Genomic DNA, 71,739 nt, shown 5'->3' with positions numbered 1-71,739 from the left:
AATGCCATGAATCTTTGGCCAAGGCGAAGGGACGAAGATGAGGTAGGTCTTCGGGTGGAATTGCATCTTGAATGATAAAGAGAGCATTCTCATTGAATTGATTATCCGCGGCTTCTCGAGGAGTGAAGTTGCTTGGATCATGCGGATAAAAACCTTCTTCAATGATTCTCCAAAGGTTAGTGTTCACATGATTTAAATGACGTCTAAAGCGGTAAACCCAAGAATCAAAGTCCTCATTTTTCACAATCTTAGGGGGAGGACCGGCATGATTCAAATGAGTAGAAGGAACCGGTCCACCATAAACAAGTGGTGGTTCCACATGAGCAAAGATGCCGGTGCCATTTTTACCACTAGAAGATGGAGCATTTTCACTACTAGCTTCCCCCTTGTCGGGGATAGCATCCGTCACCTTGTTGGTGGGATCACCCACTTTCAACGGTGCGGTGGAAAGTTTAAGCCCCTCAAGAAATTTAGTAAACGTGCTTTCAACCTCGGTCGTCATGGAGGTCTTCAATGTCTCTAAGGCCACATTGAATTCCTCATGAGAGACCGAGGTTCCCCCATCGCCCGTGGACGAGATCGGATTCACACCGGAGTGTTCCTCCATGCCGTCTACGGTATCAACCATACTCTTTGGACAGTAAAGTCCTTAATAAAGAGACGAGGCTCTGATACCAATTGAAAGGATCGATATCGTTGACTAGAGGGGGTGAATAGGCAACTACCAATTTTTAACTTTTCTTTATCAAATTAAACTTTGCATCAAAGTAGGTTGTCTAGATGTGCAACTAGGTGAGCAACCTATATGATGCAAAACCAACAAGCAAGCTAGCAAGCAAGAGAAGTAACACTAAAGAGCTTGCACAAGTAAAGGTAAGAGATAACCAAGAGTGGATCCGGTGAAGACGAGGATGTGTTACCGAAGTTCCTTCCCTTTGAGGGGAAGTACGTCTCCATTGGAGCGGTGTGGAGGCACGATGCTCCCCAAGAAGCCACTAGGGCCACCGTATTCTCCTCACGCCCTCACACAATGCGAGATGCCGTGATTCCACTATTGGTGCCCTTGAAGGTGGCGACCGAACCTTTACAAACAAGGTTGGGGCAATCTCCACAACTTAATCAGAGGCTCCCAACAAAACCACGAAGCTTCACCACAATGGACTATGGCTCCATGGTGACCTCAACCGTCTAGGGTGCTCAAACACCCAAGAGTAACAAGATCCGCTAGGGATGAGTGGGGGAATCGAAAATCCCTTGGTGGAAGTGTAGATCAGGGCCTTCTCAACCACTCCTGAGCAAATCAACAAGTTTGATTGGCTAGAGAGATAGATCGGGCAAAAATGGAGCTTGGAGCATTTAATGGAGCTTGAGCAATAAATGGAGCTTGGGGAGGAAGAGATAGGTCAAAGAGAAGAAGGGGACCCCCTTTTATAGTGGGGACAACAATCCAACCGTTGCCCCTCACCAACCAGCCCCGCACAGGGCGGTACTACTGCTAAGAGGGGCGGTACTACCGCCAGGCCAGCGGTACTGCCGCGCCAGCCAGCGGCACTGCCGCACAGAGGAGACTAGTAGGGAATAGGACCCAACACGGTACTACCGTGGTGGTAGGGGCGGTACTACCGCTCTTGGAACGGTACTACCGCCTCTACAACTGCAACTAGTGCTGCAAAACCCGACACGAGAAAAAGACCCCTCGAGTCGAGGCGGTAGGAGCCACACAGCCCAGCGGTACTACGGCAGCGGGGTCACAGGTGGTACTACCACCGTGGAGCGGTACTGCCGCTTGTGACCCTTCGGCCGTACTACCGCTGGTAGTGCGGTACTACCGCTGGGGCACAGAAGAGAGAGAGAGAATCTCTCCAAAGAGGCTAAGGACGAGGCAGAGGTGCCAGGCACCCCAGCGGTACTACTGCTGTGGAGCCACGGGCGGTACTACCGTTGTGGAGCGGTACTGCCGCTTGTGGCTCCTCAGCGGTACTACCGCTGGGTTGCGCGATACTACCGCTTGGACCCAGACAGGATAAGGAAGAGAGGAGAGATCTCTACAATGGAATGGAAAAGCTCGAAGGGTGAGAAGCTGATGTGTATGTGTTGATTCCACCCATGCAATACCCCAGCGGACCCCCTCTTGATAGTACGGTGCCCTCTACGCAACTAGTCCGCCGAGAAAGAAACGAAAGAGCTACACCGTCTTGAAATATACTCTAAGGGGAAGAAAACATCTCGTGCCAGGGGAGAATCTGTGAATTATTCAAAGCACAAGATTAGTCCGCAAACATGTTGTCATCAATCACCAAAACTACCTTGAGAGAGATATGCCATAACAATAGGGAACACAACAGCATATAAACGCCGCAGCAAAACAAGTCCACAACTGAAACCACTTCAGAAGAGCTCAAGAAACAATATCCTGGGTACCCATAATGCTGGCAAGATGCTTAGCAAGCTTATTAACTTTCTCTTGTTTGGCGCTTAAGTCCTCCAGCGCTTGCTGTTGCACCAGAAAGTATGCATCTGAATTCTGCAGGGACTTCCTCAGTCCTTCGGCTTCCTGTCGCATAACATCTGATTGATGTCTTTCAACTTGAAGTTGAGACTCAAGAAGCCGAACTGATTCAGGCAACGAGTTCGAAGAGCTGGTGCCAGCAGTGGTAGCCAGTAACTCGAACACTACATCAAGACAGGACTTTGGGGTTGTCTCAGTGTCTTCAATATAGTTTTTATCAGCTTTCTTGGAGACCAACAGGGATGTCTCACTATCTTGAACCTTATCTGCATTACTTCCTTTACCATTGCATAACAGGGTACTCTTCTCCAATATTTTATCCGCGTTCTAAAAGAGAAACAAACAAACACATCTCAGGTTTACCAGTTCAGTAGTAAGGTGGACAGGATAACAGCATGAAACAAACATATAACTATGTAGTATGGTCACTGTATGGTCTATATCATTCTAGTTTATGTTGCCAAATTAAGATAGATACAGTTCGAATCATATCTATTTAAGACAAAGCAGCATAGACAGAATATAAGTGTGGGAAACTACACAGCAATAACAACACTTGTAATGTGCATGGCATGAGAACATAAATGTTTATTCAATTGAAACTGAAATCAACATAGAGCAAGTTACAATAGCAAACAACCAAACACGTTGAAGAAACAGGTTTAAAACATACTTGTTGCGCCATTGGAGTTTCAATTGCATCCTTCAAATTTGAAATTAGTTGGTATCAGTAAATACATGCAAGAGCAAAGTAGTATGAACCATAGCTACGGAACCTGACCTGAGAACAATTCTTCTTCTGCTTTAAGCGTTGACTTCGGGTTCGGAGTGGTGGTCCTCGTGATTTGGGCACTGCAGTTGCCTTACTAACTGCTCGTGTTTGGGTGCTCTGTGGTGGAGACGGTGCTGTGTCAACGGGAACTGGGTGTCTATCTGCTGGGGTTGGGGTTAGAAGGGGTGTAGCTGGTTCTTTGTCCAACTGGGTAGGGGTACAATCTGCATGAGTGTGGGTTATGTGTGGTGGGGCTGGTTCTTGGGCAAGTACAGCCGTGGTTCTACCTGCATCGACAGGTAGCACGATCTTTTCTGAAGACCGTGTTTTTACTCCCACAGATACTGCCATCACTCCCTCCAATTGAAATGGTTGATAAACAAGAAAAGTAATTGAATGTACAGACATTGTAAGATAGACAGGTGCAATGGATAGTAGGTAAGAAAACAGGGCATGAAATAATTCACATTTATGTTGTCTAAGCAAACAGAATAGCAGGACATAATTTCACATATATGATGGCTAATTAAACAGGATAGCATGACACAATTTCACATGTATGATGGCTAACTAAACATGATAGAATGACATACTTCATAATATGATGACTATGTAAACATGATGACATGATATAACTATACGATGTGTCTATTAAAGTGGTTGGCATGCCATAAATCACAAACATGCCGTCGATGGAAACATGATGGCATGATATAATTCACGGATAGAATGACATAATTTAAATATGATGACTATGTAAACAGGATGAGATGATATAACTATATTATGTCTTTAGAAAATGGGTTGGCATGCCATAATTCAGATACATGCTGTCTATGTAAACATCGTAGCATGACATAATTCAAATATATGATTTATATACTAAGTAAGTGAGCAGAGGGCAATCGCATATATGATGTGTCAACTAAGCATAATTCAAATATATGATTTATATACTAAGTAAGTGAGCAGAGGGCAATCGCATATATGATGTGTCATTCAATATTGTGTATATGATGTAAAAACTAAGCATTGTAATACAACATATGCATTATATGAGTAATATAACTCTGCCAAGTTTGAGCATACACCTCAGGGGGATAATAGGACTGGTCATCTGCCTCTGAATCCTCCTCTAAAGAGCTATCTGTAACCAACAAGATATCTGCTTTAGCAGGTAGCATTGTCTGCTCTAAAGACCTTGTTTTCACTCCAGATTTCTCCATCACCAATTCAAATGGCTGATGCACAGGAAGAGCAGTTGAATATACAAACATTGTCGACAAAAGCAATGAGAAATACAAAAAAAAGGACGGCATGATATAATTCACATATATGACGCTTGCCTAAACAGCATGGCATTGCATAATTCACATACATAATGCCTTGCAACAAGATAACATTGCATAATGCACATATATAATGTCTTGCAACAAGATGGCATTGCATAATTCACATATATGGTAATTAGACACTAACAGGTGCATTCACACGAAGCACTAAGCAAATGACATAGCAATGCAAGATACATATGCACGATATGAGCAACATAACCCTGCCAAGTTAGGGCATGCACCTCGGGGGGGAATATGACTGGTCATCTGTCTCTGAATCCTCCTCTGAGGAGCTATCGGTAACCAGCAAGACATGCGCTTCGTCAGATAGCATTGTCTGCTCTGAAGACCTTGTTTCCACTCCAGATTTTTCCATGACCGTGCCGAATGGCTGATGCACAGGAAGAGTAATTGAATGTACTAAAATTGTTGACAAATTTAACACGTAATAAAAAAATGATGGCATGATATAATTCACATATAAGATGACTGGCTAACCAGGGTGGCATTGCAAAATTCACATATATGATGCCTGGCTAGACAAGATGGCATTGCATGATTCACATATACGATAAAGAAACTAAACAGATGGCATTGACACAAAGCATGTCTAAACTAAGCAGATGACATCTTTAATGTATACAGTAAGCAATGCAAGGCACCATATGCATGATATTACCAACATCAGCATGCCAAGTTAGAGCGAAGACCTCATGGGGTAAATAGGAGTGGTCTTCTCCTTCTGAATCCCCCTCAGAACAGTTATCTTCCTCTTGATTACGATCCGAAATGGGTGGAGGGGGGCTGCCTTTGCGCCCACCATGGAACGACGTCTGCATGAAATTTTATTGCCACGCAAGGCTCGTCTCTTTTGCTCTACATGATCAGTTCCATTGTGTACAATAACTGGCATGCATAGGAATAAAACATAGTGAGATTATGTAAGGAGTGCATGCACAAATCCAGAGTGATGGTAGCAAACTGTGGATAGACCCAAAACCAATGATAGCAGGCAGATAATAGCTTTAGTTAAAAAATACAGATAATGGCTCCTTTAATGTTTGTTTGCACCCAACATGAAACTCATAGTAGACACCGGAGATTAACCAGATAGTAGACAGATAGTACTGATTGCTGCCCCAATATGTACCCCACAACCATTTAAAAACTCAAGTTTCAGCATTAGTTTGGACCTGACTCGGAGTCTAATAGGTGAACACGACGATAATGTAGCATGTCATCATATTAAGCGACGCATAACGTAAGCAGACACGGAAGAGTGCGACCTCTCTTGCGGACCCGTGTAGTCCTCAAGGTCATCTGCTCAGTTGATGATGGTAATGCAGTTGCCGTGGCTGCCGGCGGCGGGGAAGAAGATCTGAGGCGGCGAAAGACAGTCTGGAGAGCGGATCCCTGCTGTGGTGAACCCTTCCGTCGTTGGAGCAGCTGAGCTGGGGTGGAACACAGCGCCGCAGGAGCAGGACAAACCACACAAGGTTTTCTTTGACACATATCTGTAACAGAAGTAATTGAGTAAGGGCTTGTTTGAATTTGAGGATTCTAACAATGCAGGATAGGAAATAGACAGGAATAGGATAGGAATGCACGTGCAAAACAGAGAATTTAAAAACACAGGATTTCTGCCAATCTGGGTGTTTGATTCACAACAATTGGAAGATCACAGGATGCAAAAAAGCATGGTGAGATTAAGTCAAACCACAAGAAAATGTACGGTTATAATGCTATTATGCTACTATCTCTTAGTCTTGTGCTTGATGAATAGGAATATGAAAAGGAGGAGAAGTGGAAATTAGAATTCCTACGGTTTTTCTTTCAAGGAGACACTAAAGGAACAAATCCTACAGTTTTCCTTTGCTCCATTCCTTTGCACCAAATTCATGAAAAGTAGTACCATAGGAAACTTTCCAATTCCGATGTTTTTCATTCACTTTTCCTTTCAAGCACTGGCGATTCTAGTAGGCAGGCTTGAGCAAGGAAAATCCTACACTAAAAAATGTTTTTGTGCTACTTCTATTACTTTGGACCCAGGCCACTGCCATACTAGCTCAACTCCCAGGCCCATCGACAAATGCACAGCTCAAACGCGCAGAGATAAATAATGATGGCGTTCAAGAGAGTCCATCACGGATAGCTAAGTTGCCTGGTACCTCACTGCTTGTCATATAGTAGGATAAAATAATCGTATTTCCCGTTACTACGAGTGCTCAGTGGACAATATATATAACATGTAGAGTAAAAAAGAGATGCAACAAGTGTACAACCTCTTTGGCGAAGCCATGTCGATCTCAGCGTGATTGGGTTGGCCGGTGAGGATGCTCCGGCTGACTTGGCTGTCGGAGGAGGGGAAGAAGATCTTAGGCGTCTGGAGATGGAGCCCGAGGTACTGCTCCGCTGTGATGGAGGGTTTCGTCGTTGGAGCAGCTCCGGTGAGTTGTACGACGCCGAGGCTGAAGCAGGACAAGAGAGACAACGAACAACGTTAACCTGAGTGGAATTCTAATAGCATCTCCAATACATGACGTAAAATACATAACCACAAAGTTCTAGATGTAAAATACATCAGCCGCTCATCTCTGAACTTAACTCTCAAAATTGAATTTAACTGTCGAAATTGAACTTAACTGTCGAAACTGAACTTAACTGTCGAAACTGAATTTTGCTGTCGAAACTGAATTTTGCTGTCGAAACTGAACGCACTAGCAAGGTGAGGCTACACGTCGGTCGACTGACTTTTTCATCTCTGGTCAGTCGATTTTGCAACCGTTGGATACGAAATCAAGGGCCTGTGGTTCATCTTCAACCTCCACCCCCCCTGAGCCGGCCAAACAGCAGCCCTCCGCCGCCCGTGGCCGGCGGTGCACCACCCCGCCCGCCCTGAAAACACTCCCCACTGCCGCCCCGGCCATCCCTCTAGGCCACCCCGTGCCGAGCTTTTTCTCCGGTGATCCCCACGCCACCGCCCCGCCACCGCCGGCGACCACCGCCCCCATCCTGAACCCTAAGATAGATAGTGGGGTATCTCTCCAGCGAGCCCCCCTCCCCGCTGCGGCTGGTTCTTCCTTCACCCCGGCGAGCCCCCCCACCACCTGAAAATCGACTGACCCAAAAGTCGATTCAGTCGACTGAAGTGTAGCTAAATCGGAGCAGCATTGCAAGCAAGAGCAAGAGCGAGAGCAGCAGCATGAGCAAGAGCAATAGCAAGAGCAGACCAGGCAGGGGACCGAGAGCAAGAGCAGAGCAGCAGCGCGAGCGAGAGCTAAAGCAATAACGTGTCCTACTGATGTGGACATCGCCGCCGAGGGAGCGACGCCATGGAGGAAGTGGCTGGCGACGCCGCCGTGGATGGAGCCGCGCCGTGTCGGCTCGGGACCGAGTGCCGGCAGCACCGTGAGATCGAATTAAGAAGAAAATGCGGCAATTAGTGTACAACCTCTTTGGTGGCGCCGATTAGGCCGCAGCTTCATCCAAGGAAACGGTGATGATGATGCTCTTCCGGTGGTGCAGGTGAAGACGACGGTGTGGGAATGGAGGTGGCATGAAAGATGAGGGGAACGTCAGGGCAACTCCTTGGAGGTGGAGGATGGGGTGGCTGAACCGGCGGGACAATGAGATCGACGATGGATCCTCATCCGGTACGGTGGATGAGGGACGTCGAGGTGTTGCTATGGACGATGTCGTCGGGGAAGAGGCTCCGGCTGGGTGGCGGACGGAGCAAGGTGTGGGGTTTCGTCGCGGGTTTTCGCGGCCTCGGTGTATGAATGGGTGGGCGGATGGGATGGCAGTGGGGAACCATGGCTTAGAGACGTGTTTGTCCGAAATGTGGGGTAAGTTACGAAAGTACCCCCACCGATTTGAGGCGGTTCTTTCGGTTCAGGGGTACCACGGGCATTTCGCGTGTCGGGATTTCACAGGAGGTGGGAGTTTTCGCGCGCGTTGTAATTTCGGAATAGCAAGGCGCGGGTTGAGATGGAGGGAGTTGTCGGAGCACAACGAGACAAAGATATATCTTAAATATTTCGGGCTAACAAGGCGCGGGTTGAAGAGGCGGGAGTTTCGCAGCACGATAGACAGAGACGCTAGCTTGAATTTTCGGCATAACAAGGCGCGGCTTGAAATTTCGGAAGAACAAGCTTAACGTGTACCCAAAAAAGACAATTTGCACCTCAACACGCACAACACACACACAAACACCATTTAGACTAGAGTAAGGTACACGTGCATTGCACGCATGAGATTTGGCAACCAAATTATGAATAAATACCACATTATAGCATGCAAGCTTTGAGTCATATATGCATGATGTAGATGTTCGTTTAATTCTTATAGTTCATTTCATTCAAAATCATCTAGTTTTTATAAGAAAGCTAATCTATTTTAAGATTCATGGAATTGTGCGTCGTAAGACATAAAGTAAAAACAAATAATGGCAAATCATGTAGAAAAACATTTGGGCAATTCTGATACGGAAGATTCTAGAACAAATAAGAAGTGCTTGTGTTTTGATGTTTGTGCATTATGCTTAAGTTCAACCATGGAGTCTTCTAGATTATACATGTGGCGAAATCTGGTGGAATCTAGATGATATCCAACGGCCAGTAGTGCTCAAATTTGCCATCTTTGGACCATCGGATTCGCCTCATCCAACGACCATCTTTCAAAGTTAAAGTTACCCGCACACAATATAAAAATATAATATAATATATATAGGGGTATAGATATAGATATGTGATGCAAAAGCCGCCCATCATCTCCAATTAGAATAGTGTGTCCATGCACGGATGCGACGTGGCCAAATGATGTCTGCCATCGGTATCTCAAATTCAAATCAGTCTGACCTTGTTCAATGTGTATACATTACAACATGCTCGTTTCCAAACCACACCGCGCAGATCTCCGTTATATTCATGCATGCATGGGTTTCAAACATCAGGATCTCTTATTCAAATATTTGAATTCAACTTTACATTGATTGTGACCTCACCTATTCAGCTATTCTTTACACCCACACAGTAGTCTTCTCTTTATAATTGTACCACTAACTTTCTCTCGTGCATGCATGCACACACACTACCAGTCGGCATTATCCATCGCACGCATGCAATCTTTTTCTTCAGGTCGGTCTCCCATGAAGGCACACACCACACACATCCCCCTCTCCATCATATCGGGCATTCTTTATCTCTCACGCGTGCATGCGCAACGATCGATGTTCCTCTATGTATGTGTGTATATAGCTAGGTCTTTCATAGTTTTCCACACAAACCGATCAATCGATATATCCAGTGAGGTCTCACCCTCTTTCCCACGTCCACATCGATCAATCTATACCTCTCTATATAGGATTAACATATATAGCTAATACACCCACATTAATTATGTATCCAACGTCCCCCTCTCATCATCCATGCCTTCCGCTTCATCTCTCAGACGCGTGCACAATGGCGAAGACAGGGGCAGTAAGGGCCCTGCCCCCTCCCCCCTAACATCACTATATATCAAGGCTAATATGAATGTGATCATTAGACAATTGCTGCTAAAAATGGTTTAAGTTCATGAATTGACCCTCCTCGTAAAGGATTAGCAATGCTTGGCCCCCTAGCTCATTTATTTTTCATGGCTCCGCCACTGCGCGCATCAGCGCACGTGTTCGCCCCCTCTCTCTAAATATCGATCTCGCACTTGTGCATTCCTTCATAGTCTCCCTCCACTCGGCCCCTCGCACCATCTTCTAGCCCCCCACCGGATTTTGCCACATGTACAATCTAGCAGACTCCATGGTTGAACTTAAGCATAATGCACAAACCTCAAAACAACAGTGGTTCTCTTTTGTTCTAGAATCTTCCGTATCATAACTGCCCAAACTTTTTTCTAGTTGAATTGCCATTATTTGTTTTTACTTTATGCTTTACAACGCACAATTCCATGAATCATAAAATAGATTAAGGGCTTCTTTGATTCAAAGGATTCTCAAAGGAATTTTGGAGGATTCTAATCATTAGGAATTTTTCCTATCTTGGTTGTTTGATTCGTAGGATTGTAAACCATAGGAATTTTTCCATATGATTCATTTGCACTAGATTTCATAGGAAACATCCCATCCACTCAAACCTCTTTGAAAGAATTCTGCGTTTTTTCTATGCACAATCAAACACTCGTACAATCCTGTAGGATTCAAGACGACATTCCACTATAATCCCATGTTTTTCCTATTCCCGCGTTCTTAGCTTTTTTATAAAAACTAATTGATTTTGAATGAGATGAACTATAAGAATTAAACGAAGGGCTACATCAGGCATATATGACTCAGAGCTTACATGCTATAGTGTGGTATTTATTCATAATTTGGTTGCAAAATCTGATGCGTGCAATGCACGTGTACCTTACTAGTACTTCGAGTATGTGCAAAACACGTAAATTAGAATACCAATGGCACGCTACACAGTGTCTCTCTTACAGTTCATGAAGCCACGTGGCACATGTGGAGGCGTTGTCGCGACCTCCTTGCGTGGATTGATCACAGTGACGTGCTGCTGGTTCCAGAAGAATGTACTCGTCCTCCCTGAGCCATACTGGCGGTACATGCACGAAGCGAAGATGTGCACGCACGCCATGCACGCACTCATTCCCTCGCACGCACACGCGGGTACACGGGCGGACGCAATTTTGTACCAAGATCCACCCCATGTGATAATTTGACGCGTGTAAAGTCGTTCACTTCATTGATGGTCAATTAATACAGCGCATGCAAATTGAGTGGACGTGAGGGCGGAAGAAAGACATTATTACTCCACTGCGCGCATGCGAGTAGTTAAATCGTGGGTTGCTAGTAGTACTTCCATTGGTCTCCTTCGTATTTTGTGCCAATTTTTGACAGTAACATAATATTTACGCATTTGAGCAGTGTAGTACTTGAAATTTATGTTCCGCTAAACTCATCGGGAGCCGTTTCGGGCCTCGAAACCAAAACCATCAATTAATCTTTACCTTGTTCCCATCACATTCGAAAGCCTGCTCACACCTACTAGTAGTACGTACCAAACCTGAACGTGTTCCCACTATGCAGGTATTAGTACTAGTGCTAGTACTTAGGTTATAAAAAGGGGAACTACCTAACCGAAAATCACTCTACCTTTCCTCCTCATAAGTGCTTCTTCTTCGTCCGTCGTTGCCATGGCCGGTGAGCAGAGCTCTAGGTCGAGAACTACTCGTAACAAGGGAGCGGCAACCAAGGCTGCGGAAAAAAAAGAGGGCTCGCCGCCACGCAGAGACCTCGAAAGATCTCTCACGGGCAGGCGATGGCTCCCAGGAGCGCCCTAGCCGCGGAGGCGAACATGCCGAGCCGGCGGAGCTGGAGTCGTTATCCCTCGACGGCATGCCCGATCAGCTCAATAAGCAAAAGGAGTTCATCCAAGGCTTGATGGAGTTGCTGAAGGAGAGCCTCGACGACATGCCCGCTGAGCTCAATCAGCAGGGGGAGTTGACCGCCGGCTTGGTGATGCTGCTGAAGAAGAGCATTGCCTCGGAGAAGAAGGCGACCGGCGAAATCCTGCGACTTCGGGAGGACAATGCGAAGCTCTGCCACGAGATCGACCTGTTGAAGGAGAAGAACGCCGGCTGGAAGAAGCTGCATGAGAATAGTAGTTCCTCGATGAAGATGCTGCAGGCCCTCGCCATGGAACAGAAGGAAGAGTTGGCGAAGCTCCGCATCGAGCACCCGGCTGCTGTCAAGGTACGTAATATGGCCGTGGAATAGATGATGAAGGCTCGCATCGAGAAATGCCGCGTCATGGACACAATGATGAAGATGGCGGAGGAGACACGCAAGGAGATGGAGGTCGTGCAGGCGATGAGGAAGCAGTTACGACTCCGCGGCGAATTAGATCATTTGGGGTGATAATATTCCTTCTTCTTTTGCTCCTGTGTTTCATCTTTTGCTTCGGGTGTTTCGCCGCACGTGTCACGTTCTCTGCGAGGCATGAATAGAACAATGTTTTTTTGAGGGAATGAATAGAACAATGCTAACAATGAGATGACTAGCAAATTAGATCATTTTTTATCGCCATATGGCACTGGGCTGCCGTGTTTCGTGCTCCTCTGTCGCAGTACTACTCTAGTGGAAAACTTGAGTATACCGCACGGTTCTTTGCTCCTCCTCGATCAGGTCATTGGCGCATTTATACGAGCAGTCAAATCACAATGCCCCGCCTTCCAGCAGTAATGAGCCGTCAAATCACAAAGGCCCTCGCCTCTCGTGAAACCGACCAAGCTAGACTGCCCCGCCCTCTAGCCTTTTAAAAAATGTATACTTTTGTACAACAGTAGTATCGATGGATTGCGCCATGGAGCAAAACTTGAAATTAAAAAAAAGGTGGTACATATAGAGAGCGCTCGTCGCCAAATTATGCATATAGTACTATTAAAAAGGCTAGTCACAATAATGGTGTCCAGCACAACCCACCCCTCAAATAAAACTAAGAGGGTGCTTGGATACGTTTTAGTCCCATGACTAAAAGTAGTGGGACTAAAACATGCTAGCCTCACCCATGCTTGGATCCAAATACTAAAAAGGCTAAAATCAAGTTAATGAGCATTTATTATCCTCCAAACCCTCCAATCCAGAACTCGCCTGTGTTAAAGGAGAGGAGTTAAATGAGTAGAGAGAGGACTAATCCACATTTTAGTAGGGGTACCCCTGACTAAAAATTTAGTCTCAAGACTAGTTTTAGCCCCTCTTTAGTCAGGGGTGCTTGGAACTTTAGCCTCTTAAAGAGACTATTTTTAGTCAGACTAAAATAAGTCCCTTGGATCCAAGCACCCTCTAAGCATCCTGGAATTCTTTGACAAAACTAAGCACCCTGAAATTCTTTGACAACTAAACTGCTGGCTATATGATGTTGGCCATATATATTGTACGTATATAATGTGAAGAAACGAGTGGTAGTACTATACCAACTAAAAGATGAAATGTAAGAAATACTAGTATGTACGTACTAAAGAGTTAAAGTAACGAGAAGAAACATAACATAGTTCTGCTGGGGGCTCAGCACAACACACCCCTCAAATTAAATTAAGCACACCTGAAATTAAACTTTGCAACTATTCCGGTAGACACTGCATTAGAACCACCATGAGCAACGACACTGCCACCTTACTCGGAGTCCTCGTCCACGTCCTCGACTTCGTCCTTGTCCCTCTTCCTCTTGGCCGATACTTCTTTGCTTGAACCGCACACTTGGCTGTTGCTCTTCATCCAACCCTTGTAGATATTAAAGCAAGGGTAGCCATCCATTGCAGCATACTGGATGTGGTCTATATCTAGTACATTCTGCTGCCATGCATGATCATGAAACGTGTATGGAGGTTTCACCAGTTTACCGTACGAAGGATGAACCATGGCTCCTGCCAGGGTTAGCATTGAAGGCTGACGAGAGGGCACCAGCCAATTCTTCTGGAGGTCGAAGGGTTGCCTACAACGAGGCCTATCCGACCAGGATTTCTTTGTCGTTACCAAAGTCTACAGTAACGAATTTGACTAGGTTACTCCCGAGGAAGTCCTTAAAATCCTGGCACTCAACGTCAGCATGTCATATGTGGTAGACCAAGCATAAGTCATGCACGCAAACCTGGATCACGGCGGGCTTCTTCCTCTCTTCGTCCTTTAGATCCTTCTCTTGTCCCAGGACTGTGGTGTACTCAACATCTAGCCCAGCGACCCACTCATCATCTGAGTTTTCGAACATGTGTCTGAAGCGAGAAAGGCATCCTTTCACCGTCGCGAAAGAATGGCTGTAGATGACGTCGAACTCATCGCTGGTGATGGTTCTAACCTTGTACTCACCGCCGATCATGGAGATTTGGGACGCCATGGATTTGGGAGGAGGGTTGGGATTAGTGGAACTGCCGTAATGTGAATGGACGGGACGACTAGGAGCGAACCGCCGTAGTATTGAAGGAGATGCGGGGACGAGTAGGAGCAAACTGCCAGCGTGCGAACGGCAGGGTAGTGGCTTTCCATTCTCCCATGATATGGGCTTCCGAGATCCCTTGGATCTGAGATCGAATGGTTGCATGGCGTGATTCTAGACCTATGGGTGAATATCCTATCCTGGAGGGTTATTCTGCAAATTTTCAGCAACTTAGCATGCGACCGTTTGATCTCAGATCCAAGGGCTGCCAGCAGCCCGTATCATGGTCGCGCCTACCACGATCGTCGCGTCGCTCGCGCGGTCGCGCCCTTGGAGATTTAACACGATGCGTTAGGCTATCTGATGTTGGCATGTCATACATAGTCATCACTTAGTCACTCATACTACAGCAAGGTTGGTTATAAGTGTATTTTTTGGTACTCCTCTCTATCTCTTTCTTCGTACTCAAGGAAGAAACGGTGCTAGTAAGCGCGTGTATTTATTGCATTTGCCAAGGAGTGACCTCTTCCAATGAAATGGTGTTGCTAAGTTTGCTTTATTTAATTAGCTATAGACTCAAAATTGTCTTTTCACCTAGGTACACGCGCTTAGCACCGTTTCTTCCTTGGGTCACCAAACTATTCTCTCTCTTCTTGATTAACTTGCTACATCAGACTTTATGCCTATGTGGCAAGCTTAAGCACCTGTAGGAGCAAGTAAAAGTAAGTACAATAGTGCGCTTTACATGGCATTTTTGCATATGTGGAGGAAAGAGAGGCAAGGAAAAAGTGGAGAAGTGGGCTCTCATGCAAGAGCCAGCCTCTACTACATGGTGGAGCATTGGGAGAGGCACCTGTATGGAGGTGGTCAGGAATCTAGGAGACTCACGCCGGTCGTAGCGCCGCAGTTAAAATGATAATGGCAAGTCAAATCACGGGGCCCCACCTGTCCAGCAGTAACTCGCTGTCAAATCACACAGCCCTACGTTTGCAGCAGCCTACTCCCTCGTCTTCTCGCGTCTCTGTCGAACCGACTAGGTGGAACTGCCCCGCCGCCTACCGCGCAGGAAAAGCCCCGCCCTCGACTTTTAAATAGTATACAGTATACTAATTTTGTATCCATGAATTGCGCCCGCACCATGGAGCAAAGCGTCTAGAAAACGGAGGAGACACGGTGGTCTTGCAATAGAGAAGAGGGAGAGGCGAGACGGTGGTTTTGGAATGGAGATGATGGAGAGGAGAGGAGGTGGTTTTGCAATGGAGAAGAGGGAGAGGAGCGTGCGGCAGCGATTTAGGATTGGACAAGAGGGCCGGCGCACTCTGACTGGATCAAAATATTAACTTTACTGCCGAGCCGGATGCCCTGATTTGGCAGCTGGACAATAAGGGGAAGTATTCCTCCAGCTCCCTCTATCATGTTATCAACTTTAGAGGGGTTCAACCCATGTTTATCCCTGCTGTCTGGAAATTGAGAGTTCCCCCTAAAATTCATGTATTTCTATGGTTCCTCTCCAAAAACAAATTGATGACTAAGGATAACCTTAGGAAGACACACATCATCAAACCCCTTGATTGTGTTTACTGCTTGGAACAAGAGTCTTGTTCCCACCTATTTTTTGAATGTATAGTTGCTAAACATCTCTGGGCCCACATTGAGGAATATTTCTCTAGTCAGATTGGCTCATCCTTCGAATCTATCGCCAGATTCTGGATTGCTACCAAAAAGTGCTCAGTTTTAAACAATGTTAGCTCAGCTGTCCTTTGGTGCCTCTGGAAATATAGAAATGCTATGATTTTCAGTAACACCTCCTGGATTTCCATTCCGCAGGTCTTGAGGTTGATTAGGAACATGGTGAGGAACTGGGCGATTCTCTCCTCCGGATCGGACAAGGACAAGTTGATGAGCTTCGTGGAAACCCTAACAATATCCCTCCAGAAACCATTGGCGATCACTTGTGGCTGAACAAGGCTCGACCTGCTCTGGGGCTGAACCCGTGGGCTCGTCTCAAGATCTCTGATGAAGATGATGGGCACCTGGAGCCGAAAAAGAGGGACATCCACCATGCTACGCCTTCCAGCCCGGTCTCTCCGCTTGCTTACTGGTCGCCGCAGGCTGACACGGCCCCTCGGCTGAAGACCATAAAGGCTTCGCTGGACCCTCCTTGTGTCATTTGAGTGCTCTATCCGCTCTACCTTTGGCACTGCTCGGGTGATTTGTGTTATTCAGAGAACTTGTTCATCCACCCCCCCTAGTTTGTAGCTTTTCTACCTTTGCTTTCAAACTGCTCTTTGAGCTGCTGTATCAGAATATGTTGTGGTTTCATTCTCAGCAATGGAACCGGGGAGATGCTCCCTGTTTTTCTAAAAAAAAATCTTTCATATGTTATTATATATTATTTTTATTGTCATCATATATTTAACAGATACTTACATATGTAAGAAAACAATATCCCACGTCTTATTAACTTAAAAAAATAATTTCTTAACAAATAAAATCCTGGATTGTTTTGGCACGAAAATCCTAGTGATTGTGTACAAAGCTTGATAAGATTTAAGGACGAATGTAATAATATCACTTATTATTTAAATATATTTATAACAAAATGCTCAACCCCTTTTTAGTTTTTGATAATATTGCTGGCCCAACCCAACATTATAATTAGAATCAACCCAGCAAAATCGTGTATTTCGAGAAAGTGCAAATGGCCTATAATTTTTTAGGAAATAAAATAAACGGGCCGCATGGATGCTACATTATTTGTTCACCTAGCCTAGCTAATGGCTGTAATTCAAAAAAAGATCAAATTGACTGTAAATTCTACCGCGTAAAAAAAAGACTGTAAATTCTGAAAAAATGGGTTGAATACGTGCCACATTTTTTGAGGCTGAAATGCGGGCCAATAGGTCGAAGCCAATGCAAGTCGTTGTCAATTTAGTCAACAAATGATTCTAACATGTTAGCCGTTGGATTTAGATCCAACGACAGGCATCCATCTTCAATCTCTCGTCTTCTTCCTCCAGCACCGTCGGGACCACCTCCCGCCTCCTACTGCTGGCAGCTCTGCTTAGCACGCTTCACTATGAAGCACTACTCCATCATTGGCCAGGCCATCCCTCCACCCCTCCACACCTCCTGTTCTTCTCCACCGACTGCCGAACCACACCGCACTAGAACCAGTTAACCCTCGTACACCTCTCCGTCTGCGACTCTACTCCCGCGTCTTCCCATCTCCGGCTTGTTGCTGTCCGGGGCCTCACCGTCGTCCACCACCTTGGATGCACTCGGCGTGGCGTGGTCAATGTGGTCAACGAACGACACCATCAGAAGTAGACTGTGCGTGGAGAGGCTGACAGCTGGGTCCACGGCCGCACACAAGGAAATGCCTCTTTATTACGCGCAAAATAATGATTCCTCCACCTGACGTCTGGGACCCACCGGAAGGGCCTCTGTATTTCGCGAAATAAAGTGCCCCCCGCTCACATGTCGGACCCACTAGCTATCTTCGCACGCAAGGAAGTGCCTCCTTATTACGCACAAAAAATGAATATTTCCCCTGCCAGCTGGAACCCAGCATAGTGGGAGGCTGACTTGTGGGCCTACCAAGTTGACGGGGACGGAGGGCTTTGTCAACTTAGTTAATATGAATGATTCTAGCTCATGTTACCGTACAATGTTCATCCAACGGCTGTAGTGCTTCTTCAACCTCTGGTCTTCTTTCTCCAGCCACCCAAACCAGCGCCGGTCGTGCCGCGTGCTCCTGCCTCCCGTGGCCGGCTGTGATGCCGCGGAGGCCTCACCGCCCCCTACTACTCCCACCGTTGGCCAGACCATCCCTCTACTCACCCACACCCCCTGTTAATCTGCGGCGACAGCAGCCTCACACCGCAGCCGAACCAATGAACCCCCGTACTCCTCTTCGTGTGGGCATCCACTGCTGCGTCTTCCCCGGCTCCGAGTCGTCCCCTTCCTAGTCCTCGCCGTTGTCCACCGCCCTGGTGCTCTCGACGCGGCGTGGTCAACATGGTCAATGATCGACTTCCATCGGAAGAGTACTGTACATGCAGAGGCTGACAGCTGGGTCCACGGCAGCCGCAAGGAAGTGCCTCCTTATTACACGGAAAATAATTATTCCTCCACCTGACAGCAGGGACCCACCGGATGGGCCACCAGTATTTTGCGAAAAAAATCGTTTCCCCCTGACTAATGGGACCCACCGGACGGGCCACCGTATTTCGTGAAAAAAAAAACGTTCCCCCCGCTGTCAGCTCGGACCCACCGGAAGTGCCTCCTTATTACGCACAAAAAAATGAATACTCCCCCGGCTAGCTGGGACCCACCTTGCTGGGAGGCTGACTTGTGGGCCTACTAAGTTGACGGGGACGAAGGGCTTTGTCAACTTAGTCAATATGAACGATTCTAGCTCCAGTGACCGTACGATGTCCATCCAAGGGTCGTAGTGCTTCTTCAACCTCTAGTCTTCTTGCTCCAGCCGCCCAAAGCAGCGCTGGTCGTGCCGCATGCTCCTGCCTCCCCTGGCCGGCTGTGCTGCCGCAGAGGCCTCACCGCCCCCTACTATTCCCACCGCTGACCAGGCCCTGCGGCGACGGCAGCCTCACATCGCAGCCGAACCAGTGAACCCTCGTAGTCCTCTCCGCGCGGGCTTCCACTGCCGCGTCGTACCCTTCCTAGGCCTCGCTGTCGTCCACCGCCGTGGTGCTCTTCGCGCGGCGTGGTCAACGTGGTCAAGAAACGACTTCCATTGGAAGAGTATTGAACGTGGAGAGGCTGACAGCTGGGTGCACGGCCACAGCCCAGTTTTTTGTGATTTGCCAAGTAAGTCGCTTTGTTAGGCCTGTTGGGCTGCAAATCTTTCAAGACGAGGAGAGCTTTCATTCGGTTGGCCGAGAAAATGGCCCATCAGTAATGAGAAATGGGTTGTACATTTTTAAAACACATCAAACCGGCAATTAGTTTCAAATATCTTTTTTTCATTTCAAGATTTTAAATTACATTAATTTTTATGCATGGAGAATTTGTTGGATTTTATATTGATATACATTTATTTTTAAAATCAGTTTGAATGTGAGTCGAAATTTCGGGATTAAAAACAGTTCGGACCGCACCGAAATATGCAAAATTTCGTATAATTTTTTAACTGTTGCCACAATATGGGCTGCAATGCTAACAAAAAGAATATGGGCTCCAAAAAAACCTTAAGAATTAGCAAATGGGCTGTAAATTATTAGAAATAAATGGAAGATGGGATGTATGCTGTTTTCCACAGATTTGAGGCTTTCCTAAAAAAAGGTTGACGCACAAGCACTGACTGTTGGATGTCCATCCAACGGCCATCGTGCTTCTTCAATCTCTGCTCTTCCTTCTCCAGCCGCTCAAACAAGCGCCGGCGGGACTGCCTGCTCCCTCCTCCTCGTGGCCGGCTGTGCTACCGCGCAGGCCTCACCGCCCAACCATACTCCCATCGCTGGCCTAGCCATCCATCTACTCACCCACACCTGCTGTTATTCTCCGGCGATGGCAGACGAACTAGTAAACCCTCGTACAGGCGTACTCCCCTCCACGTGGGAAACAACTGTCGAGTCTTCCCTGCCTCCATGTCATCCCCTTCCTAGGCCTCACCGTCGTCCACTGCCCTGGTGCTCTCGGCGCGGCGTGGTCAACGTGGTCAAGGAACGACTTCCATCGGACGTGGACTGTACGTGGAGAGGCTGACAGCTGGGTCCATGGCGGCAGCAAGGAAGTGCCTCCTTATTACACGGAAAATAATGATTCCTCCACCTGACAGCAGGGACCCATCGGACGGGCCACCGTATTTCGCGAAAAAAACGTTTCCCCCTGACTACTGGGGCCCACCAGCTACACCTTCACACGCAAGGAAGTGCATCCGGGTAAAAAAACGATGAGCCCCCCTGACTGCTGGGACCCACCAGCTACATCTTCGCATGCAAGGAAGTGCGTCCGGGCAAAAAAAAACAAAATGATTCGCCCCCCTGACTGCTGGGACCCACCAGCCCCCCGACTGCTGGGACCCAGCAGCTACATCTTCGCACGCAAGGAAGTGCGTCCGGCCAAAAAAACGATTCGCCCCCTGACTGCTGGGACCCACCAGCTACATCTTCGCAGGCAAGGAAGTGCCTGACAGTCAGGACCCATCTGGTCGAAGCGTACGTGGCATTGTCATTCTGGTCGCGAACGTGTACGCACATATATACTGGTGGATGTAGAGGCGCGCACGTGTCGTAGTAGAGGCGGCCCGGGTGCAAGAAAGAAAATACGGCCATGTATGTGTACATACGGGCGGGGTCTCGAACGCCTACTCGCGCATACGTACGGCGAGGGCTCGTGTACATGGTTGGGTCCAAACGGAGAAATAGCATCGTCGTCGTGTTCATGGGTCAGAACGGAATGCGTGGTCGTGTTCATCGGGAGGGCTTGGACGGAAGAGGCGATGGAAACGAGGCCTGGCGTACCGCACAACGGAGGAAACGGACCTCCTATGGTCGAAATGGGGGTCCTGTTGATCGAGAGGGGTGTGGCGTACCGCAAAACGGAGGAAATGGACCTCCTACGGTCGAAACAGGGGTCCTGTTGATCGGGAGGGGTGTGGTGTACCGCAAAATGGAGGAAACGGACCTCCTACGGTCGAAAAGGGGGTCCTGTTGATTGGGAGGGGTGTGGCGTACCGCAAAACGGAGGAAACGGACTTGTGTTGGAGCGCTACGGTCGAAACGGGGGTCCTGTTCATCGGGAGGGGTGTGGCGTACCGCAAAACGGGACTCCATGGGATACTGTTCATCTCCACCGTCGACCCCCTCCAGCCTCCACGAGCTACTGTTCATCCATCGTCGACCTCCTCCAGTCTCCACGGACTCCTGTTCATCCAGCTTCCACCGCGCGCTACTCCACCGGCTACTGTTCAACCACCCCTCCACTGTCTACTGTTCATCCAGCCCTCCACACCACGGGGTCCTGTTCAACCACCCCTCCACAGGCACCCCTCCACCGTCTACTGTTCATCCTTCCCTCCACACCACGGGGTCCTATTCATCCACCCCTCCACGGGCACCCCTCCACCGTCTACTGTTCATCCAGCCCTCCACCACACCACGGGGTCCTGTTCATCCACAGGCAACGCCACCGCTCACTGTTCATCCAACCCCCCTCCCCCCTGCAACGCTCACTGTTCATCCCATCGATCGGCTTTAGGTAGCAGCAGTAGCCAAGGAATCGCTCGATCGGGTTCAGTTAACAGCCATCGATCGATCGCTCGCGTTCAGTAACGCGTAGCCTGCAGTGCAATCGCTCGGGTTCAGTTAGAGCCCAACGCCTCGCTCGGGTTCAGTTAGAGCCAACACCTCGCGCACACGTGCATACGTGTACGAGAGAAACGCGCATCGCTCGGCCCCCGACCTCCCACCGTAACCGGGAACTCCCCAAAATTTTCCTCCCCCTCGCTTCTACCATGATTTTTTCCGTCATGGACGGCCCAAAGAATGTCATGCAGCTGCGTCTCCGGCCCGCCCAGGACGAAAAGCCCATTTTCTGTCATGATTTTTTGTCATAGAAGTAGGAGCCCACCGCATCTATGATGATACCGGGTTTTGTCACAATTATCGTCATAGAAGTGTCATATGTATGACAGAAAAAATTCATCCGGCCCAAAATGTCACGGATGTGTCTTTTTTTAGTGTAGTTAATGGACAATAAGAATTTGAATTTCTCATGAGAAGACATACCACATAGCGACTAGATAATCTTGAAATATCAATACTAGATGGTATTACTCATGTACACACATATATAGGATTGTGAGGTGCACAAAGCACATCACTCCCCCATAATGGGATATTCCATTAATTTCTCACAAGAGCCAACTAAGAAAAGAACAAGATGCAAAAGGCTCAATGCATGACACACACGTACATGATGGGCAAACCAACACACACATACTTGATTGCTCAAGATAATCAAGTTAGAAGCACAACATATACAAACACATGCAAGGAACAAAACCAAACATGCAAAGGGGTAAGTAACTATCAATGTAAACACTTTAAGCACGAGTTACCGCATGGAGAAACATTGGATATAAGATAGAAACTTGATAATTCGAATAACTTGGCTTGAGACAATTAGAATGATGAAGTCCCCTTAATTCTTCATAAAGTAGCCAAGTCTCCAATGCCCTCCAACAACACCTATTGATCAAGTTTGAGCTTGTTGGTCCCCAACCAAGTTGGGTCCTAAGAGGTTAGTCACAATAGGCTTGGCTACCAAATGGTTCTCTTCTTGACACCACTTTGAGTACCAACAACTTTGGCAAACACATTGCCAACCTTATCCTTCCCAAGAGAATAGATATCATCAATAATAATTAGGTTGGATAAGTTACCACTAGTGCATGAAGAGGCGAGGTGACCTTTCTCACGACATAAGTAGCAACGTCTACTCTTCACTTTCTTCTCACTTGATTTCTCAACTTGAGAAGCATTAGCTTGAGAATTCTTGGGAAGAGGACTTTCTTCAACTTGTGGTTGAGCATGAGATCGAACTTGTGGCCGCTTCCCTTGTTGCTTGTCACTAATGGCCTTCTTCTTCAATGGGCAAGATCTAACATGATGCCCTTCTACTTTGCACTTGAAGCAAACAATCTTGGCCGAATTCTTGACTTGTTCTTGGCCCTTCTTTTTGTTCATCTTGGACTTCTTCTTCTTCTTCTTCTTCTTCTTCTTCTTCTTCTTCTTCTTCTTCTTCTTCTTCTTCTTCTTCTTGGAGTTGAATCCAAGTCCACCTTTGTCATTGGGGGATTTTTGCACACTCAAGATATTGTTGAGTGTGAATTTCCCTTCATGACTCTTTTCCAAGTCTTTCTTCAAAGAAGTGACTTGGGCCTGGAGCTCTTTGATTTCCTCTACATGGTTAGTCTCAACACAAGTACTAGAGGAAGTATAAGCTTCATTGTTAGAGCAACAAGGCAGGGAAAGCAATTCATCACAAGATGTACCAACATTGTGAGTAGATGAATTACAAGGACTAGCACATGGCAACATAGCATTTTGACTAGAAGTAGTGCTAGTATCCACATGAGGCTCACTAGATGTTACCTTAGCAATCATGGCCTCATGAGCTATCTTTAGCACATTATGGGATACTAGAAGATCATCATGAGAGCTTGAGAGCTTTTCATGACTTTCTTCCAATTTCCCATAATTGCTAGATAGCAACTCAAGTTGAGCCCGTAGCTCAACATTCTCCTTCAAAATGGATGCTTCACAAGTAATAGAGTTAGTAGCACAAGCATCATCATTAACAACAAGAGGAGAGGACAACTTGGAAAGCTCTTTTAAATAAGAAGCTTCAAGTTGAGCATGAGACTCGGTGAGTTTGATGAGCTCACCCTTAATGACCCTTGAGCCATTTTCGAGGTGCTCAAAATCCTCAAGGAGTCTAGCATGAGCAACTTCAAGCTTAGCATTTTTAGTTTCAAAATCATTGGCCACCACAAGAGCTCTATCACGAGATTCCCTCACTCTAGATAATTCTAGAGCAAAAGTCTCCTCAAGAGATTCCTTGGTGGTTTGTTCAAGTTCAAGAGCTTGAGAGAGGTCCGCAATCTCATTAGCGTAATCACGCTCATGACCTTCCATTTTATCAATGGTGACCTCATGCTCCTCAAGACGAGATTCCAACTCATCAATATATTTCTTGCCCTCAGTAGCAATAGACATGATTTCCATGAAGTTGGAACGAGCAATTTTATTCTTAAGAAGAGCTTTAAAAATCATTTCCCCCTTAATTTTTAAGGAGGCAACATCATCATTCCCTTCATCATAATCAACATCATTGTCACTCTTGCCATCATCAATATCATCACAAGATATATTGGGATTCAAAGTGGGAGATACCTTTGAAGCCTTGGCCATAAGGCAAAATGCAATAGAGGATGATTTAGGATCCCTTGAAGCACCATCCAAGACCACATCTTGTTCCATGGAGTGTTGGGTTTCCTCTACATTGTTAGCACAACAACTCGAGGAAATACATGCATTTTCATCATGGCAACAAGATATAGCAAGCATATCATCATGAGATTTAGTCAAGCAATTTCTACATGATATGCAAGGACTATCAACACAAGCATGTGAAACATTTCGAGTGCTCGAAGTGCTAAAGTCCAAAGATGAAGCATTGCAATAAGAAAGTGATGAAGGATTATCAACAATGAGCCCACTATCATCATTGCAATGAACACCACTACTCACCATGTCATTACCTTGTGGCAAACCACACGTAGGTGAAGTAGAAGAAGTTGAGAACACAACACGGCCGGAGGTGGAGGGCGAACAATCATCCCCACAAAACTTGGACACGCCATATTTATCTTGAAGCTTTGTCGACAACTCATGAGCATCCCGGAACGGCATGAGTTGAAATATAACTACATTGCTCAAAGCATCGAAAAGCACATTAGAAGCTTGAGCATTGAGATAAGAGCTTTTCTCATCATCTAAAGATAATCTTAGGGGATCCTTTGGAGGAGAAAAACCCATATCTACAATTCACTCTAAATTTGGGTCCATGACCCTAAAGACATTAAGCATGCGAATTACCCAAACATCAAAATTTATGCCATCGAAGCTAAGAGTGTCAAAGAATCCTAATCCCCTAGTCGACATATTTACTCTCTAGGTGGTTAAGCCTAACAAAGAGAGACAAGACTCTGATACCAATTGAAAGATCGTGGATGTCGCCTAGAGGGGGGGTGAATAGGCGCTTTAAAATAATTACGTTTTAGGCTTGAACAAATGCAGAATAAACCTAGCGGTTAATTTGTCAAACACAAAACCTACAACAACTAGGCTCACCTATGTGCACCAACAACTTATACTAAGCAAGATAAACAACTATGTGATAGCAAGATATATGACAAGAAACAATATGGCTATCACAAAGTAAAGTGCATAAGTAAAGGGCTCGGGTAAGAGATAACCGAGGCACGCAGAGACGATGATGTATCCCGACACCCTTGCGGATGCTAATCTCCGTTTGGAGCGGTGTGGAGGCACAATGCTCCTCAAGAAGCCACTAGGGCCACCGTAATCTCCTCACGCCCTCGCACAATGCAAGATGTCGTGATTCCACTAAGGGACCCTTGAGGGCGGTCACCAAACCCGTACAAATGGCAACCCTTGGGGACGGTCACCGAACCCGTACACTTTGGCAACCCTTGGGGGTGGTCACCGGTACCCATCAAATTGCTCGGGGCGATCTCCACAACCTAATTAGAGACCCCGATGCTTGCCCGGAGCTTTACACCACAATGATTGAGCTCCGAACACCACCAACCATCTAGGGCGCCCAAGCACCCAAGAGGAACAAGCTCAAAGGTACCAAGCACCCAAGAGTAATAAGCTTCTCAACTTGTAACTTCCACGTATCACGTGGAGAACTCAAACCGATGCACCAAATGCAATGGCAAGGGCACACGGAGTGCCCAAGTCCTTCTCTCTCAAATCCCACCGAAGCAACTAATGCTAGGGAGGAAAATGAGAGGAAGAACAAGAAGGAGAACACCAAGAACTCCAAGATCTATATCCAAGGGGTTCCCCTCACCTAGAGGAGAAAGTGATTGGTGGAAACGTGGATCTAGATCTCCTCTCTCTTTTCCCTCAAAAACTAGCAAGAATCCATGGAGGGATTGAGAGTTAGCAAGCTCGAAGAAGGTCAACAATGAGGAAAGAACACGAGCTCAAAGGATAAGGTTCATTGGGGAAGAAGACCCCCTTTTATAGGTGGGGAAAAATCCAACCGTTATGCTCACAGCCCGCACCGAGCGGTACTACCGCTAGGGCGGTAGTAGCCCTTTGAAACACAATAGCGAGGAGGCAAAAAGCCAGAAGAACCGTCGGAGCGGTAGTACCGCTTGACCTCACGGTACTACCGCTAGGGGTAGCGGTACTACTGCTAAGGGTAGCGGTACTACTGCTTGCGAGCGGTACTAAAAAATTACATCTGTGCCTACCACCACTGGACTTGTGACGAGTTTTTGGTCCCGAGCGGAAGTAGCTACGGAAGTAGCCGCGGTAGTACTGCTCCAAGCGGTAGTACCGCTCCCAAGAGCGGTAGTAAAAAATTACATCCGCTCCTGTTCGCGGTAGTACCGCAACAGCCTTTTCAGAACACCAAAACTGACACAACTTCTGCAAACGAACTCTGAATTCGACGAAACCAAGTTTGTTGTAAAGCTAGCGACAAGGGCTAACACAATCTTGATAGAAATACCAATAAGAAGCAAATTAATAAACACCCAAAAGAAAATGGTGAGAACCCTTCCTCGGATAAGAGCGGTAAAACCTCCAACACCGAAAACATCATAGAAGACGCATGCAAACTCCGTTTTCGATTAACTCAAGCTTGTCATCAAGATGACCATAAGCTCTAAGACTCACAAAGAGAACCAAACAAGAATCAAGAAACATGATGCAAGGATGCAATGGTTTGAGCTCTCGACGAACGATACGATCAAGCTACTCACTTGAGAGCCCCCTTGATAGTATGGCTTCGATCCTATAACCCGGTCTCCCAACTACCACCATGAGAACGGTAAAATAGAAAACCTATCAAGGGCAAACCTTTGCCTTGCACATGATCCACTTGAGCTAGATGATGACGATCTTGTCCTCCTCAAGATGGACCACATTTCTTGATTGCGTTGGGTCGATGGAGATGTGACGCCCCAAGGCCGGAGCTTCAGATTCCTTCGAGGGTTTCCGTGATTCATCGTGTGATTTGTTTGGTTCGTTGCATTCATCATTGCTTCATGTGCATTGCATCATGTCATCATGCAACCCGTTCTAAATCTCAACTAAATAAGTTGCATGGATCTTCGGTCCATTTAAACCAAGGGAATTCACGTGGTGATTCTCTTTACAACATATACCCCAATATTAGGGAGCTATAAAATTATATTCCAATAATTTGGAATCACCCATAAACACACTTGCAAATATTTCCCATGTCTTTTCTACTTCAAGTTTGACTTCAAAACCTTGCCCGCATCTCTCTTCCCTTTTGCCGAGGTTCCTCCAAAAATTTCAACGTTTTTGGACACTTCAAAAACCAAGTCCTAGTTCAAACCCATTTGAATTAAATTCAAACGAGTTTGAATTTAAACTTTCGGTCATGCCCACTTCCATTTTTTTCCTGGTTCAAGCTCATTTTCGAGAGCCCGGGAACATTATCCGCATGCCAAAGTCCCTTCTCTAACCTTTTTCCTTTCTCTCTTTCCTTTCTTCCTATTTTTTTACTGTTTGGGTAAATAAGAGAGAAGGAGAAGTGAGCCCAGCAGCCCAGCCAGGCCTCTGGCCACTTCCTTCACTACCGGGCCGGCCTCTAAGGCCCAGCCACGCCCCGCTGTAAACCCTAGCCTCGATGCCCGTCTCTCGCCATCTCCCTCTCGATCCCTCCTGCTCGTTCCCACCGCCGCCAGAGGCACGCATCGCACCAGGGGCCTCGATCCCACTCACCCTCTCCCCTCGAACCTCTTCCCCGATCCCATCCTCCAGCGCCGCCAGCCTCCCTGTCCCATCCTCCCGATCCGCTTCCCCGCGTCGATGCCTCGCCGCCGCTGGACTTCGCTTCGTCTGCGCCTCCCCAAGCCGCGCCCGTCGCCCGGCATGGCCCGCGAGGCCATCAGCATCGCCATGCCCCTGCTGCCTCCCTTCCTTGGCGACCTCGACCTCCATGCCTCGCCGGCCTTCCTCAGCAAACGGCGGCCGCACCTCCGCCTAGCCTCCTCTGAACGCTGCCGGCCGAGCTCAAAGCTCCACTGCTGCACCTCGTCGCCGGAGTTCTGCTTCCTCTACCTCGCTGCTCGTCCCGGCCGCGTTGACTACGTCCTTTGCTTCGACCCACAGCGCCGTTCGTCTCCTCTCTGCTTCGTTGCGGGATGCAGCCTGCGCCAAGTCCCAGCGAGCCCTTGCTCCTTCCCTCGCTGCCCGCAAGACCGAGGCATGACCGAGACCCCGTGAGCGTCAAGTTCTTCCACGAAGCCTGAACGACTACAGGCCGGGACGCCAAGTCCAACGACCACTGAACAGGGAACATCACCAAGTACCTCGACGTGTTTTTTTGCCAAGTACCGCGACACTCAGATTCCTCGGATCAGTCAAGTTCATCTACAAAAACGTGTATGCCTGTTGTCGAGACTATAAAGTACCTCTTCGCGAGTACCACTACCATTGCGTGGATCCGCCAAGACCGTGGAGTAAACGAACAAGTACCCCTACGCGCGAAGACGCCAAGACCGTTTCGGGATTCACCAAGTACCACTACGGCCGGAGATCTCGACGTCCAACGCCTAAAACGATCACTGAATCGGAGATAACGCCAAGTACTAAGTCAACGAAAACCGCCAAGTTCGTCTTCCGCCGTCTCCGAAATCACCAAGTACCACGACGATATGAGAACAACTACCGTCAACCCTCAAAGCCTTCGTGGACGTCAAGTCCCTCGCCGTGATCCCGAGCATCTACGAAAATTGTGCAACTAAGAACGTGAACGACTACCACCGCCAAGATCACAAGTACCTCTACCGTCGTCATGTACCCCTACTTCCACTACCAAACGTCCCGAGAACGTCTACTTCCCTTACACCGCATCGAACTTGAACCCTTCCGATAACGCACGCTTTGAAGGTATAACCTCGAGACGACCGTCCGTGAACTAATGCATGTGTGATGTATGAGATGGTCGTGTTTGCTCCGTGCTCGAATTGTCGGTGCATGTTGCCCCTCTTTTGCCTTGTCACCATCGTTGACTCATGGGACACCCGGTATCCGGGAGCGCCCCATCGTCTTTTGCACGCATCCGCACCCTTGCTTCCTTTGCACCGGTATCTCCGTGAGCTACCGGAACCGATATGTTGCCCTGGTACCATTTTCGGAATCATCGTCGTGGCCCCTTTCCTTTCCACCATGGTGACAACTGCTTCATAATGCTCTTGTCAACTTTTAATAAAAATTGCATAATCTTGAACATGTCCTCCGCATCATGATAATAACATTTAAATGTTAACTTGTTGTTGCACCAAATTGCTAATGCATATGGGGATTTACCGGATTCGTTATTTGTTATATCCGGCCCTATTTAAATTGTTTAGATAGTATAGTTTTGTTATGCTTCACCTCTTGCCATGTTAACCAACATTTAAATTTGTTGAGTACCTAACCGGGAGAGAACTAAATAATTAATGTGGTGTTCCGGCAATATGCAACTCGTTGCATATTGAGCTCCACTTAATTTGTAGGATTGTTTGTGCTCTTTGCCATGCCATGCCTCTTTAATCCGGACATGCATCATACTTGTTTGCGCCCCGTGACATGCTTATGTGTTGGTTGTTTACTATGTTGTTTGCTTCTTTTCCGGTGTTGCTTCTTCGAGTTAGTTCCGATAACGTCGCGTTTGTGAGGATCCGTTCGACTACGTCCGTTTGTCTTCTTCATGGACTCGTTCTTCTTCCTTGCGGATCTCAGGCAAGATGACCATACCCTCGAAATCACTTCTATCTTTGCTTGCTAGTTGCTCGCTATTTTGCTATGTCTATGCTGCGATACCTACCACTTGCTTATCATGCCTCCCATATTGTTAAACCAAGCCTCTAACCCACCTTGTCCTAGCAAACCGTTGTTTGGCTATGTTACCGCTTTGCTCAGCCCCTCTTATAGCGTTGTTAGTTGCAGGTGAAGATTGGAGTTTGTTCCATGTTGGAACATGGATATGTTGGGATATCACAATATCTCTTATTTAATTAATGCATCTATATACTTGGTAAAGGGTGGAAGGCTCGGCCTTATGCCTGGTGTTTTGTTCCACTCTTGCCGCCCTAGTTTCCGTCATATCGGTGTTATGTTCCCGGATTTTGCGTTCCTTACGCGGTTGAGTTATAATGGGAACCCCTTGACAATTCGCCTTGAATAAAACTCCTCCAGCAATGACCAACATTGGTTTTACCATTTGCCACCTAGCCTTTTCTTTCCCTTGGGTTCTGCAGACTCAAGGGCCCTCTTTATTTTAACCCCCCCGGGCCAATGCTCCTCTGAGTGTTGGTCCGAACTGGGCAGCCTGTGGGGCCACCTCGGGAAAACTCGAGGGTTGGTTTTACTCGTAGCTTGACCTATCTGAGTGTGCCATGAGAACGAGATATGTGCAGCTCCTATCGGGATTTGTCGGCACATTCGGGCGGTGTTGCTGGACTTGTTTTACCATTGTCGAGGATGTCTTGTAACCGGGATTCCGAGCCTGGTCGGGTCTTCCCGCTAGAAGGAATATCTTTCGTTGACCGTGAGAGCTTGTGATGGGCTAAGTTGGGACACCCCTGCAAGGATTTGAACTTTCGAAAGCCGTGCCCGCGGTTATGGGCAGATGGGAATTTGTTAATGTCCGGTTGTAGAAAACCTAAAGTTGATCTTAATTAAAATACATCAACCGCGTGTGTAACCGTGATGGTCTCTTTCCGGCGGAGTCCGGAAAGTGAACACGGTGTTGGAGTTATGCTTGACGTAGGTTGTTCTAGGATCACTTCTTGATCATAGTTGTTCGACCGTGCTTTGCCTTCTCTTCCCGCTCTCATTTGCGTATGTTAGCCACCATATATGCTAGTCGCTTGCTGCAGCTTCACGTCATACATTTTACCCTTCCTATAAGCTTAAATAGTCTTGATCGCGAGGGTGTAAGATTGCTGAGTCCCTGTGACTCACAGATACTTCCAAAACCAGTTTGCAGGTGCCGATGATACCGTGCAGATGACGCAACCAAGCTCAAGGAGGAGCTCGTTGAAGATCTTGTCCTTTATGTTGTTTCGTACTAGTTGATCAGTAGTGGAGCCCAGTTGGGGTCGATCGGGGATCTGTGTAGCATTTGGGGTAGTCTTCTTTTATTTTGATTCCGTAGTCGGACCTTGATTGTATTTGGATGATGTAATGCTTTATTCATGTAATTGTGTGAAGTGGCGATTGTAAGCCAACTATGTATCTTTTTCCCTTATGTATTACATGGGTTGTGTGAAGATTACCTCACTTGCGACATTGCTTTCAATGCGGTTATGCCTCTAAGTCGTGCTACGATACGTGGGAGATATAGCCGCATCGAGAGCGTTACAGGAGACTAGATGATTGCTCCCCCATACTCCACTATGGGTGAGCCACTCTTCGATACATCTTCACAAGTCCATTGACACCACAATGGATGGCAAGCTTCAAGCACTGGATCTCTTCGTGATTCTCCACTTGAACTTGCACACGGCAATCTTGATGACGATCACCACTTGATGTCATCCTTTCCATGGGTTGTATGCTATCATCCTCTTGACGCAAGCCCATGGACACGTACCATACCATGGGATCACTTGATCCCTCTCGATACATCTTCTACTCTTTGTGAGTTGATCAACTTGATTCACTCTTGACTTAGTCTTGATCAACCTTGAATCTTTCCAACTCCCTTCGTTTGGATGATGTCTTGGAGATAAACATGAATGATCACACAATCTTCTTCTTAAAGACATGCTTGCAATAAGCTCAACACTCACATGACCAATCTTTGGATAATTCCTTAATAGCACATTGATCAACCCATAAACTCCTTGAAACCAACACATGGACTTCAAGAAATGCCTATGGAAAAATCCTTCAAATATAACTCAATGCAACCATTAGTCCATAGAGAATGTCATCAATTACCAAAACCACACATGGGGGCACCGCATGTCCTTTCACTGGTGCCTTTGCTCCGGTTTGTAGTTTAGGTTAGGGTTTCTTAGTCCTCGCAGGTGCGGTGCTCGGGCGGATGGCTGCACTACTTCTTCGAGTTTATCTTCCGGGCATTGATCCTTCTCGTGTTTGTTCATCTGGACGTAGTCGACGGAGCTCTGACGTAGATTCATGCCTTCTCTTTGTTTGTGGCGATATTTGATGTCAGGTGCCTCAGATCTATGCAAGGGTTTCAACGGTGACGACAGCGGCTCCAGGGCGTTGGTACTAGGGGCACGTGCACGATGACTTCCCGGCTATAATCGACAAGGTCAAACCGGCTCCGAAGGGGAGCGGCGACAGCGGCGTGTCGGCGGCTCGTTCGATTGTTTGGGGTATTGGAATCTCAATGTAATTTTTACTATATTCGAGATGCTTTGTACTTCCGCTGAAATTTGATAATAGATCTAGATCATTTTTCACAAAAAAAAATATGGTCATCTACATCTATACTGTATTTAATAAAAACATTAATCAAACAATTATATCCTACCTAATATTAGTGCATAATTTACTTATTTTAGAGGTGTGCGTAATTTATGTTTGCCCGATATTAATGTGCAACGGTGTAACTCAAAAGGAAAGGGACGATGGGTCTGCGAGGCCTATGCAAAACGGGTGCATTCGGTTTATTCGGTAGCATCTGACCCCTCTGTTCTCCATCCGACGGCTCAGATCCCACGGGTGCATTCGGTTTATCAGCTCTCCGGGTTGTTCGAGCAGTAGCAGCTAATCCCAGTCTAGTCCCCTCCCGAGCGACACATCCAGCTCCACCATCACTCCCCTCCCCTCCCTCCCGACCTCGCCGCCGCCGCCGCGCCTGCGACCCGCCCTCGCCCTCCGCCACCCCCCACCAGCCGAGTCGGGCCTCTCCCCCTCCCCCACAACCCCGAGCTCCTCCCCGAACACGAGCTCGTCCTCTGCCTCGGCGACCCAAAGGTGAGCATGCATGCGCTGGTGGATGTGGTGGTTAGGCAGATCTTCGGATTACCGAATGATATCACTCGCCTGCATAGGCCTCTAACCCGCATTTTAGACACGGGGATTTCCTGGTGCATCGAACACCTGGTGTTGCTTCCTGTCGTAATGGTCTCAGCACGTGATGCCTAAGATCTGGAAGTTCGTGGTGTGGTTCCCCCCTCCAGATTCCCTTTGCGCTTCTTGTAGTTGTGAAATATGATTGCCAGCTCTTGGTGTCCTGCTATTTTCCGTAGTATTCGTTCAGATTTGAAATGACGATTTTGGCATGTATTTTGTCGTTAGGATTTTATCTGACTGTCCTGGAAGTTCGATTGGTTTTTAATGGCAAGCCGGGGACGTAATTTGTATTAAGAATTGTTTTCTCTTAGGATGACTTTAGTGGTGGCTTATATTGTTTGCAAGCTTGTCGTTTGTTACGCCCTCCGTCCCATAATGTAAAAGCGTTTTTGACACCACACTAGTGTAAAAAATGCTCTTATATTATAAGACGGACGGATTACGTACTACCTCCGTTTCTAACTATAAGATGTTTTGGATATTGCAGTTTTGACTACACGCGGATTAAAATGAGTGAATATACACGCTAAAACGCGTCTACGATGCATACGAATCTGAGAAAATAGATAGAGAAAAGCTAAAACACCTTATATTTAGGAACGGCGGAAGTACTTTTTTTCAGTTTTCTATGCTAATCGAGTAAATTGCTATATAGTATATACGATATATTAAAATCTTATTTTCAGAGTTGTGTCGACACGTCTAAGTTCATGTTTTGTTATTTGATTGGTACTATAATTGCACTCCATTGTTACTTAGGCAAGGGTATTATTCTTCTCTACTAGGAGCACTACAAATCCTGATATCATTATCTATGACCCTAACTCAAAGAGTTTATTTTTGAGGGGATAACTAAGAGCTTTTGGATCGCCTCGTGCATACATCTATATATACACGTCTATATCTATATCTATGCTTGCTAATGTAAAAAGAGTTAGTCGCGGAGATCCAGTAAATCTCACTCATTCAACCACATATATCCAACGGTCTACGCCGCGCAGGTGTTTAACATGTTTAGCACCCTCTACTAGTTGATATCATGTCTAATATCAACGCCAACATTAATCAAGTAATTATATCCTACCTAATATTAATGTGTAATTTAATTCTTGCACAATACTAATGTGCAATACAATTAATATCTTACCTAATATTAATGTGCATTGCACACACACAATTACTGGTGTAACGGAAAAGGAAAGGGACGATCGGTTTGCGAGGCCTATGCAAAATGTACCTGCAGCCCATCTCCTGGTAGCATCTGATCCCTCTATTCTCTATCCGGTGGCTCAGATCCCATGGGTGCATTCGGTGCATCAGTTCTCCGGTTCGAGTAGCTAACCCTAGTCCCCTCCCGAGCAACAACAACACATCCAGATCCACCACCATTCCCCTCCCTCCCACAGGACCCTAGCCGCCGCCAAGCCTGCGACGCCCTCCGCCGCCCCCACCAGCCAGGCTTCTTCTCTTCCTCCCCGACCCCGTGTTCCTTCTCTGCCTCCCCGAACACGAGCTCGTCCTCTGCCTCGGCGACCCAAAGGTGAGCATGCGCTGGTGGACGTGGTTGTTAGGCAGATCTTCCGAGTATTGAATGATGTGTCTCAGCTGCATAGGCCTCTAACCCGCATTTTAGAGACGGGGATTTCTTGGTGAATTGAACACTTGGTATTGCTTCTTGTCTTAATGGTCTAAGCATGTGAAGATGCCTAAGATCTAGAAGTTCGTGATCTGGTTTCCCCCTCCAAATTCCTTATATGCTTCTTGTAGTTGTAAATTAGGATTATCAGCTCTTGATGTTCTGCTATTTCCGTAGTACTGGTTCAAATTTGAAATGATGATTTTTGACATTATTTATTGTAAAGATTTATCTAATTGTATTGGAAGTTTGATTAGGGACGTAATTTTGTTTTAAGAACTGTTCTGTTTTTAGAATAACTGAGTAGTGGCTGACATTGCTTGCAAGCTTGTTGTTTGCTACTTACTTTTTTAGTTCTCTATGCTAATCGACTAAATCACTATATACAATATATTAAAATCTTATTTTCAGAGTTGTGTCGACGTGTCCAAGTTCATGTTTTGTTGGTAGTGTAATTGTACTCCATTGTTACTTGGGCAAGGGTATTATTCTTCTCTACTACTACAAGTCCTGATATCCTTTTTAGTGTTCCATGATGTTGACTGAAGTAAAAATACATTTATGATTCTCTTTCCTGTAGGTTATCAAAAAACCTTTCTCGGAAATGGAATACAGTTCAGATGACGATTCGGATATTAGCGATTCTGAGATTGACGAGTATGGAGCCAAAATTCAGGCCCGCCTGCTTTCAGGAGATTTAAAGTTCAGGAATGGTGATAGTTACAGCTGCCCATTCTGTACTGGCAGGAAGAATAAAGATTACAACATGCAAAGCCTTCTTCAGCATTCCTCAGGAGTAGGTGCAGCACCTAATCGACCGGCAAAAGATAAAGCATCGCACCGTGCCCTTGCCAAGCATTTGAAGAATGGCGTTGCTAAACCTTCTGACCCACAGCAGGCACAGCAAATTGCTGTAGAGCCGCAGCAGCCGCAGCAAATTGCTGTAGAGCCGCAGCCTCTTCCAAACAGACATGAGAAGTTTGTGTGGCCCTGGATGGGAGTTCTAGTTAATGTACCTACTGAATGGAAGGACGGGCGTCAAGTCGGAGAAAGTGGAAATCGTTTGAAGGGGGAATTATCGCAATTTTGCCCACTGAAGGTTATTCCATTATGGAATTTTCGAGGTCATACAGGGAATGCTATTGTTGAGTTTGCAAAAAACTGGAATGGTTTCAGAAATGCACTTGCGTTTGAAAAGTACTTTGAGGCAGGAGGTTGTGGCAGAAGGGACTGGAAGCAAAACATGAATCAAGGGTCAAAGCTTTGTGGATGGGTCGCAAGGGCTGAAGATTACAATTTTCCGGGGCTAATTGGGGACCACTTAAGGAAAAATGCTGACTTGAAAACTATCGATGATCTTGAGAATGAAGGAACGCGTAAAAATAATAAACTTGTAGCTAATTTAGCTAACCAAATTGAGGTCAAGAATAAGTATTTACAGGAGCTTGAACTTAGATACAATGAGACAACTGTGTCACTTGAGAAAATGATGGGGCAAAGGGAACAACGTCTCCAGGCATATAATGAAGGTTTGTGTTAATTTTGGATGGTTATCTTTTTTATATTGTACATGTGTCAAGATGCATGTTCTTCTGTCATCAGCATCTTCATGTTTTCAGTTATTATAATTATTCACCAAAACTTGTTACTACTAGAAATTCGGAAGATGCAGCAGCTAGCTCGCAGACATTCTGAAAAGATCATCGATGAGAACCAAAATCTGCGTTCAGAACTGGAGTCGAAGATGAGTGAACTAAATGCAAGATCCAAAGAGCTTGATGACCTTGCTGCAAAAAGTTCTCATGACAAAAGTAATCTTGAGCAGGAGAAGCAGAAGGTCTGCGATTTTCTTGGCTCTGCGTCTCATCTATTTTTGCACCATCTTTAAATCTCTTGAAGTAGACTCAAGTGGCCCCAGTAACCCCGATATGCAGTGTTGAGCTTTTAGTGGGTGCATCAGACCAATAAATATGAATTCATGAAGATCACTCATAATACTAGTTCACAAGATTATCGGTCTGACATCATTTTACATACTATACTAAGGCATGAAAGTGTACAAGATTAGGCCCTGTTGCTTAGAAATATGCGTGCAACTTATGTATTTTTTTTGCTTGAATTCAGAATGCTATTAAATCAAACCATCTTAAGTTGGCAACAGCGGAACAACAGAGAGCTGATGAGGATGTGGTGAAGCTTGTGAGAGATCAGAAGGTATACGCGTCCTTGTTCTTTTTGTGTGCTGTGATGGTTCGGTTTTTTGAACATGTCTTGTATGTTAGTCTTACTCTATGGAAACTGCAGAGAGAGAAAGTTGCTGCTTTAAACAAGATCCTGGAGTTAGAACAGCAGTTGGAAGCAAAACAAACGCTTGAATTGGAAATACAGCAGCTGAAGGGCAAATTGGAAGTGATGAAGCATATGCCAGGTCATGAAGATTCAGTCTCGAAGGATAAAATCAATGAACTTAGTGAGGAGCTGCAAGATAAGATGGATGAACTGGATGCTATGGAGTCACTTAACCAAACTCTGGTTATTAAAGAAAGCAAAAGCAATACTGAGATGCAAGAAGCTCGGAAGGAGCTGGAAAATGTATGTTTATTTTAAAAAGTCATCAAACTGCGATGCGTACAGTGCTATGTTGCTTCAGCGATGTGATTTACCTATTTAATTCTTCAGATCTTATGGATTATTCATCTTTTCATCTACTGCATGTTCCACAGGGCTTGCTTAATCTTCCAGGTGGCCGAGCACATATAGGGATCAAGAGAATGGGCGAGCTTGATCTGAAAGCAGTTTCAAATGTTCTCGGACAGAAGTTGTCGAAAGAGGATGCAGAAGTTACTGCTGCCATCCTTTGTTCAAAGTGGGAAGCCGAAATAAAGAATCCAGAATGGCACCCTTTTAGGGCTGTCATGGTTGATGGAAAGGAAATGGTATGGATCTTCATTTGTAAGAAACCACTGCTTGTACTACCTCCGTCCTGGTTTATTGGTCCCCTTTGTATTCCGTTTCAAATTTTGACCATAGATTAAACGAATAAAATGTTCATGCATGTCACCAAAAATTATATCATTGAAAACCATGTCCAAATATGAATCCAACGATATAATTTTTGTTGACATGCATTAACATTTTGTTAGTTAAATCTTTGGTCAAAATTTGGCACAAATTACTAAGGGGACCTATAAACCAGGACGGAGGTAGTACATGCTTGGGTAGCTTACTATATATATACTGTTTCATATAGCAGCCATTTGATTATACATGTTTAGAGTCTCATTAACTGGGTTATCTTGTTTTACTTGTAACAATTAATGGTGCATGCTTGCTGCGTTTTAGGAAAGAATCAATGCTGACGACGCAAAGCTTCGAGAATTAAAAGATGAGCATGGCGAAGAAATATATTCGTTGGTGACCAAGGCGCTGCGTGAGTACAATGTTAACAGCACCAGGTATCCCGTAGGAGAGCTGTGGAACTTCAGGGAAGAACGGAAGGCGTCTCTCAAGGAAGCTGTCCAGGTGGTCCTGAGACAGTGGCGAGCCAACAGGAGGAAGCGTTGATTGAGCCCAATCAATGTCGCTTCTTTCCTCCTGGCCTGGACATCAGCATTATTGTTGTTTGATAAATCTCTAGGGACCATCTACCCCATGTTGGACACAAATCGAATAAGAAATAATCCTGTTGTTGCAGTAGTAGTATCATTAGTGAAAGTCTCTATCCATCTGTGTAGACAAGCTTGAATAAAGACTTGCAGTAGTATCAGCACCTGCAAGCACGCCATCGACCCGATCATCGGCGTCTGTTGGTAAGCGCCGCTGTATGCTTTGTTGTCTTAAGTTGCTGATAGTAATTCAGAGGAGTGTTTGTTTGTTGTCTGAATTAATGATGATGGCATCCTGTATAAGTGTAGATGTAGGAATGCACATTGTATGCATGACGAGTAAGCTTACTTGTGAGCAAGCTTGTCTGAACTGGGCCTAGATGCATTGATGCAGGAAGTGTGCTCACGGTTCTAGGAAGGTCAACATACTTTTGGGTACTTTGCTATAGTTGAAACCTACTCACTCGCCCGTGTTTGGGCTTCGACCATCAACAAAGATCTTGGTTGTAACTTGCTGGTACTATGGTTGGAGCATAGGAAACATTGTAATGAGGAGCATGAGCTCGGTTTAGACCGTCGTGAGATAGGTTAGTTTTACCCTACTGATGACAGTGTCGCTCAGCCCCCGGAGCAGTCTGCAGTGGCTATACGAGCACTTGCCGCAAACCTCATGGCGGCCTCAAGTGCACACCCCAGGGCAAGGAAAGAAAACTGGGTTCCACCTTCACAGGAATTTTTCAAAGTATAAATGTTGATGCCTCATTCGATGAGGACAATCTCCAGGGTACTGCTGGTGCAGTGATCAGAGACAGCAAGCGGAGATTCATTGCTGCCAGAAACTCAAAAATCGTTGATGCATACGATGTTCTATCTGGAGAAGCAATGACACTGAGGGGAGGTCTCAACTCAAAGTACATCATTTTCTTTTGAAGGAAAGTAAACACATCATTCAACACCTCAAATCATGTTGAAAGCACAAACAGGCAGGAAAGCAACTTGTACTACAACCAAATCCCACATGCTTTGGCTTAGGACATTTTGTAGTTGTACAGTGTAACCTGCCATCAGACAAATAACCTTCACCAACTGCTACTGATTCAAACCTCAGTGAGCACATGTATTTTGGGTTTGGATCAAATTAATACTAGTTCAACAACCTTTATACCAATAAAATTAGCAACAGAGGACCCCCAAAGAATAGTTGCTTTGTTGCATCTATACCCATCTGGACCAATATCATTCGCACAGGATGCACGACTACAACAGCTGAATATTGACAAAGTTACACAGCTACATTTTTACAACAGGAGGCCGAATAGTTACAGCGGGCACTCAATGACTAACCTAGAGCTTGTGTACACTCCGACTCCTGATGCCTGGTAGCAACAACCAGGCAAAACAGCTGGGACTGGGATCACATGTGCCTCAATGCGATCGCCGGAACCTAAACCACATGTACAGGTGCGCTTTCCTCCCCAACCTCGCTACCGATCAGCAGGTGCAGCAATCTATGTTAGGACACGGCCATCGCCGTATCTTTGTTATTGTGCTAGCTAGCTCTCCATTGCGCTCTCGGCGTCGTCGAGCACGTCCGCGCTTTCATCAAGAAGGTTGTCGCACAACTCCAGGAGCTCGTCGGCCAGCGGAGGGATGTGAGGATGCCGCGTCTCGTTGTACATGTGCGCATTGTCTGCTATCTGCGCCACGTCATTCCTGAATTCATACCTGTTTTTGTACTCCATCTTCCTCGCCTTGTCCCTGATGGTACCCAGATCCATTGGGCGCTGGATTACGTCGTAGTAATCGGGAGCGACTTTCTTTGTCACTGGTTTAAGAAACAGCAATGATATAGCAGTCTGGTTCCGCAAGTGATCAACTATCTTTTCCAATATGTTGGAGAGCTCAACCTGCATCAGGATGCAAACAAGTTCAGTTCACCTTTCAACAGATAAAACAAGTTCAGTTCAAATTTCAAATTCCTAGTCTAGCAAAGAAACAAACATCAATTGGCTCTGTTTGGTCTTTCAAACAAGCTGTGGCATCCCTATCTGGTGTGTGTAGAGAATGCTACTAGGAACTGGTTGAAAAACTAAATGATGTACGATGTTGAAGGTAATGATTAAAATGAGAAAATCGAGAATATAAAATAAAATAGATGACGTATGATGATCCAAGTGATTTTCTATACTACTGTGGTTTCATCTCTTCACAGATAAACATGTTAATGAGTTGAGGTCATACATTTGAGTGAGACTGTTTCGTTGAGAAAGATATGAATAATTGCCAGAAGAAGAAAACACAAGGACTTCCATACAATTATTGGTAATCCCTTATATTTCTGTAATTAATTGAAGTGTGGCTACAAGTAACTCATAAAGCGGAATCGGTAAAATGGTCGTAGACAAACATTAAAACAATGAACATTTCACAAAACATGAGTGAAAACAAGTACCTCTCCTCCTCTGCGTCGCTTCGCTGATGGAGCATAATCTGTCATATCAGCTGGAGTACGTCTTTTTGATGCTCGATCTCTTTCAGGTACCTTTCTGTCATTTCTGTATGGCCTGTGATCAAGAATGTCAGCATCTCGAAAATCATGTTTTTTCTTTTTCTTGCTTTTCTTCTTTGCCTTCTGGAGCTCTTCCTCCCGGCTATAAATCCTAGCTTCAATTAGCCTCTGTTCCTGTCTCTCTCGCTGCTCTTTAAACGCTCTCCAGGATTCATCACCTCCCGTTACTTCTTTGCTTTTCCTGTTACCATCCCGACCCAACCTATCATGTGAGGAATTCATCTGGCTGGGCTCTCCAGCATACCAACCATCATCATCTCTGCTGTTCTTCTCAAAACTTGACAATTCAGCAATTTTCCTTATCTTTCTAGGCTCCTGACTACTCCTAACTTCAATAGCTCTTAGCTGGTCTACATGTCCTTTAGGCTGCTTGATGATGACCTTCTTACGAGGTACATCCTTCTCTACTTCAGCAGGAGGCCGTATCACAACTGATGGCTTAGGAGTATCAGGAGGATAATCTTCAGTCTTAGGCTTACTGTATATTTTAATCTTGCTAACCTTTCCAGTAGATCTCAAATCTGTAGAATCCGTTGTAAGTTTATCAGAAACCAAAGAACCTGCCACTGACATATTCCGTTCCAAGGACTTCTCAGGTGCCCCACATCTGAATTTTACTGGTTTGATCTTTTCAATGCTTTCTTGCCCTTCAGTTTCAGGAACATCAGAAGAAACCTTGGCTACCAACCTCCTGCCCAGTGTCTTCGTTTGACCATGACTTGCTACATCAAGAGGATTAGGTCTGTAGGAAATCGCATCCATTTCCGAGGTTTCTGGATCCTCCCCATACTTGGGGCACAATTTGTTGGTCCGCATATGTCCAAGCTATAATAGCAATTTGACACACAAAGTCAGGAGGGAATTCAGAACATGTGAGTAACTGAATGTAGTATGATGCCTTACCTGACCGCAAGCTCCACATACAAGACTGTCCCCCCTTGCTCCCTGCCTCTTCTCCTTAAAATAAGAAAAGACAAGCCACATAAGAATAAAGAAGAGGAGATATGATCATTGCTATAAATGCTACTCTTATTTCAAGTCAATAAGTTGAAAACATGAACCATAGGTTCCTTGACACAAGAATTCAATTTGGTTAGTCTAAGTAGCTATCTGGAAGCCAAAAAAAAAAAAACCTACAACAGTATTACCGTCACTAAATAGTCACAAGAATACAAACATGGCACCGCACTAACTCATCAGCTAGTCATTGTGCAGTCTAGTAAATAGAACATCATCAGTATAAACTTACTGCACCTTTAGATGTCACTGCCTGTCTGCCTAGCAAAATGAACTGATCCAGACCCATTAATATTTACTTAGTGTGTGGATGAATTTACAGTACTAAATAGGATAGCTCTGAAAAATTGACCAGATTAATAAAGGTAAACCGGATTTCAAACATTGGTTTGGTATCCATTGTGAAGTTTGCTTATGATGTAAAGGCATCAAAAGTACCTCGAGTCTTTAAAAAACATTTGGAAAAAGAAGCAAATTTGTAATTGACTAAAATAAGAAGACAAGCTTCCCAAAATATCTAACTTTTCAATAATTTACCATATTTCATTCCAAATTTTGTTATATATTTTGTGAGAAAATTGCACAAACCACCAACTATTGGGGTCGGTTTTGCACAGAACACCTACTCTACAGGTTTGTTGGACAAGACACCACCTATCGGTGTAATCTGTTGCAGCTAGTTCTAATCCATCGTTTTGGCTTGGGTGACAAGATTCCTGGTAGGTCGGTCCCGCTTGTAAGTGTGCATGTGGCAAGGAAAAGGCCACATCAGCTGGTCAATTTTTTTAATGGGCCAACTAAATCTGCCAATATCCCGCAAACCTGTGGTCCAAATGAGCTAAAAAAGTTCCAGGTCAGTACTGAGTACATGTATTACTAACTGGATTCTTTTGTATCTTATTTAAATTTAAATTCGAATTTTGAACCAAAAACTTGAATGAGCCAACACATACTAACAATTTCAACCAAACCGGTGTGCACTTACAAGCGGTACACACCCGTCAGGATTCATGTCAACTGAGCCAAACGTTGGATTAGAGCTAGCTGCAATAGATTACACAAATAGGTGGTGTTTTATGCAACAAACCAGTAGAGTAGGTGCTCTGTGCAAAATCGACCCCAATAGTTGTAATATGCTCTATATTTTGTTTAGGAACAAGCCCAATTTATAAACCAACAAACTCTGGCAAAAAAAAAACATGCTGCTGTTTTCACAGTATAATTGGCAGTCTGGATTGTCGACTGTTATGCTAGAGTGACAATATCAACCATATTAGAGCCACTACAACAACATATGGTGTCGGTGCAAGTTCCTTGGTGTGCGAGATCATGCACAGTATCAATAATCAAATATGCAAAGAGGCAAAAAAAAAGGAAAACTAATAACAGAAGACAAAATAATGTACATTTAAATACAACTTGCCACAAAATCTCAGTAGGAACTACACATGTGAAAGTCAATGCTCTCCAGCTGGGATATAATACCAGTTCATAAATAACAATCATGCTCTAAACTTACCTTTAAACCATCCTTTCCTTGAACATTTTTCTTTTTAACCAGAATGATATCGTTTGCATCAACTGCCAGCTTGGTTTTCAGTTTGGAGGATAAGCCACCTTCAGTAAAAGAACTGTCAACCTGCACGCAGTCATATGAGTCTATTAGAGCTCGTTTCTGCTAGTATGGCAGCAAAAATGAATCAGCAACAACCATGACTAGATTTTGAACTTCAGATGAGCTTCTGATACCTCTTTCGCTCCTCTTGGCGTGCTCTCCTTTGGCGTCAATGCCTTAAACTGCTTCGTTTTATTGGCACCCTGATTCGTCGTATCCACAGGTTGTTTCTTCCTCTTCGGGTCATTGCCACTCTCTGCACATAATAGTCTGTTAATCAAAATTACTAACTTGGTATGTGGAAAGCAAAGTTATGGAAGTAGCAATCAACAACCTTCGAGCAATTTTTTTACTAGAGCAGCTTCTGCTTGATCATCTTGAATTTCCTCGTTAAACTGAGCTTGGGTAGGGCACCTTCTCATTTTGAGCCCTCTCATTCCGTCTGCTTTATCGCTTCTCAGGTCTGCAGTACCAACTTCTTCATCGTCAAATTCTTCAGCATCCAGCAAGTTCTCAAGATCCCCGGCAAACGAGTCCAAATCACTATGGGCTTCTGTATCACTGCCATTGTCATCACCGTCTATAGCAGAAAGCGACTGAATTTGTCTGTCCCAAATTTCCTGACATTTCTCTTTAGTTTGCTGTTGAAGCTGCATGAAAGACATCCTTTGTCCACGTGCAAACTTGCTAACTGGAATTTCATCAATTGTAATTCCTGACGCTGCTTGCTCACTTGAAAGCTTCCTCACCATAGCAATACGATGCCACCTTGTTAATTTATCAATTTGCTCGTCTGGAACTCCGAATTTGAGAAGCAACTATTTACAACAATATCAATGGCAAGCATTAGTGATCAGTGTAAAAAAGACAGAAAAAAAGGCATGACACATATATAAAAATAGGTCAGATTTTCATTTATGTTCAATCACATGAGAGAGGTACGTCTCACTTGTCTGCCATAGCCAATGGCATTTTGGGCCAACTATATTTCTTATGTTAATGTATGGAGGTAATTATTCCTTTCTCTGCAGGGATCGACATGTAACTTTCTTCATAAACCAGTCAATAAAATAACCCTTTGAAAGGCTGCCAATGCACATTTATGTTCTCACTGATACATGTTCCATGATCCTAAGTCATGTTAACGTCTGGACCCCCTGGCAATGTTAGTGTGTGTAGTGCTGCTAAATCATTGGGTTTGACGGTACCTCTCGGGCGGCATCCATGCTTAACCTGCGGAGGTCAGCATCTGTTCCAGTAACAGTGGTACCTTTGGCTGCAGCTGACTTTTTCTTATGAGATGAATTGGAGACAGGTGCTTTTGGAGTTACTCGCACATAGCTAAATCCTAGTCCACGGCCAGATGGATCACCAACACCAGTAATTTCTAGTCTTTCAATATTCTCTCTGTCCTGCATACACCCAAGAAAATTAGATTAGAACAGTTGAATTCACACACCAATAGACAAGGAACACTAATAATGTACTATACTTTCATTTATTAAAAGAAGGAGCAGACAAACTTGCACTTAAACATACATACATGAACCATCTAACTAGAGCTGCCACTGGTACATGCAAGAAATATAATACTCATCTGTAGCACCCAGATCATAAAAGAAAAACTCTCTGAACACCCATCTGTAAGGATAGAGTTTGTCATGGTGTTGCTGTGGTGTATACCGCTCGAGGTCACAGGGGAGAAGTCTGATCCCTCCATCCCTCCATCCCACTCTCCCATCTCCTTATTTCCCTTTTTATGCCCTCACCATCTCTTTTCAACTCTACCCTGTACCCACTAGGTATGACTGTACCCGCTCAGCATAACAGCTTTAGTGGGCAAATCTGAATAACATGCAGCAGTGGAAGACTATATGCTTGCACACAAAATAACTTGTATACCTAGAATCAAAATCTCTGATACTGGCCACTAATTTGATGAATCTTACACCATCAAAATCAAGTAATGTGAAATGGCTGGCTCTGCGCATACACAAATTTAATGCATCTCTACACATACATACCGAATACATCCCACAGCCTCCTCTATCAAGTTCTAGAGATCTGTTAGTGCTTGACTTTAAGTGGGGCGCCCGCCCCTGCTCCTAGCCTGACCTAGCTCCCGCCGCCATCGAACTCCTCGCCGGTAGCCCGCCCTCCCTCCTCCTCCCCATGTCGACCTCTGGCACGAATTCCCAGCGGGCACCGTTGGCTGGAGACAGACGACGAGAGCTCCAGTGCGCGCTCATATCGCGACGTGGTGAGCAGCTCCCTTGCCTCCTCCCATGAGCATGGCGCCCCCCCCCCCCCCCGGTCGCGCGTGTCCCTGCCTCCGCCTGCCTTGGCCTGCGCTCTGAGTCCCACCGCGCCTGCGGGCCCACAAAGATCGACGCTGACGGCTTCCAGCAGTCATGACACAAGAATCAGCGCCGGTGCCCCCATCGCTCTGGCGTGGCCTCCCCCATTCGCCCTATCAACTTCCTTTCCCGAAAGTGGCTACCGGTATGTGCTCCCGTTGCCTCGACCCTGGCCATCCTGTGCGGGAGTGCACCAACCAAGTCCGCTGCCATTGGTGCCTCCTATCCGGCCATGAGGCCAAGGGCTGCGAAGAGTGCCGCGCCAGTCACGCTCGTTCCCGCGCGGCCCAGCGCGCCGCCTCAGCCTCTCCCTTCGCGCATCACCCATGGGCGTCCTGCGTCGGTCGATGAGCCAAGGTAGGCGTCCCGCCGTGCGGACTCCCTGGCTCTCCCGCTATCGCCTGCTTCCCGCGCGGCCACACCCGCTGAAGAGCCCGCTCCAGAGCGCGTCATTATCTCCCACTCTATCGAGATGGAGGAAACAGAGGAGGTGCTAGCGCGCCTTGGTGACCACCATCACCGGCATGTCCGCTGGCGAAGTGGAAGCTCTTCTTCATGAGACCCTCGAGCTCTAGCCCGGCGACTTCTCGATCCACCTTCGCCACCCCGAGGACTTCTTGCTCATCTTCGCCAGCTCATGGACCGCGTCTCCGGTGATCATTTGATCCAAGGCGTGAACTTCACCCTCTTGTTGCGACCATGGTGCAAGCTCACCCCTGCCGCGGCATCCTGGAAATCGTTGAGACCTTGCTGTCACGCCTCCCTTCACGACAGTCGGCATGCCACACCCCCACCCCGTCTGCCCTGCGACAGATGACTTCGTGGCCTGGTCAAGGCGGGTCCCGCCTCCATAGTCGCTTTGCCAAAAGGCGCAAGCGCCAACATAAAAAGAAGGTTCTACATGGCGCCTCTGGGCCCACCACTCCTACCATTGCCACGGCCGTGGTCGGGCCCTTGCATGCCCCTGGACCAGTCGTCCACCCGCTTGCAACAGCTGGCGCTAGCCCTCTGGCTGATGCCCTGATCGGCCCTGGCTTGGACCCCCCGCTGTGGTACCCTACCCGTTGTCACCTTCCGCGCACGAGACCAGTCAAGTTGAACTGGCCATGGCAACCAACTGCCTGAGCGCTGCCCGCCTCGAGAGTCATGCACCCTCCTCGCCCTCTCACGTGCCGAGTGGCACTGATCCCAAAGCAGCTTTGTAGGCAGCCAAAGCACCTGTGATGCCAACCAAGTGCCTAATTCGCAGCCATCTCCTGTGCTTGGCGCGCCCGAGGAGGATCGTCGCTCTGGAACAGCTGTTGCGATGGCTCCCATCGACAATGCGGACCCGATGATTGTCAGCAGCGTGGATGTGCTTGGAGTTCAACACCCACCCCTGCCGCTGCTTCTCCCGCCAATTCCACCCCAAGGCCCGCACCTCCAATTCAGCTCGTGGCCCAGTCTCGCGGCCCGCGGAGCCACATCAGGGCCCGTGCGGCAGCATGCCGCCCCCGACCACCTCGCCTGCTTTCCGGCCCGCGAGCCATTTCACCACACCACCTGTGATCCTTTGTCAACCCAACTCGCGCAACCCGCAGCCTCCAACCTAGACGCTTGGCGAGTTTCTGATGGCGGCCACCCGCAACCTCTGCGCAACCCTCCCAAACCACGTCAAGCGAGTGCGCCGCCCTGGCATCAACTTCTTGTACCACCATGTCCGTTCGGCGAGAACCAAGGCCACCAACGCCTCGGCACCCCCCCCCCCACTGATGAGCTACGCGCCCAGGTGCAAATCCTGCGCACGCTGGGCATCGTCGGGCTTGTTCAGACAATCACTACAGCGGAGATGCGCGCCTACGATGGACTATTCGCCGCGCCCCTTTCCCGCGACGTGCTGGCAACCACCGAGAACTGTCGGATGATCCTACCCCGCCTCCATGCATGCCAGCGCCGGCCATGGGCCTCACGGCGTCCTAGGTCTTGCGGCGCCGCCTCTCCCGTCGCCCCCTGACCAATGTATCACACCAAAATTATGATTTGGAATGTGCAAGGCCTGAATGCTTGCGCAAGGCGCTAGGCGATCCGCTCGTTGATCCTCTTAGTGGACACATAATCAACCATCGCCTCCATGAACCCCGCACCGGCCTCAGTGAGCACGATCGTGTGGTTGCCGCTGGCAACGTCCACGGCGATTCGACTGGCACCCTTGTCAGCACTGCCTCGACGATGGCGTTGGGCGGCGCCAGCCGGCGGAACACATAGATCCTAGAAACATAGTTGGCCTTATGGAGCACGGTGAGTGGGATGACGTCGGCCCTGCTGGCCGGAGGTACACAACAGGTATCAAAGTCAGGTTTGATCGCCTTGGACGTGCATGATGATCTTCATGACGAGAATTGCATGGTTACAAAGAAAATAAAGACGCCGTATCAGTACCACCATGCAGTGCGTTCTTGCCTTACTGCATGTGTCCTTAGACCTCAATCCCTCGTCGTCCGCAACCCATATCCATGCACAAGCTAGCTAGCGGCACAACTCGTTGCCTGCCAATCGCTGGAAGATTCCAAACCCAACACACAAAACAAAATTGGGTGTGCTCGGCTCATTTTCACTGGCAGCACTGGATTTGTCATCTTTGTTTCCCATGCTACATTGAGTTTGGGTTTTTTTATACACCTACAGATAGGTCAACCGAGGTGAGGTGCACATGCACTAGATATTCATGTACTTGGTCACTTACTAGCCTGTCATTTCCATCTTAGAATAGTATTTCATGTTGCTACATGGTAAAGCAGTGTCCATATTCTCTCAATATATATTCAGCAACAAATGATAGATGAAGATTATCCATGGTCTCTCTAGAACACATCAAAGATTACTATGTCCTTTGCACCAACCGTGGTTTTAGCCCACATGCTATCATTTAATAAGCAAATAAATTGTTCTGGTTAAATGAGTGCATCAATTGAAAATATATATAGTGAAGTACCTGGTTGGTACAAGCAACAAAATTGCTGGTAAGGTTCCAGCTAGTGATTTGCAACTCCCTCTCAATATGTGCTGCAGCAGCGAGCTCAATTGCTTCATCGGGAAGCTGATTCATTGCAGAAGCAAGTCCCACAGGCTGAGTAAGCTTCTCGATTCCTAAACGATTGAGACGATGCAGACCAGCTTGCATACTCTCATGACAGCAGACCTGGAGAATTGGAAGTTTCAGACTTTCAGTTACCATAAACTCAATAGCAAGACAAGACCCCCTTTCAAAGCGAAAATTAAACTACAAAAGAACAAGGGTGGTTAGTGGTTACACTACCACAAACAAATCATGGCCAGTTTCGTGAGGATCTTTATTTACTTGAGATGTGCGAAAAATTGATTATCAACCTAGCCGCTAATCTTGAGCAAGTCATGGCCATCCATTCCTTCTTAAGCACTCCCTAGAACTACCAGTCTCTCTACGAAACCTATAATACAGCTTACTAGTTACTTCGAAAAATGCAATTTACTACACACCACTTATTGATATTACTCTGAAATTAGTAAGAGTGCTGAAACTGACAGTCATCTCTTATACTAGAATTAAAAATATAAGGCCTGCTTTTCAGTTGGTCTTGTTTCGAAACCAAGAGTTGTGCTTTTCCACTCCAACCACTTGTATTGATGTCAAGAGGGAGAGATTTAAGTAATTGATTATTCCAATAAACAGAAAAAATCGGTACAAATTTTCTACTATTTGTCCTTGATTTTATACTTTAATTCATGCATGAGAGTTTGGGGCTTTGGAACGGAGGAACTGAGTGACCGATCAACCTGGTTATTCTCATATATCATGTGTGTTATGACTGACCAGCATACACATTTCTTTACGAGAGGAGTCTTTGAAAATTTTCATCAACAAGTAGTTGCTTATCACAAGTGACAAAGGTATTTTTTAGAAACTCACACTTTCTGGTGACACCAATCTTCTAAGCTCCTCCTCTGACGGAATCCGGAAGTCAGGTCTCTGTGTCCAGAAATAATGTCCGTTGGGTCCTTTCTGTTTAAATGAATGCATGCGAGCGTTAATTATGGTAAAACAGAAGTCCATGGCTGGAAAATCAAATGAGATTACAGTACAACTATAGAAGTAATAATAACATGGGTGATATATCTACCTTCAGGTCTGCACAATGCTTCAATCGTTTTCTCACAATAGCTTCTGTCAGAGGATGCTGAATAGGTACTTCATCAGCTCGAATCTGAGAAAGAACACCAGGCCTCTCCCTAAGACGGAATTCACGATATACGTATACGAGCATTCGATTCAAAAGATGATTCTGCAGATTTTTCGTTCCTGGTGAAAATACTTCCATGTGTGGTTCCTGCCAGGAGAGCACAAATCTATCATTTATTGATGAATACCACAGCATGTATTTTTGATGCAGTATAAAATATAACAATGCTTAGTTGAAGATTTTCCAGCATTACACACTTGCAGAACAACAAATAAATAAATAACCCCAGCAAACTAATCCGAAACTAGTTCCCTTCCAAGTGAAAATTCCAAAAATTAAAAGAAAAAGAGTGACAATATTATGAACATCCTGCAGATATAGAATAGAGTATTTCAGTACAAGAGCTTACTTGTTGGCCAACAGCATATAGCTTGTCAATGCGGCGTAGAGAAAGCATCCCTTTCGGCGAACGAACTAAAAGATAATCAGTCGATGCCAATTTATGAGGAAATGCAGGTGCTCTGTACATGTTTGTCTCAAGACATGATTGCTGGGACCCAGAACGTACATCTCCCAGGAAAGGAGATTTATCAGCAGGCTCAATAGCAAGCACTGTACCCAGTCCGTCATTGTTGCTTCGCAGGGATATAGCTGTCTGATCAGTGGGTGAAGTTTTCTGGTAGTAAGTACAGAGTCGAGCACCCATTCCTGCATTTGCAAGCAGTAAAGGTCTTTCCTCACAATATCTGCATCGAAAGCAATAAAAACATGGCAGCACATTAACTAATGAACAAAAACATACATGATCAAAACAACAAGCACAGCATATAGCCATTTAGATGATCAATAGCAATTTTTGCTCATAGTATCATCATATTCACCACTTGACCAAAGTATAGCAGTAAAAGTTTCAATATGACTTTCACATACAAGAATTTGCATATGTGAAGATTACAACACGTGTGGTATGAAGAGAAATATTATGATTGGACTTACTCCATCAAAAATACATGTCCATCCTTAACAGACAAGTCAGCTTTTTTCCTGAATGCCCCTGGAGGACGTAGAGCCTTGTCCTCTCCAGGTAACTTCTGTGCTTTTGGCCATAGATGTACTTCAGTGCGAACAACATGCAAAATAGAGTTTGGTCGCACGTTTTGCATGGCCAAGGAGATGTCATCCTGGAGTTCTTTTCCATAACCAAACAATTTGATCTTTTCAGATGGTCTAAATTCTGCATGGAGTAAAGTTAAGGCATCATAAAATAACTATTGATGGCTTTCTAAACTAAGAAAAATAACAGAATAGAGCAGGATAATGATTGAGGACTAGCCTAATTTCTTGGAAGCTTTTGATTTTACTGATAGTGGAGTTTCCTCTGCATTGACGAGAAGTTTCACTCCTTTTCCTGCTAACGTCATTACTATAACAGTCATTGACCCATGACTGCAAGCAGCTCCTTGCAACTCAGCAGCAAGTTTATTTTCATGGGGGTACCACTTAGCTTTTGGTCTATGGAAATTTGCAATTTCGTTACTGCATTGAAAGTTGATAAAACTTATTAGAGATGAAATCAGTAAAGAACAGGCAAGAATAGAGTTCAGTAGATGAGCTACACATGATAAGTTGACAACTAAAGCCCCAGAAGTACACTTGCTAAATATAGCTAAGAACAAGAGTGTAAACATGTGAATCATAAGGAGCCAAGCCTCACAAATAGAATCCATTGTTACAGAAATATTTACCCAAGACTGGTAAGATATATATGCTATACAAATACAGACAAGAATAGAGTTCGGTAGAATAAGCCCAGTTACAGAAACCAGAAGTCCAATGAAACAGTGGTAAACTATATAATTATATATGCATACAGATACATATGGTGCCCAAATCCATTGTTACAGAAATATTTCCACAGGACAACAAAACTGCTGGTTGCTCACTTGACTATACATTAACGATGAAGAATTGGAGACAAATAGATGTCACACATTTCAGTTGAATTATTTGAAATGATCTGACACCCAGTTTTTTTTTTTAAAACATGTCACCCCATGTGCAATAATTATCATAGTAAGCATATAAAGATTGCAAGATTCATCAGATACAAGTTCATTAATCCAAAACAAGACAAGTAATCAACTAATAATAGATGTGGAATTTTATGGCAAGGGATGAGAGACTCATACGTGCTTAGCTTTGGCTTCATGGTCTGCAATTTTTGACCAGGAACAGAATGTACCACCTTTATGCCCATTGAAGAACGCTTTTTAGTATGAGATTTAGCTTGTTGCGACATCTTCCTGTTGGAATAAAATTTGTCATTGGAAATGTTGAATTGGGCATCCAATGTAATTGCTTGGTTGTTATGGCCAACATTTTCCACTGTTGCAGTCTTCATTGGCCGACTAACAATCATCGCACGAGCATGTGAGCGGAGGTGATCCCCATTCTTCTCATCTAAAATCTCGAAAAGCATCTGGTCATCTTTCAGATCCAAGATTAACTTAGGCTTAGGAGTATCCTCACTGGGATCCCAAATTACGTTGTCCAACCAAGATCCTTCCAACAGTTCCTTGTTCAGAAGAGAGAGGTTGCTTAAACACTTCATCGTATTGATTTTAACTGTTCCATTTATGTTATTTGGTTCCGCATGGTCTAAGTCATTCTTCTCTTGAGGAGTCTCCTTTATCAATGGAGGGTAACTATTCTCAGGGGAATGATAACTAGCTGAAGCAGGCATTTCTGTACAGCCAAAAGGCTCTCTTATTACTGGAGAACCATTATTTTTATCCTGTACATCACAACGCCCGGATACATAACCATAATCCTTAGCCTCATCTTCACTGTGAGCATCAGAGCTCTCTTCAGATATGACACAGCTTTTTAAACAAGACTGACTTTCACTTGCTGGTGAATTGCCCCAAATGATACCATTTTCCCAGTCTTCATGCTCAAGTGGATAAACATCAGGACAAACTAGAGTTTGTTTAGCAGTAGGGAACTCTTTGTGTACATCCTTCATTGGTTGTTCAGAAAGACACAAATCTTTAAACCCAAAAGTATCACTAGAAATTAACTCATCACTGTCACTCTCGATAAAATCTTCATTTGTCTTGATATGCTTCAAAGATGGGACATCTTGAATAGTACTCCTTAGAAATACTTCCTCGTCATCCTCAACAATGTCACTGATGTTTGTGATACGGAGCTCTGGAAGCAATTAATACCAGAGAAAGGCCTTTAAAACTAATTTCTATTAAATTGGTCATATTTTCCATGCATATGATTTGGGAGGGGGGGGGGGGGGGTGGACAGATTAAATAATCTAAGATTGGAGACCATACAAGCAGTAGTGAGCATATACCCTCCACATGGTCTGTGCTAACTAAATTTGTTTATGTTCAGAATATAGAGCCTAAGCAGAAACAGTAAATAATTATGTGTTACCATTACTTTCAGGTTAATATGCCTCAAATCACAACCCAGCTATATATGCCACACTGTCAAGGGGTTCATAATGATCTTCTTAGATTTGTGTCTTATAGTAAGCCTGTTGAATACCTTTATTCACTGGCCGCTTATGCTGATCTGTCTTGGCCTTTCTTACAGGCTCTTGTGCACCAAAAATTTCAGAGAACTTCAAGATCACACTCCCATCCTCTATGCATAAAACAGGGAGGGTAGTCGCAGATTTAGACTCGAGTTGATCTTCCTCAGTGTCAATTTCTTCCTGACAATTGTTAGAAACAAGCAGTCCAGTGAGACAGGTACATACATCATCACAAAGGAAATGCAGATTTATGAGTAGAAATATGTTGAGGAAATTAACTACAGGGCATGAGAAAATGTATGTTTTTTTTCATGGAACTGCTGTATCACTTATTTGTGGATCCAGGTCCCACTTGACATCAAGGATCCAGTGATTTTTTGGTCTAAAAAAAAGGATCCAGTGATTTTTAACAATGAAAGGATTATATAGTGTCCCCTGGCTAATTTCCCCCAAAAATAAGCATGACCCAACCTATGAAGTAAATTTGACTCTCATCCAGATTCCTCGGTCCTAACTCAGACGTACTTAATTGAAAGTGAACCAGATTCTGAATGAACAATAAGTCAAACTAAAGGTGTCATGAGATTCAGAATTCATTTGAGTGGGTGAGCCAATATAAATAATGTGTACCTGACAAACTTCATATTCAACATCCATAGTTTCCTGAGATTGTGGCAACGGGCTAGATACCTTTCCGATGGCAGGATTATCATTAGAGGGTGATATTTCCGGCTGCTCGGCTGAAATGACATCTAAATTGATAAAAGCAAAGGAGACTTACGTCAAAAGCAAGATGATATCCATATAAATAGAATTCAAATACAAACTATATAAAGCTGAAATGCATAGACATAAATATTCAAACATAAATTACAAGGGGTGTTGACTTCAACAGATGAAATTGGCTTGTTTTGCTTCCAAACTATTCTCCATAAACTAATCACGGAGTAATAAGAAATGCATAAAAACAAGTTGTATGGTGTTTTCAGAAGTTCAAAATGAACACCATTCATGAAAACAATAACGTTGGTGCCTTGCGTAAATAAAAATACTGCTGATTTTCTCAGATAATCAGATGAACCACTATGAGCAACACTCGCCAGACCAAACAAAAAAACTTAACAATAAACACAAGCACATTATGCGTACAGATATGCCAAACCTTGTATAACATTATCACCAGGTAACTCGATATCATTGGGTGGTTCTTCATCCTCATCATAGTTCTCCTCATCAAACACTGAAACTTTACTACTGACTGAAGCAAACATTGTGTTTGAGGAGAAGTAATCTTTCTTGGATAGCAAATGGTCTTCCTCTGTAGCTGCTTCAACTTCAGGTCCATCATATTGTTCATCAATATCTTCATAGTCAACAGCATCCTCTGCTTTCTCATCATAATCTACAGAACAGAACAAATATCATACATCAACTATTCCATACAAATATATGATTAGATGGAAAACAGGATACCAAAGCTGTCAGAAAAGGGCAGAATAATGAATAGTTCAAAAATTGGACTTGATGAAGAACCCATTAAAATTGGTTCATTCTTATACGGAATTACAGAGATGCCACTTACCTTGCTCAGAAGGATCGGCTGTTGCTGGAGAAGACTTAGTCAGCTATAAGCAAACAGCACAGCATTAATGTGTTGAAAACAAGAAAAGCTTTCATCAAATTAATATTGTAATTATCATTGGATACCATACATCAATGTCTTTCAGGGATGCACCAAGCTTGTCTGCTAGCGCAAAAAGATGTTCCTTCGCATCCTGATAACTCAAAAAAAAACAGATGTAGTAAGAAATGAAGCACAAGCAGTGTGGCGCCAGACCCCAGGCAGACCGGGCCACTGATTGGGGCGTGCGGCCATTTCCTTTGTAGATTTTAGCAAAGTACTTAAGCTACATCTACAGTGCCGATAGGCTGCCTGGGTCATGGCTGAGTCCTGCCGTTACTACTGAGCACAAGCATCATTACAATACAAAGAAACTAAATAAACTCCTGTTGTCAAAAGTTCCAGCGAAAAGCAAACAACAGAGGTAAGTCCATGTTACAGAATTGACTTCTTCTGGTCAAATCGTGAAGACCTACTAGGGAAAAGCCGAAGATGGAGATGGAGAGAGGAACCATCAGTGGATTCGTCGGGTTTTAACCGCCATTTTGATGGCAATCCTCCTATCCACATCCAAACCAACTTGTGCTGTTTTTTAAATTTCTGAACTTGATTCAATTCAAAACTCTACACAGTTGTCTAGTGGCTATCTGCAGAAAGACGGAACTACTATTCCTGCTCATATTTGACATCATCAATAAAAGATACTCCCTCCGTCCCATATTATAAGAGCGTTTTTGACACTAGTCTAGTGTCCAAAACGCTCTTATATTATGGGACGGAGAGAGTACAGTATTTCCATTCACCCAATAGAACAAGGAAAAACAAGAGTCTTTGACCTTGTAAAGTCTATCCACTCCTTCAGTGATAATACTAAAGCATTTCTATCCAACATAAATTTAAGGCGTATCGAATTATCAGGAATGGATCGGCACCATTGGGGAGAGATATAAAAGATAGAACTTGTGCATTCGCGTCACGACAACCATATCACACACTGGGTAAAAAAAGCATCGATCTTTTTGCATCATTCAGGAGACATATGACGCTACTGCTTGCACAACTAAAACCTGCATAGGTGTGTATCGTCTGCTAGATGCAGACAGATGGAAAAAGAGAAGCACAAAGAACAGAAACAGGAGTTTCTGCAGGCTAGCATAGACAGCGAGCACGGTATTCACCTCGTCGAGATAGTCGGCGTCCAGGTCGCCGGCATCGTCGACGTTGCCAAACATGAACCCCAGGAAATGGTTCTCTCCGCCAGGCTCCTCGTAGTCCTCATCGTCGTCGTCATCTGGAAAGATGGCAGATGAGCGAGAGATAATAAGGCGAATAAAACCAGCTCGATACCTACCACCGGGTCAATCACCGATCGATCAGCCCTGGAATGGGAGGGCGGCGGGCTCACCTGCGGCGCTGGTGGTCGCGACGTCCTCGTCGCGGCGCTCGCCGTCGCTCATGGCCGCCTTCGCCCCGCGACGGCACCAGCCGCGTGCGTGGGGGCGCTAACCCTAGGCGCGCACCGCCAGCAGCGCCTACGCCGCGGATCTGGGGTCCCCGGGGCAGCTACGTGGGGAGAGGATACCAACGCTCCGTGCTCTGCGGCGGCGGGATCTGGGAGGGGCCGCGGCGGCGAGGAGGGGCGGCGAGGTGGGGCGGGGCAGGAGGGGTCGGGGGAGAGGGAGAAGGGGATGGGGGCAAGTGAGGGCCGCAGTGCGGAGGCGGCGCGGGTGGGGGGTGCCGGAGCCAGCGGGCCGGGCTGGCGCGAGGCTAGGCCCGTAAAGGTGGCCACCGCCGATTAAGTGAGCCCATTAAGCTGGCCTGTGTTATGTATAGGCAGGAAACTATCTCGACTTCTCCGAAAATGCGCATAGGATCACTGCTGGCTGTGGGAAGTGGGGAAGTATCAGTGCTTGTGAAATAAGGTGACAAATTTAGCATTGAGTAGTGTGTAATATTTCCATGCAGTTATGTGTCTTCTACTGTACAAAAATGAAGAATCTCATCCTAGGAAAATTAAAATAAACAGTGGGCTTCATGAGTGTTAAAATTTAAAATAGAAAAAAAGGAATGAAAAATTCAATGTTCTACTTCCTGGAAAATCCACGGTACAAATTCCACGAAATTATGTCTTTCTACTTTTTTTTATGTTTAGTGAAAAACTGAGAACTTCGTGACCAGAAAAAATTACTTATACTAAACTCGAGGCTTCTTCTCCTGTAAAGAAGCTATGCTATTACTCGCGTTGCCTATTGATTTATCAGTGCAGCAACATCTAACCGCTTATCTTTATGGTCCAACAATGGTGATTTAACACCAATATGAGCTCCAACTCATTTATTATGGTGTCTAACGTTCTTCCTCTGCAAACATGCATGAGAGCAGGTGCAATAAGATACAATCAACAGGCTGTAAGAAGTAAATTAATATTTTTATACTTAGTTAAAGGAGAGAGGATAGGAGAGAGAATGTAAGCGGGCTCTCATGCAAGAGCCAGCTGCAACACATGCTTCTAGGCACTATGTGAGAGTGAAAGGTGGGCCATATATTAATAAAGTACCACATGCTTATAGCTAATTGTTATACATGTTGGCTATAAGGTTGGCTATAAATGACATGGCATTTTCTTATAGCCAGCAGTTGAAGTAACCATGTATGTACACAAAGTTAATGCGCACTAACTTCTGGCATTTCATTAACAATCCAAAAAAAATGTCATGAATCCTATACCCATTAACTCGTCATTACTTTTCTACAATGCTCCCTATTCCGCGCCCACAAGAGCTATGTCTTCTCCATACCGATTCATATTAGGAATCGCCCACGGGTGGGTGACTATGGGGCCTGTCCATTAGCACAGGTTGTTCACTGTCACTCGTGTCGATGTAGGTTCGCTCTACTTCGGTTTTCTTTTTTTGTTTTCCGTTTTCTTTTATTTTTTTGTTTTTCCATTGCTTTTCTTTGGGTTTTCTGTCTTTCTTAGTCACACTTCGGTTTTCTTTGTTTTTCACTGGTTTTCTTTAGTTTTCTTTCTTTCTTCGTTATACTATGTTTTTTTCTCTGCTCTTTTTGTTTCTTTGTTGGTTTTGATAGGTTATCTTTCTTCTAACATATGTTTACCTTTTTTTCACAGTACACAATGTACGTTTTTAGCACACACGTGAAATATCTTTATGATACAAGTTGGGCATTTAAGAAAATACATGTTTTGAACACTTTTCCGAATACATGATAACTTTTTTTCAAATAAAATTTGTACATTTTTGAATGAAATAAATATTTTTCAGAACTATGCAATTTTATTAACATGGTATAAAATTTTTAAAAAATTTCACATGCATTTTTTAGAAATGCATGAATATTCCTGTAGAATGTCCAGTGCATTTGTTTTCACCCACACAAACATTTTCTTGCATTGTATTAACATTTTTTTAAACTTCATGAACATTTTATCGAAATGCAGGAATATTTCTTTAAAATGCCACTTGCACTTTTTTGACCCATACATACATTTTCTTTTACATTGTATCAACATTTTTTTTTAAATGTCACGATCATTATCCAGATGCGGGCATATTTCTTAAAGTGTTATGTAGATTCTTTTAGTGGTACAAATTTTTTTCAGGTACATGATTTACATTTTCTTCAAATACATGTTTTGAACACTTTTTTGAATACATGGTAACATTTCCCAAATTCATGCTCTACATTTTTATAGTGGCAATAAATATGTTTGATAAGTACGTGAACATTTATTTTATATTTTATAAACGTTATTCAAAATTTCATGAACATTATTCCTGGAATCTGGAAATACATGGACATTTCTTTAAAATGTAACTTACATTTTTGTTGGAAATTAAAAATTAACCTACGCGAACATTTTTCACATTTTATAAACATTTTTCTAACGATCGTGAAACATATTTTGAAACAGGGAGTATTTCTTTAAGATGTCACATAAATTTTTTAATAGTACTAATTTTTTTACATTGTATACACATTTTATAAACATTCCACACACATTTCTGTGAAACACGTGAACATTTTTCATTTTCATGAACATTTTTCTTGAAGTTATCAATGTGTTCTAAAACAGTGATAACAATTTGTTTATACTATGTTAAGAAAAAAAAATTCAACTCATGGTTTTCATTTTTTTGAAATATATGCATTTGAAATATCAATAAACTTAAAAAGGGAAAAATATGAAATTTGAGTGACAAGAGCATGACGTCAGTATGATGACACATGTCCACAACACTAGTTCCTATACGGCCTGTCCATATCATGTTTTCTCTCATATGTTTTGAGAACCTTCTAGAAGGCTCCATGGGTTGTGCTGTTTTGTTCTTTTTTTTCTTTTTTCCTTTTACTTTTTTCTTTTTTTCTAAATTCATGATTTTTTTCCAAATTCATGAACATTTTCAAATTCACATAGTTTTTCAAAAGCCACAAAATTTTAAAAAATTACATACTTTTTAAAATCCATCATTTTTTGAAATTCGTGAGTATTTTCAAATTTTCTAACTATTTTCAAATAATGAACTTTTTTAAAATTCATGAATCTTTTCCATATTCATGACCTTTTTTTAATTAGTGAATTTTTGCAAATGCAGGAACATTTTCAAATATGCGGATTTTTTTATAATTCATGGGCTCTTTTCAGTTCAGCAAATTTTCAAAACTATAAAAACATTTCGTTTTCTCTTCTATACAAGGAACCAGCTAACGACAAGCAAACAGAAAAAAAGCAATAAAAAAGGATGGTTGATTGAGCGAATGGGGCTTACCGTGCCGGCCTAGGTCGCACGACGCATATGTGCCATGCACTGTTTCAGCGCCTTAAAGCGCCGATTAGGAGGTCTCTTCCGCGTCATTTCCTATTCATCGTGTCACGTGCGGTGGATAGGCAAACGCATACCCCCAGCACACCGCACGCAACTTGGTCTGGCGCATTGTGGCTTTTTTTATGTGTCTCTCTTCGACTGGTTTTAGAACCTCTCCAGATCAAGAATACCCATGCATTCGCCTAACCCAGGGTTTTTCCGACCAGCTTTTTACGTTTTCTATATCTTTTTTATGCTACTTATTTTAATTTCTAAATTCATGAATATTTTTGATTTCGCGGATGCTTTTCATGCATGTGCCTTCGTGTCCGTGCGTGTGCCTTGTGACAGAAAATAGGATACAACATTTGAAAATGGAGAGTTTCCATGCATGATTCCCACGTTTTGGTGCCAAGCTATCATCACGTACTCTTATACGTTGACACCGGAACTTGAAGCCCCGCCGGAGTGTTGCAACCAAGTCGGAGTCCCGTTAGTAGGTTGTGTCCGAGTTCTTCTCCATCTCCACTTCGTACAATGTGCGGAGCCAGCCCTAGTTCGTCCCCTAACTAATATCTACCGTATCTAATTGGACTCGGATTGAAGGAGAGCGCGTCAATCAAGCTATATATACCTACACGCCTGCTGGGCAGCCTCCAAGTCACGAATCCATCGACATGGCGGGACTGAAGCCCAGCGTCAACCTCTTCGCGCTCCTCGACCGCAACGATCCCGGCGACAAACTCGTGACCGACCTCGACGACGCCAATGCCAAACAAGATGCGACGGCGGCGGCCAAGCACAAGAAGACGGCGGCGCCGGCTGCCAGTCTTACCAAGGATCTATTGGCCCAGGCATACCCTACCGCACGGGATTACGTGATCAGGAAAAATCAGCTGGAGAGACGGGCCAGGGCCGAGGCCGAGGCGGCGGCAAGGGCAAAGACGAACATCGGAGTTTCCGGCGGTGATAAGAGCGCGGGGGCTTCGGCCGACAGCAGCAAGGTACAAGATGGAGCAAGGCGAGGCATCAGATACAGCAATAACTACTACAACAACGGAGCATCGAGGAAGCAGCAACCCGGCATGCCGGGAAAGTTTGGAGCTCCACAGAGGCAGCTACCCAACATGCCGCTGAACGGGGCGCCCCCTGCAGAAGGCGTGGAGGCGCCGCCGCCACCGAGCCTAGATGACACCAACGAGTTCCCTTCGTTGAAGTAGTGCTAGCTCTAGACGATAGCTGTCCTTCAACATATTTGTCTAGTATACAATGTTCGGTTTTTAAACAAGTGTACTCGATCGACTATTATCTTGTTATTGAGTTCTTAGTTAATTTTTTTCACGTATTAAATATCCTTGGATCTCTATCTCTATCCTATCAATGGCTAAATTAGAGCAGAATCATGGATAAAAAGGTAAACACTATAATTTACGATTTAAAAAAATTATTCGTACATTAAAAAAGAGTACACTGGATTATAAAAAATTGATCATCTAGTGAAATAAATTATAGTGTTTTTGTTTTCAAAGAAAAACTCTGAAAAGACAAATCTTGCATGGATTTTTACTCCAGAATACAGATCGATGATGCTTAGTGTCGATTGATATTTGACTAATTTATTGGTCGACTGAAAAATAGCAAACCAGAAAAAAGAACAATTCAGTATCTCCAAAACAAATCAGAGTTCCTTTCTTTTCTTTTCTTATTAGTTAAACAATTATGAGTATTTAATCTTTCTGCTCCTGGGAAAGCCTTCCTTCCCTCGATCTCCACGGGCTAGCCCGTGGACTTGCCTCCCTCTGCCTGCTGCTCCGGCGGCTGGTAGCGGAGAGGGGACTTCTGGTGCCTTGTCTCAGGCTAGTAAATAGGTAGGGTTCTAGTTCTCGCAGGGCGGCGTTTAGACGAATAGCGACACTTCTTCTTCGAGTCGATCTTCTGGGCTCCGATCATCCTCAAGTTTGTCCACTAGGACAGATAAGGCCGAGCTAAGGTTAAGGTTTCTCGCCGTACGTATGCAGTGGCCATATTTGATGTCTAATTCTTTAGATCAGTTCAAGGATTGAACGACGACGACGACTGTGGCTCCAGAACACTGTCTTTAGGGAGTACATGCATGAAGACTTCTTGGCTGTCATCAACAAGGTCAGGCCGGCTCTAGTACGGGAGCGGCAACAGCAGCATATCGGCGGCTCGTTCCTGGCTGCGGCAATGGTTGTTCGGTGGTCCATGGACCTCGATGTAATTTTTATTATGTTTGATGTATTTTATACTTTCGGTGAATTAATCTTTATGATAGATCTGATCTTTACGTAAAAAAAAACAATTATGAGTAGTTGGTGCCAAAATTCAGAGCATGATAGTACTAGAAAAAGAAGTACACAAATAAAGATGGACGGCTAAAACCCTAGGTAATGTCACCCAGACGAGACCATCGAACACCGTCTCCGGCTCGTCACGGCGGCGGACCATGGATTTGAACATGGCGGGCATGGTGGTGGTCGGCTCCTGCAGGGGCTCGACACTGGCGCCTCGAGGCTGCTTCACGGGCTTGGGGACCCTATCGTTTTTTTAGAAGAGAAGGATGTTTCCCAACATTAAGATGAAGCCCTTAGGTTTGAGACAAAGGTTTGATACAAGGTCAAAGGGCCAAACACATGCGACGTAGCGCAGCGCATGTAGACAAGGAATGTAATGGTTTGATACAAGGTCACGAAGACCAAATAGTGGCGTAGCGATGTATAGAACAATACAAGGTACTGAGCAGCAAAACACAAGTAGAGGTATCTCGTTCCCCAAGGCTCCCCTAGCCAATGTCACCCTGAAGCATGGCCCTTCACAAGGCTGCCACCCTTGTGCGCATACTGGCGAGGAACCGATCAAGTGGTGGTAACTCCCCGCGTCACTCTAATGCCCTCCAAAATTGTAAAAAGAGAGAGCATATTGTAGATAAGATCACCTGGATGGTTGAAATCTAGGAAAACCCTATTTGACGCCCTTTGCGTAAATAGTCGAGCGATCGCACAGTAGTGCCATCAACTGGGCCGGCCCATCTCCTGCTGTAGGCAGTGCCAGTTTTGGGACCTTTCTAGAAGTTTCCCAGCCGGTTTTTATCTGTTTTGGTTATTTATTTTCCTTTTCTGTTTCTATTTCTTTTTTACTTTTTCTTTTCCGTGTTATCTGTTTTATTTTATTTTTTCCTTTTTTCTTCAAAATAGGTTTGAGAATTTCAAATATTTTTTCGAAATTCAAAAAATAACTTCTTTTTCTAAATTGTTCGGAGTTTCAGAAAACTTTTCCCATCCAAATACGTTCACAGATTCAAAAAAAGTTTGCGCTTAACAAAAAATGATCGAGAATTGAAAAAATGTTCCCATTCTAAAAAAAATCACAAATTAAAAAATGTTCATGGATGTAAAAAATGTTCGTATTTTCAAAAAAAAATCATAAAATTGCTAGCTTTTTCAAAAAATTGTTCGTGTTTTTAAAAATTGTTCATAGATTCAAAAATGTTTGTATTTTATAATTTTGTTCACATACTTCAAAAAATGTTCATGTTTTCAAAAATATTTGGAGTTTAAAAAATGTCTGTGTTTCCTATTTTATTCTGAATTCCAAAAACTATTTTACATTTTCAAAAAAATCACAAAATGGCAGAATGTTCAGATTTCTAAAATTTTGTTTGATTTTTCTTTTTTGCATATTTTGCTTTTTAAAAAGTATTTACTTCCTCCAAAAAAATCGTGTTTGAATTTTCAGCAGACGTTCGATCTAATAATACTAGATGTTGAACAACAACTCTCTTCAGCTGCCCTGGTGATCAGCCCGCACTTAGTCTGTGTTGTCTTGTGTTCGAACCCGACATAACGCTTTATTTTTTGGATTTTCCACATGCACTTCCGCTGTTGGGCCGGCCCAGTTAGCTGCCTCTGTGCGTCATGCGGCTACTCGCCGCAAAATGCGGCGCATAGGAGCTCCCTAAAATCTATCCCCTGAGAAGGTGTTTTGCTCCTAACAGTTCATAAGAACCAAGAACGGGGGCGGAATTGGGCCTGGGGCAACTGGGGCTATAGCCCCAGGCATGGCCCAAAAATTAGTTGTACATCCAGTTATTTTTTTCCAGTATTTATCAACTTAAAGAGGTCCAGCCCCAGGCTTGTAAATGTAGTGCATGCCCGAGCCCATATAATAGCCTAACAGGCTGTACATAGCTTTCCATCGCCGTCCAAGAAAGTGCGGCAAACGCTTTCGTTGCTAATTTGTGATCACTGCCCTAGGTTTCCATAACAAGAGTGTCGAAGTCAGTAAAGTCAGTCGACTTTTAAATAGCACCAGTTGCTTCCTGAACCGCACTCCACACAAACTAAGCCACAACACATCGAAATAAAATGTGATCGTAGGTTTCATCCCGACCACACCACACACACTTTCCATCGGTCGGCCGATGCCGCATAAGGACTTGATTCCCACTAGGATGCGATCTCTAGCAATCTGCTAGAGAAAAATTATGATTTTAGCTGGATACACGCTTTCCAAATATTCATACTGTCACAAAACCCAAACTTCTTGAAAATCTCTTTGTACAAGGAGCTCGTAGATAAATGGTCTCGAGTTTCCAACTAGTTGCATCCTAGCCGCCGAAGATGTTTATCCCTGCCAGTTCTGACCAACTCATCCCATTCCGCCAAGTCCAACAAAGCTTAAAACGAGCGGTCATCTGCCCCCGCCCCATCAGTGGCGGAGCCAGGATTCGAGTATAGGGAGGGCCGAGTACATATATTGATCTAATCTTGTTGGTAATTACTCATCGCTGCTACTAAAATTGTCGATCATTGGGGGGGGGGGGGGGCAGGCCCCTACTCGTCCCCCCTGGCTCCGCCCCTGCGCCCGATGCATGGGAGACTTAAGCCTTGGGCTCCTCCAAAATCACAGAGTCAGGAAACCTAGTACTGAATGGTTCGTCCCCACTCCACGTGCCGAGCCAGAAGGAAGCCATACGACCATGATGAACCTCAAATCGCGTTCTTGTCCTATAAAGATTTGTCGAGGGTATTAGCTCCGCTCAACCATGGTAATGTACTTGTCCTATAAAGATTTGTAACCAAAGCCTGCCATGGCCTTGAAGCAACTTCCAAGCCCATAATACACCAATTCATAACATGCTGGCGAGCAACCGGTGAAACAACTTCAGCGGTTGCCGCCGCCGCCGAGGCTACCCTTGTCTTCTCCCCTTCCCGCACATATCAACAACCATGGAGAGGGAGGCGGGCGGACCCGGACCTGGTTCTGGCTCGAAGAATGTTATCAAGGCATTTGATATTATTGTAAGCTTGTACTTCACAGAGAGTGATGGGCCAGCTGATGTTTCTTCAACAATTTCTAGATCTTGTCTCAAACGGCAAGTGGCTATTGCGGTCTTTAAAGCCTATTATGGCAGGGAAGTTTACATGTGTCTCTTTCGCTTACTGTTGGTTCAGTGTAATTTTCAGTTTTCGGCGGGCCGCAATCAATTGGAGGAAGAAGGCTAGTGTGTTTTTAATGTAATTCTCTTTTTTTACTGGTCATTTTAGTCCAGGTGTCTTTCCATGGTACTGGATGTTTTCCTTGATTATTATCATATCTAAGATGCCTTTGATGTTTTTCTTAAAAAAACTAATTTGCTTTTTTTTTGAGCATCAGTACAGACACAAGCGCTCATATATACGCGCATACACTCATCCCTATGAACGCACACACGCACACCCTATCCCTATGAGCACCTCCGAAAGACTGAGCCGGCATATCATCTTGAGATTTACGAAGTCACCGTAGACGCCTCGTTGTCACGGGAACGTCTCCTCCCACTGAAAGCGCATCGCCGGAAATCCTGAAATAAATCCAGGAATAATGCGAGCACCAGGATTTGAACCCTGGTGGGTTGGGGATACCACTGTCCTACCACTGTCCACCTAACCAACTCAACCACAGGTTGATTCGCAAAAAAAAAAAACTAATTTGCTGTGGTGAGCCACATTGGTACCACGTGAAAACGGCCCACGACCCGGCCACCACACAGGCTGAGCCCAGGCCCAACATGGACACCTCCACGGGCTATTTAGCGGTTGCCGCCGCCGACGAGGCTACCCGACGGCCATGGAGACGGAGGCGGGCGGACGCGGACCTGGTTCCGGCAGGAAGAAGAGGAAGCGTGCGCTGCTCGAGGCGGCGGCAGGGGGCAGAGCCGCCGGCAACCAAGGGCCGCAGCCCGGAGCGGGAGAAGACGAAGACGAAGGGGCCGCCGAGGACCGCATCAGCCAGATCCCCGACGCAGTCCTGGGCGAGATCGTCTCCCTCCTCCCCACCAAGGACGGCGCCCGCACCCAGGTCCTCGCGTCCCGGTGGCGCCACCTCTGGCGCTCCGCCCCTCTCAACCTCGACCGCGGCGGCCTCCTCCCAATCCTAACCCACCACTCCGATCTCGATCGCCTCGTCTCGCGCATCCTCGCCGCCCACACGGGCCCGGGGCGCCGCCTCTGCGCGCCCTGGAGGAACGGCCGCAAGGCCGGCAAGCTGGAATCCTGGCTCCGGTCGCCCGCCCTCGACAACCTTGAGGAGCTCGAGTTCAACAACCCAACAGGATCCCTCTCGCGCTTGCCGGCGTCCGCCTCCCGGTTCGCCGCCACGCTCCGCCTTGTCAGGATCGAACTATGCCACCTCCCCGGTGACGCCGTCCAATCGCTTCATTTTCCCCAGCTCAAGCACCTCGCACTCGTCAAGGCCGTCATCTCGGAGGGCGCACTGGGCAGCCTCATTGCCGGGTGCCCCGCCCTGGAGTGCTTGCTGCTTGGGTACATCTCCGAACTCCGTCGCGCCTGGATCAGCTCCCCTCGGATCAGAAGCATCTAGTTGGTTGGAACTCCATGGGCATGCCCAACTTGGATGAAGTCGTAATCGAGAATACCCCTTCTCTTGAAAGGCTGCTCCATTTCAATCTACGCGATGACCTGCGAGTATCGGTGATCGACGCGCCTAATCTGGAGACCTTCTGCATCGTTCAGAACGATCGTTTCAGCTTCGACAGGATTGTCGAGGTACGCACTTGTGAGCTCCATTTGCTTTGTTTAGTGAAATTAATGGCATGTCGGTTGGCCTGATATTGTGCTTCACGTTTCATAAAGCATGTAGGTGCTGATAGCCCGACGACGTCAAGATCTTGGCTTTTAGAGTGCGCTTTTTTAGTTTGGATATGATTGTCGACTTGACGAGACTCTTTCCCTGCCTGGAGAAGCTGTACATACAGAATGAGGTGACAATGCAATCTTCATTGACAATTCATATTGTTCAGCATTGCCTTTGATATACTTGGGTTGTTCTAACTTTTGAACTTGTTAATTGTTTCTCAGTATAATGCTCTTTTCCGGTCGATGTCAAGGAAGAAAGGGCCGAAGAATTACTGGCGTCGCAAACATGGGAACCTTTATATCACATTGCCTTGATACTCATCTGAAGACAATAGTACTGGAATCCTATCGGGGGGTTCTGCCGGAAGTTAACTTCGCCGCATTCTTCGTACTGAACGCGAGAGTACTGCTGCCCGCTTTGCGACACAATATGTGTGCTTGTCATCGCACTCAAGATTTTAACTGACTTATGGTGCTATTTTTCTGTAGTTTGTATGACTGCCACGATAGTTATCGTGGTCCATAGCATCGATCATTTCGGTTATTTCTGCTGAGAATTTAACTGGTGAGCTTTGAACAGGAGGTGTGCTGTGAATCGGAACTAGGAGTCGAGCATCATCAAGAACTAATTCGTACTAGAACACGAAGCAGAACTTCAAAGACACCAATTCACGGTGTATCATTCACATGTGTGACTTTAGAACCGAAATGAAGTGTTCAAGACACTAAAACAATGAGCAAGGGACAACTGCCCCAGGCAGGCATCGATCCATCATATGAAAATGCACTTTAGTTAAGGAATATTAGATACTGGCAATGGTATTGCTTCCTAACCATGAACACAAATTGTATCCAAGAGAATGGTCCAGGAACTTGCGGAAAGACGCTGTCGATTCGGACCGCCATTTATTATCCGCATACCATAAACACTTGCAAAGATAGTCAAACTATGGTGCTTGCAACGGTGTGTTAGCGAGTTGGCCCTGATGATACATCAAATGAGATTTACCGGGCAACTACACAGGAAGAAAGAAAAATAAAAACACAGCTAGATCATCTACAACAGCATGGCGTCTATGAAGCCAATCTGATCCTATGACAAGAGGCATCCGGTGGGATGTACACAATGTCTAACAAAGTTGGAAAAATCTACAGCCCTTTCACAAAATATATCACAGAAGTATCGCAAAGACTACTGCTTCGAGCTCGGTCGCTTGGGCATTCCTCTCTGAACATCAGCCTTTTTGCAAGCACAAGCGGTTCATCCATTCAGCCTTCCAGGGGCATCACTGGGGAGGGAACCAGCCACCATTGTAGAACCCATTTGATGGCCTTGGGGCCGAGTGCTGGCTGCCTTGGTTGACATGTTGTCTATGGTTTCTAGTATCGTCAACGGAGGGAGCGGAGTAATCTGGTGGTGCGACTTTATTCAAGTCTTGCTGCAGAGGAAAGTAGTCCGCGACAGTTGGATCCAGAACAGGGATGTCGCCTGTGAGGGTCTTGAACGCAAACTCGATACATGGGTCTGACCAGGAATTTCCAAATGATGGCAGGGCGAACCCAGATGGGTCAGCACCTCCAGGCACCGCAGTATGTGTTGGCAAAACAGGCTCTGGGGCAGGCGCATACTGGGGTTCAACATTTGCCGAGGAGGTTTCAACAGGTGCTGCGTCTATTTGCATCGGAGCTGGCGACTTCTGATGTTCAACATTATTGTTCCAGAAGCCTGTGGCAGGTGCTCCATGTCCCCACTCAGGAGCCGAAGAGAAACCAGACTGTTGGATAGGATTTTCAGCATAACGTGGCTGCAAGTATCTGGTATTGTTTTCCCGAATAGCCTGTATTTGGTTGACAGTCAAACCCTGGATCAGCTGTGATCGACTGGTGGTATTTTCCTGCATAGTTTGTGCCTTATTGACAGAGTTAGCTTGACTGAATCGTAGTTGATTGGCGGTGTTTTCCTGGCTAATCTGCATTTGATTCACAGTATTTACTGGGCTCGGCTGCGAGTGCTTAGTGAAGTATTCCTGAATAGTTTGTGTTTGAGTAACAGGTAAACCTTGGACCAGCTGTGACCGATCAGAGCTATTTCCCTGCACGGTTTGCATTTGCTTCACAGTGTCGGCTTGACCTATTTGTAATCGAATGCCGGTGTTCGCCTGGTTACTCTGCATGTGGTTCACAGCGCCTGCTTGCCTCAGCAGTGAGTGATTCACAAAGAATTCCTTTGTAGCTCGTAAAACGTTGGCTGTGTCTGCCTGGCTTGACTGTAACTGATTCTGATTGGCAGTGTGTTGCTGATTAGTTTGCATGTGATTCACAGTGCTTCCATGGCTTTGTGGTAACTGAGAGTAATTGGCAACGTATTTCTGTCCAGTCTGCTTTTGAAAGGGTGACTTTTCTTGGCTCGAACATAACTGACTGGCAGTATTTTTCTGATTAGTCTGTTTCTGATGCGTAGTGTCTGCTTTTCTCAGCTGTGAGTAGTTGGTAGTGTATTTCTGCATACCATGCATGTGATTGGCATTCTCTGCTTGGTTCGACTGTAACCGACTGGCAGTACTCTCCTGATTGGTCTGTATTCGATTGGCAGTGGCTGCCTGGCTCAACCATAACTGACTGACAGCGCCCACATGATTGGTCTGCACTGGAACGACAGTATCAGCTTGGATTTGGGTGACAGGGTCTGGTTGGCACAGCTGTGACCGATTGACAGTGCCCTCGTTGATCTGTACTGGAACGGCAGCATCTGTTTGCCTCGACTGTAACTGATTGGCAGTGTTCCCATGCTTGGTTTGCATTTGAATGACAGTGCCTGCCTGGCTCACATCCACAGTTTTTTGTTGAATAAGCTGTACCTGATTGACAAGACTTACCCTGGTAGGTCCATCTTCAGGCTCAGTGTTTCCTTCAGGATTAACTTTTCGTACATCCGCAGTTTTTTCTTGAATAGGCTTTACCTGATTGGCAAGATTTACAATGGTCGGCTCATCTTGAGGCTCAGTGTTAACTTCAGGATTAACCTTCCGTGCAACTAAGCGGGGTGACACTCTGGGAGTGAGAGGTGTGGCGACCTTTTCTTTAGACATGGTTTTACGCTTCTTGGTTTTCACCTCTGCATTTGGTTCTTTTCTTTGAACAGATCTCTTTCCCCTTGAAGCATGCTGTCGAGAGACCGGTTGCACGCTCTTGTGTTCTGAGGGATCAACCTTGTCCGCATATTTTTGCATCAGTTTCATGACTTCAGACACTGGTAACATTGTATTTTGAGTATATGTCTTGAGCATTTCTTCCCACGGTAGCCTGATCCCTTCTTCAGTTAGTAATTCACATTGAATAGCCTTATCAGCAGTACCTGGTCTTGCGTATTCTGATGATGTTCCTGTCTGAATTTGATAAAATAATCTAATAAGTTGTAATCATCAGAAAAAGAAAAAGGAAGCCACATATATAAGAGATTTTTCTTTAACCTATCCCCTGAAGTTTAATGCATGATCTATCTAATGAAACTAAATTTCAGAGACCAACTGCTTTATGATATATCAGTCATCTAAAGTTCTAAACCACTTGCATGTTCTCTTATCTGATTTTAACACAATAGTCAGAAAAAGAAAAGGTGGCCCATATACTTAAATCTTTGTTTAACCCATCTCCTAAAGTTTCGTATCTGATCCATCTAATGAAATTAAAATTCAGAAAGTAACGGAGCTTTATGATCGTCTATGACCTACGCCACAGGGCGCATCGGAACTCCCAGCTCTCTGCACAAACGGCACAACAGCAGTACCATTTCTACTTTCTACAAAAGAACAACCAGGACAAGAGCAATTTACAAGTGGCTGGTTGTGCCCACTGCACAACCTAGAATTGCCACATGATGAGGAACAAACTTGCCAGGGATTAGCTGGAGCTTGGTTCAAGGAATGGTAACTACGATACCTACATACATATAGCACCTATATTCTTTCTATGTTCTAATGGAACAAACATGCAAGCTACAGAAAGTGAAAACAATAGGAGGAACTCACATAATCTTGATTCTGTGTAATACAAGCACCCTGGGCAGTTCTCTTCTTTGGCCTAACATTGCATTTACTTATGTCTCCTGATTCAATATAACGTTGCACGTCCTTCAGAGAGCGAAATTCATAACCACTGACTGGGTCAGTGTAGTACTGCAGAG

The 71,739-nt window shown here is 45.2% G+C and overlaps 4 protein-coding genes across 9 annotated transcripts in view; 2 read left to right on the top strand and 2 right to left on the bottom strand.

Annotated features, from left to right (window-relative positions):
- Positions 1-33,102: 33,102 nt before the first annotated feature.
- LOC123149525 (protein INVOLVED IN DE NOVO 2) lies at positions 33,103-38,923 on the top strand. 2 transcript variants are annotated; one of them, XM_044569200.1, is made up of 7 exons: positions 33,103-33,305; positions 35,621-36,569; positions 36,696-36,877; positions 37,165-37,254; positions 37,345-37,632; positions 37,764-37,976; positions 38,383-38,923. In XM_044569200.1, the coding sequence occupies exons 2-7, from the start codon at positions 35,645-35,647 to the stop codon at positions 38,602-38,604; spliced, it is 1,920 nt and encodes a 639-aa protein (XP_044425135.1). In that variant the 5' UTR covers positions 33,103-33,305; positions 35,621-35,644; the 3' UTR covers positions 38,605-38,923. The 2 variants fall into 2 exon arrangements, with proteins under 2 accessions (XP_044425135.1, XP_044425134.1); XM_044569199.1 differs by lacking the exon at positions 33,103-33,305 and adding an exon at positions 34,711-34,944.
- An 864-nt stretch (positions 38,924-39,787) lies between these two features.
- On the bottom strand, positions 39,788-57,258 carry LOC123149524 (transcription initiation factor TFIID subunit 1). The gene is made up of 21 exons (XM_044569198.1): positions 56,979-57,258; positions 56,752-56,864; positions 55,665-55,727; positions 55,535-55,577; positions 55,115-55,354; positions 54,583-54,704; positions 53,964-54,132; positions 52,589-53,612; positions 51,733-51,935; positions 51,396-51,633; positions 50,809-51,145; positions 50,340-50,546; positions 50,129-50,221; positions 49,175-49,381; positions 45,055-45,258; positions 44,181-44,664; positions 43,981-44,102; positions 43,751-43,870; positions 42,118-42,171; positions 41,098-42,039; positions 39,788-40,552 (listed from the first exon to the last, which is right to left on the bottom strand). The coding sequence occupies exons 1-21, from the start codon at positions 57,028-57,030 to the stop codon at positions 40,199-40,201; spliced, it is 5,391 nt and encodes a 1,796-aa protein (XP_044425133.1). The 5' UTR covers positions 57,031-57,258; the 3' UTR covers positions 39,788-40,198.
- Positions 57,259-66,528: 9,270 nt separating this feature from the next.
- On the top strand, positions 66,529-68,131 carry LOC123153805 (putative FBD-associated F-box protein At5g56440). The gene is made up of 3 exons (XM_044572739.1): positions 66,529-67,466; positions 67,554-67,681; positions 67,779-68,131. Exon 1 carries the CDS (start codon positions 66,529-66,531, stop codon positions 67,279-67,281), a length of 753 nt encoding a protein of 250 aa, XP_044428674.1. The 3' UTR covers positions 67,282-67,466; positions 67,554-67,681; positions 67,779-68,131.
- A 298-nt stretch (positions 68,132-68,429) lies between these two features.
- LOC123149523 (methyl-CpG-binding domain-containing protein 13) overlaps positions 68,430-71,739 on the bottom strand; it is a 7,206-nt gene continuing 3,896 nt past the window's right edge. For all 5 annotated transcript variants that reach the window (XM_044569197.1, XM_044569196.1, XM_044569192.1 and 2 more), the window contains 2 exons: positions 71,585-71,731; positions 68,430-70,942 (listed from right to left, as the gene is read on the bottom strand). In XM_044569197.1, coding sequence (XP_044425132.1) covers positions 68,843-70,942; positions 71,585-71,731 — 2,247 coding nt within the window. In that variant the 3' untranslated portion in view covers positions 68,430-68,842. The remainder of the gene's footprint in view (positions 70,943-71,584; positions 71,732-71,739) is intronic.

The sequence above is a fragment of the Triticum aestivum genome, chromosome 7A (assembly GCF_018294505.1).
Source record: "Triticum aestivum cultivar Chinese Spring chromosome 7A, IWGSC CS RefSeq v2.1, whole genome shotgun sequence".
Classification (NCBI taxonomy): Eukaryota; Viridiplantae; Streptophyta; class Magnoliopsida; order Poales; family Poaceae; genus Triticum; species Triticum aestivum.
Note: the sequence above shows the minus strand (reverse complement) of the source record. Positions and strands in the feature narration are given on the sequence as shown.

Coding starts and splice junctions, on each gene's coding strand:
- LOC123149525 (XM_044569200.1), top strand. CDS start 35,645: ATGGAATACAGTTCAGATGACGATTCGGATATTAGCGATTCTGAGATT. Junction 36,878..37,164: donor TTGAGCAGGAGAAGCAGAAG/GTCTGCGATTTT, acceptor GCTTGAATTCAG/AATGCTATTAAATCAAACCA. Junction 37,255..37,344: donor AGCTTGTGAGAGATCAGAAG/GTATACGCGTCC, acceptor TGGAAACTGCAG/AGAGAGAAAGTTGCTGCTTT.
- LOC123149524 (XM_044569198.1), bottom strand. CDS start 57,030: ATGAGCGACGGCGAGCGCCGCGACGAGGACGTCGCGACCACCAGCGCC. Junction 54,133..54,582: donor TTGAATATGAAGTTTGTCAG/GTACACATTATT, acceptor AACAATTGTCAG/GAAGAAATTGACACTGAGGA. Junction 49,382..50,128: donor GATTGGTGTCACCAGAAAGT/GTGAGTTTCTAA, acceptor CCAATTCTCCAG/GTCTGCTGTCATGAGAGTAT.
- LOC123153805 (XM_044572739.1), top strand. CDS start 66,529: ATGGAGACGGAGGCGGGCGGACGCGGACCTGGTTCCGGCAGGAAGAAG.